The following is a 72089-nucleotide window of genomic DNA, read 5'->3' as shown; positions in this document are numbered from 1 at the left end:
CAGCCCTTACAAGGACCAAAGAACTTCAATCTACACCCGTACAAACAAGCATCCAACATGAACCCTCCAGCCTCTAAAAAGGACAGAAACATCCCGAGCCCATCCAAGAAAAACAGACCAACCAAGAGGCCACAGCAGCACGAACAACTGGCCACCCCACTCACCTCTCCAAGCAGCCTCCAGAAACTCCCACAGATATCCATCACAGAAACTACACCAAACACAACACCGCACCCCACCCCCCACAAGGCTGCGCCATAGGAACAACAGTAGCTGCTGGACGCAACAGACCTGCTAGAGCCTCCCACAACCCAGCAGCACCCCACAAGCACAACAAAAAACATATTCCACCCACCAAATAGATACGAAAAAACAAAAAACATAAAATCAGAAAGAATTTTGATTTATCTCTAATGTCACCATGTTACATAACATAAACCTCAACCAAATTTCCCATTATCATGGATGAACTAAAACAATAATCCCCAAAATCCCACTTCAGAAAAACCCTCAAAAGTTCACCAATAAACATAATCTACTCAATTAATGCAATACTATCACAATTTAATTAAAATCAACACTAACTAACCATCAAAGCATGATCCAGCAAGAGTAATAATTAAAACAAACCTAATACCAAACACAGCAGAAATTAAATCATATCAATGTAACTAGCTAGCATAGCATAAAATAACATAATCTAAACGGCAGCTAAATCATTCGGTTAAAACAAAAAAAAAGCGACGGAAACTTGAAAGAGATGAGAAGTAGATGATGAAGAATCAAGAGTTGAGTTTGACTTTACCTGAAGCAGAAAAAGAAATAAGGTAGGGTGGTCGCGAGAGAGAGATCGCCCTTCCCGGCGGTCGTCATCAAGGGTCGGAGAACGATGGGAGAGAGGAAGAAATGTTTTGGAGTGGAGGGAGAGCGATGGGAGAGAAGAAGAAATGAATTGGAGTGGAGGGAGAACGACATAGGATTGATAAGGATAGGCCAGGATCGAATATGGAGGGAGAGCGATCGGAGAGATGTTTTAACTCGAATAGGATTGGAAAATTTGAATGGAAAATAATCACCGAAAGTAATACACCATATTTATGCGCTGAATAACTTGACATAATTCTGATAATAGATTAATTATAATTTAATAGTGATTAACAGTCAGGATTATCTATGTTATTCGGTACATAAATTCGATACACTACTTTCAATAATTGTAACATTACTCAATTAGAAAACAAGTCCAAGGCTGTTTTCATTTTCAGGCAAAAAAATTGATTTTAGTAGAATTGAGTAAATAAGTAAACAAACTGCTTTCCAATTTTTAATCCAAATAAAAAAACAGAATAATGATTTAAAAGAATCTACCAAACAGGTTTAAGTTGAGAAGATTTAGCTGACCGGCCATCTCAAGTTTCGATTTAAGAAAATGGCCTTGAAACCGTTTTTCATTTTTTTTTTAAATTTAGAGAAGCTGACGTGGCACAGTTAGGATCCATTAAACATGTATGGGTTAAAATGAAAAGATTAAAACATATAAGGACAAAATCATAATTAATGATAGTTTTTAAAATTTGAAATTTCAAAAAGAGCCCCACCCATTCAAATCGCTTAATCGAAACCAATTAAGGCAAAAATTGATATCTTCAATGCCTAAACGCATTCTGTGCAATTTCTGGCAATAACAGTCCACATTCCTGCAAATTTTCACACCCAAATTCAATCATGAAACTTCTTCCTTTCTTAAAGCCATGGCTGACATTCATAATGAGGAGGAAAACCCAACGCCTCTTCGAATCATAGAGTCCGGCGGCGCAAGCAGTTCAATGGCTACTCCGGTGGATCCTCCAATCAGTGAAGGTGTTCCAGCAGCGGAGACGACGGCAGCACAACAAGAGAGAGAACAGGAGCAAAACGATTCTGAAAAGGAAGAGGAGGCCGGGCAGAATTCAGGCTAGGAAGAGGGGTCCGGCGAGAGTTCAGGCGACGAGGAGGAGGCCGCAGAGGAGGAGGCTGCCAAAGAGAAGGAGGCTGCCGAAGAAAAGGTATTTGTACTTGCCGAGACCTAAGATTGCTTAAGCGATCATTTGTATCGCTTAAGCGATTGATGGCTTTTACTCTTGGTCGCTTAAGCTATTTAGGATTGCTTAAGAGTAAAAGTGATGAATCGCTTAAGTGATATAAACGATCACTTAAGCGATCTTAGATCTGACAGATGTTGATTCTGCCTCGTACAAGATCTCTTAAGCGATCTGTAATCACTTAAGCAACCAAGAGTAAAAGTGATGAATCGTTTTTACTCTTGGTCGCTTAAACGATTTAAGATCGCTTAAGCGACCAAGAGTAAAATCGACGAATCGCTTAAGCGATCTGAAATCGCTTAAGCGATTTCAGATTGCTTAAGAGATCTTGTATGAGGCATAATCATCTGCCCATCGCTTAAGCGATTCTTCCGGAGCGTATTTTGTTTATATTTGATTTGGTTTAATTTTTTTGCTGATATTTTGTTTATATCGATTGTGCAGATTTTCCGGAGCGTAAACTATAGAGAGTACGGATTGGAGTATGTAAGCGATACGGTACCGTACTTCCCTGTGAGGGTGACAGTAAGGTCAAGTTGGGATGTTTTAACAAGAATAACGGGGATTTTAGGGACAGTGAGGAATGGTGAAGGGAGATTCAAAGAGACTTGTTTCAGTCATTTTTAGGATATGGACACAAAATGGAAAAAGACATTCTGGGGATCGGGAGTGCATTATATGTTGCTGCACTCAATAAAAAGCAACAAAAAGCACGAAATGTGGTTCGTAGTGGATGGAAAGCCACTACGTTTCGGGATGATGGAATATGCGTTGGTGACTGGCTTAAGATGTGGGGAATTGCCAGGTGAGGTTGAAGAAAAAAGAATACAGGACAATACGGGAGCCAAAAGGTTGTCTAACAAGGTTTTGGCTGGGAACACGTCTATTAAGGCATAGGAATTAGAGGACAGGTTAAAAGATGGTGAGTTTAACGGTTCAGAGACCTTCAAACTATGCTTGGTATTGTTCTTACATTTGATCCTAATAGCTGGTGACTCAATAACAGCCATTGATATTGATTGGGTGAAGTTTGTAAGCAACTTGAACTTCTTTAATGCTTATCCGTGGGGACGGATATCATTTAAGCGAATCATGGAGTCCTTGCAAGCAAAAGACCTGGTGTTAAAACACTCCCAATGGGCCGAGAAGAATAGAGCAACCACGTACAATTTGTTTGGCTTTCATGGGCAATGCAGGTAAATATTAATAGGTTTTTGTTATATTTTTTTAATATAATTATGATATGGACTGTTTTATTACAATGTAGGCTTGGATGTATGAGACTATCCCTGTCCTGGCTAAGGCAGGGCGGAGGATTAGGGCTTCGGTTGTGCAACAGACATTTCCTAGGATGTTGCGGTGGCATGACCAGAAGTGTACCCATTGGGATTATGAGCAAATAGAGATTGAAATTCAATCAGCTCGGGTAAGATTAAAGGATTAAGCTTTTGAGTATGCATTTGCTTTAAAATGCCGCTTAAATCTGATTGATTTTGTTTCTTATTGCAAAGGGTTGTCTGTCCCTTTCTCATCGCTACTAGGGGTGAAGCGCAACAACACTATGTCACATCTTTCCGAGCACTGAAGGATCAAAGGGATGAAGGGATAGACCGCCTGACGCGGGAGCTACAAGGGTTCACACATGTGAGGGTAGTTGCAGGGCCACTGCTTGAGAATGTGGTTGATGCCGAGGAGGATGAAGCTGCAATTGGTGGGAGGGAGGAGGAGGGGAGGGAGGAAGAGGTTTGTATGCCTCAGCAAACAGGTACAACAAGTACCGCTTTGTCGAGGCGTCGGGGTTGGGAGAGTGAGGTGGTTGACCTCATAAACAGTTTGTTTGATAGTTTTACAACAGCTATTTATGGCAGGTTTGATAAGATGGAAGAGCAGTTGAAAAGGGTGGAGGAGAAAGTGGATAAGGTGGTAGAGAAAGTTGTTAGGGTGGAGGAGGAAGTTGGTAGGGTGCAGGAGGAAGTTGGTAGGGTGCAGGAGGAAGTTGGTGGAGTATTGAAGGTGGTTGAAGTGCAACATGTGTTGAAAAGAGAGAGCCGAAAGAGTAGGTTTGTGAAATCGCCTTACACCGTACTAACACATGGAATTAAGAGGAAAACAAAGAAACAAATTGAGGAAGAAGCCAAAATTAAGGGCATTAAAGAGGTTGCTGGAGGAAGTGGGGCAGTTATAATGGAGGAGGTTGAGGCGAGAGGCGAAGGAAGCGGGGACGTACAAATGGAGGAAGGGGGAGGAAGCGGGCAAGCGAAAATGGAGTTCACTGTCGATTTGTATAGGCCAATAGAGGAGGAAAAGAAAAAACCCTTCTATGCCTATTACAATGAATCCGAAAGTGATGCCCTTGTAAAGTGTAAGACCAGGGATTATTCTCGGGATTGGTTTGAAAAGATTTTGACAATGGGCAGCTGGCTTCACGACTCGGTGAGTTATTTTCACTTAATTTTCCTTATTTTTGCTTATGTTTTCCATGAGGTATTGTATACTTATCATGTTGTTTTTATTTGATGCAGCACATCAATGAGGTATTGGCACTGATGAGGCTGTGACAAACTAGCAATGGTGATCTACTGTATCCCGATTGTGCCATCATTGATATGGCCTTTGGCCAAACATTGGTATCGACATATCGCAATTTATTGAAAAAGGCCATTGGTACATCTGTAGCAAAAGGAGGCATGCGAAAACGATCGGGCACAGAAGACTTGGACTACGTCCCTAATGATTTTAAGTTTGATGACAAGATGATGCAGTATGTAATGGGGGATAAGCCCAAATATGGCCACAGTTGGGCAAAGGTTAAAAGTGTCTACTGCATCATCCTGGTCAAGGAAATGCACTGGATAGCAGTCGTCGCGCTTTTAGAGGAGAGGTTGCTGAAGATCCTTGACTGCAACCCAACAATTTGTCGAGACAGGCAGTTGGAGGCCGAGTTGGAGCTGCTGTCCGTGTTGTTCCCGCCGCTGTTACGTGACAGCGGGATAGTTAAGCACCTCGGTGATGAAGCATTGACGGGAAAGTGGCCACTCAAGCGCATTCCCGTCTCAACAAATGAGTCAAGGTAAATTTTGTATTAAACTTACATAATACAATTGTTCTATAAGCTGATTCTAATGCTAATGTCATCTTCTTATTGCAGTGCTGATTGTAGGGCATATGCCCTGAAATTTATTCAGTTCGACATGACCAATAGCCCGATGGACGGATTGAATGATGAAACAATGACCATCTTTCAGGAGCGTTGGGCTGTTGAGTGCTTCCATGGGGAAATGGATCCGTTTTGAGTGACCACAACCCAATCAAAAGGTTTGGAACTTGTACTTTGAATTTTGTAGTTTATGTGATGTTGATGTTGATGTTGATACTTGGGTTGTAGTGCTGATGCTGCAGGTGTCATGCTTATACAGAGCTTTACCGAAATAGACGGACTCAGTGAACTTTTCAATCTTGCACTCTATAACTTGGGTTCGTGAAGAGAGAAAATTTTACTCCTCGGACATCCCAACTTTCCATTTAACAAATTGGCCTTGAAAAACTTTTTGTGTTTTTGTGTTTTATTTAGAAAAGCTGACATGGCTGCAGGTGTGCTAGATAATTTGGCAGGTTGCTGGCAAACAATGAGAGGGAACTTCTCAAACTGGCTTGGGCTGTCAGAGTAGGCTGCCGGGAAGGCATCTACAATCAAGGCTGGTGGCCAGGAGGAGGCATCTGCAATCAAGGCTGCTGGCAAGGCATGGTACGAAAGAATGATCTCAGACAGTGATTATACCGAATTCCAAAACTTGTCAAAGTGGCTTAGGATTTATTCTGTTTTGGCACTATTATGAATGATTTTAAGTTTAAACTTTCAATTACATTGATGTCTCTTATATTTTGATCTATGATGGATTTGATTGATATAAATGGCTTCATTTTGCTGCTTATTCTTTTCGGATTTAGGAGGAAAATGAGTGAGGTCGAAATGTATCACAATCACAGTTATTTCGAAATTAGCTCTATAAAGACAGATTATTACATAATTCAGGAGAAATGTAGGATTCTTCTCTTTTTGTCATGATCGCTTAAGCAATATATGAGCAACCACATATATCTCTTAAGCGACCAAGATTTTTCCTCAAATGATCGCTTAAGCAATCTAAAATTGCTTAAGCAACCAAGAGTAAAAGCGAAGAATCGCTTAAGCAATACCAAAGGATCGCTTAAGGGATCTGAAATCTTTTCAGTACCAAATAATTACGTATATGATCGCCAGAAATATTTTCATAGATCTGGGCAGATATACTGCCTCAGACAAGATCGCTTAAGCGATCTCAAATATGATCGCCAAATCTGTTCATTGCGAGCAGATCTGTTCGTTGCAAGCAGAGTTTGATGTGACTAGGTAAAAGTGATCTCAAATCTCAGCATCTGGCCCGGAGTTGATTATGGCCAAATCTGTTCGTTGCGACCAGATATAGTCAGACTGCGACCAGATCTATTCATTGCGAGCAGAGTTCATTGGAACCAGGTAAAAGCAGTCGTTTGTAGCTGTCGGTGGTAGCAGGAATCTGGGAAGTTGGGTGGTGGGGGTGTTTTTGTTAATTTTTAAACTTTTTTAGGGGATATTAATGAAATTAATTCACTTAATGGGTCTAAAATTAATTAAAAAAATACTAAAATTTCCTGAATAATTAAGCAAAGAAAAATTTTGGGTTTAGGATTTGTAATATTTATAGAAATGTTCAACCAGACGCACCCTTTATGTTATAAACAAAGAAGAACAACATATGCTTAGCATTGACGTAACGGTTACTACACCTGATATGTTTCATACTGACGTCAAAGAACTATATGTTTAATATTAATATAATGACGATCACGGTCCACTGAACGAATCGTAAACCCTATATGTTTAGCATTGACGTAATGGTTACTACACCTGATATGTTTCATACTGACGTCAAAGAACTATATGTTTAATATTAATATAATGACGATCACGGTCCACTGAACGAATCGTAAACCCTATATGTTTAGCATTGACGTAATGGTTACTACACCTGATATGTTTCATACTGACGTCAAAGAACTATATGTTTAATATTAATATAATGACGATCACGGTCCACTGAACGAATCGTAAACCCTATATGTTTAGCATTGACGTAATGGTTACTACACCTTATTGTTTCATACTGACGTCAAAGAACTATATGTTTAATATATATAGACGATCACGGTCCACTGAACGAATCATAAACCCAATATGTTTAGCATTGACGTATGGTTACTACACCTGATATGTTTCATACTGACGTCAAGAACTATATGTTTAATATTAATATAATGACGATCATGGTCCACTGAACGAATCGTAAACCTATATGTTTAGCATTGACGTAAATGGTTACTACACCTTATATGTTTATACGGACGTCAAAGAACTATATGTTTAATATTAATATAATGCAGATCATGGTCCACTGAACGAATCGTAAACCCATAGTGTTGCATTGATGTAATGATTACTACACCTGATATGTTTCATACTGACGTCAAAGAACTATATGTTTAGAGTTTGAGCAATAAAATTTAGTTTAAGTCAAGGAACTTGTTTTACACAAGGTCGCTTAAGCGATCGTAGATATCACTTAAGCGATACTTTTTCTTTTTACCCTGGTCGATTAAGCGATCGTAGATATCGCTTAAGCGATCATGTTATTGGCAGAATCGAATGCATGATCGCTTAAGTGATCAGTGATATCGCTTAAGCGATTCTTGCCTTTTTCACATGGTCGATTAAGCAATCGTTGATATCGCTTAACGATATTTGTGAATGGGCTTAAGCGATATTTTGAATGGCAGAATCAATGTGAAAAAGACAAGAATCGCTTAAGTGATCCTTGATATCGCTTAAGCAATTCTTTGTCTTTTTCACATGGTCGATTAGCGATCGTAGATATCGCTTAAGCGATATCTGTGAATGTAGATCCAAATCTGCCTAGGTGCATGATCGCTTAAGCGATCCGCAATATCGCTTAAATGATTCTTGGCTTTTTCACATGGTCGATAAGCGATCGTTGATATCGCTTAAGCAATATCTGTGAATGCAGATCTGAATCTGCCCAGGTGCATGATCGCTTAAGCAATCCGCGATATCGCTTAAGCGATTCTTGGCTTTTTCATATGGTTGATTAAGCGATCGTTGTATCGCTTAAGCGGTATATGTGAATGGTAGAATCAAATCTGCCCAGGTGCATGACCCCTTAAGCGATTCTGGGCTTTTTCACATTGTCAATTAAGTGATTGTTGGTATCGCTTAAGCGTATCTGTGAATGGCAAATCAAATCTGCCTAGGTGCATGATCGCTTAAGTGATCCTGTATGAATACCCTTTGTCGCTTAAGCGATACCCTTATTTGCTTAACCGATCAACACATATATACTTTTCCATCTTTTCTCTTGAATTTTGACAAACTCAAATTACCAACACGTATTAATTCCATATTTTCTCCTCAATTTGACAACCTAATACCAAACTAGAATCACCAACAAAAATTTAGGCCATGTAACAAGAATACTAAATATAAAGAATGATTTATTAAATGAAACATCAAATTATTAGGCCATGTAACAAATATTAAATATAACTCAATAATTGAAATAATTTAAAACATCAACGGTTGGCCTTGCGCACTCCCTGAATTTTATCCTTTTTCGAACCTATTTCTAGATCTGCATGTGATTGCTTTTGGCAACTGCTTCTCTTGTGGCTATGTTGCTTGCAAATTGAGCACTTATTCATCTTCCGGGGAACCTCAAAGGCTGATGGAATACGCTTAACTCTTTAAGAGATGACCTTTCCTTCAACGAACAGACTTTTGACAAATTGTCTAATAACATTAGCAGACGCTTGTCGTGCTCATTGAAATATGTCCCAAATCACATGTTGCTCCGGGTATGTGCTAAGAATAAATTTTTCCGACTCTGCCAACCTTCTACAATAAACCCGCCACTTGCACTTTTGGTCATGACATGCAACCGTCACAGCCAATGAATTTGATTTTTTGGTGATGAACTCAAAATTACCTCTCACGGCAACAAGTTTAGCTTCCTCACCACTTCCTCTTTGTTGTCAATAAATACCCTACACCAACTCCGATCCATCCGTAAAAACATGAGCTGATTCACTACTACCTCCAATTGCCCCCTCTGACCCTACATAACGACCATAGTGTTCTCTTCCTCATAATCTACGCCTTCTGCATAATCTATATTTAAATGAATCTCTACATCTGTGGGAACATGTACGGGGTCCTCCTCCTCAACTTTCATTCTACCCCCCATCACCAACCTCTTCTACAGTCTCCTCCTCACCACCCAATTCACCGTCTACTCTTGATTTTTCAACTAACAAATCAATGGCCTCGTAGTTCAAATTAAAACTAGGCAAATCTTCGCCTACTTCCTCGTTATCCCCTTCCTTTGAACCAACTCCAACGGTTTTTCTACAAAAGAAACCCTTAAAATAGGCCTCGAACCATTATCGGCCACATCAATCATATATAACTTCACCCTTTCATCCGACTTTAATATAGTAAGTAACTTATAATGTTCAGGAACTCTGTCTTAAAACATACTTCACACTTAGATCACTACGCGAGCAACTCAAATTACCTCTTCTAATTATTTCATCAATCAACTCATCAAAACTAACCTCTGTGCTCACAACAATTGGTATAACTTCTTTGCTCTTCCCAATCCACTTCCACCTACTTTCTTCCTCCACCCACTCACCAAAATATTCAACACCCAAAACAACTTTTCCCATGTGTGATAATAGCCAACTACCTGTAATGCAAGAAAAAAAATATTCTTAAATGCTATACTAAGGGTTCAAATATTTTAAAAAGAATATGCACAGTCGCTTATATGGTCTGCTATATCGCTTAAGCGATCATCGTAATTTATACTGGATCGCTTAAGCGATAACTTGATCGTCGCTTAAGCGATCGAGTATAAATAACCATGATCGCTTAAGTGATCTTATGCCATTTACTGATTGCTTAAGCGATCTACCCCTATACACTAGACTTTTACCAGATCGCTTAAGCGATCCTATGCCACATACCTGATCGCTTAAGCGATCTATCTGCTGCATTACCAGACCTACCAGATCGCTTAAGCGATCCATCGTACCCAGAACACATTTTTAGTGATCTCCACCTACAATCGATCCATCATACCCAGAACAAATTTTCAACAAATTTCACTCCTTTCAACTTGCATTACATCAAACACAACCCAACAACCTAAACAACTAAATCAAAATCATAACCCAAACCCCATCCATTATTAAATTTTTGTAAATCTAAATATAAAATGTAAAGAGGAGATACACATGCTTACACGAAATGTCAGGAGGAGGAGGAGGGGGATCTTTGGCGGAGAAATGTTAATGGTGGAGGAAGAAGAAAGTGTTAATGGCGAAGGAACAAGAAGATATAGAGGAATGAGGAAGAAGAAGATGTAGAGGAAGGAGGAAGAAGAAGATGTAGACGAATAAGAAGATGCAGACGAAGAAGAAGATGCAGACGAAGCTAAGAAGAAACAACAACCAAGGTGAAGATGCGTTAATGGCGGGAGGAAGAAGAAGGTGTTTGGGTTTGTTTGCAAGAATTTCGGGTTTTTGGGAATATATTATAATTTTTAAAAGATTACATAATACTTCTTTAATCCTAATTAAGCACTAATCAAGTTTAATTGCCCTTAATCAATAATATGACTATTTAGTTAAAACTTTAAAACTTAATAGCCTTTTAATTAAATTCAAACTTCAGATGACCTTTTAATAAACTGCCCCGGCTAAGTCTCCCATATTCAAAATTTCCTGTTGTACTTGAAGAATATACATTTACTAGCTAGATATCAAGAGTAGGAGATAATAAATCTACTACAGATTTGGTGTTTACTATTGGTAGTGGTGCGGTTTCTTAGGGATCAAAGAAACAAACTTTGCATCACACACTCAACCATGGAAGCGAAATTTACTGCTTTATCAGCGACAGGAAACAAAGCTGAGTGGCTTAAGAATCTTCTTTTAGAAATCTCATTTATTTCAACACATATATCTGCTATATCGATACATTGTGATAGTCAAACCACTTTGGCTCATGTATACAGTAAAGTGTATAATGAAAAGTCAAGACATATCAGTCTTAGACATGAATATGTGAGAGTTAATTCAAAGTGGAATTATTGTTATCTTATATGTAAGATTAAGTGAAAACTTGATTGATCCAACCAAACCTCTTTCAAGAGAATTGGTAAAGTTTACATCTACAGAGATGGGGCTAAAACTCTTGAATTAAGAGATCCACCAATGATGACAACCCAACTTAATTCTAGAAAATGACTAATAGTTTAAAAAGGTACAAACAAGTCAATGATAAGTGGAGTGTTTACAACATTAAAATTTGTAAGGCCTTATTTATGTTAGATGATTAGTGTTGGTTGTTACAATTAAGGGTTGAGTTCAAAACTCTTAATGAAGTTCAATTTATGTGTGACAAATATTTTAAATGTAACAAAAATATTGGAAGAACTTCACATATATGAATTTAGAGGTGGTGTCGCTTCTTATGAGAGTTAAGAGTTTCTCTAAAAAAAGTTCATGAAAAGGATGAGCACATGACCATAATAGTGCTAAGCGAGTTTTATGAGTAAAAGCTTCAAATAGGAACAATCTATACGAATGGCCGACATCAACTCCAACTCCACCTTCTGCTCATCTCACCATGACATCTTACTTGTGGCATCAACGCCTTCGTCATCCCTCTCTTCCCATTCAGCAAAAGCTTCTCGCAAGCCAACAAATCCCTTGTCATGACTCTTCCACCTCTAGATTTCATTGCGTCTCCTGTGCTTGTAATAAAAGTCACAAATTATCCTTTAAGATTTCTTCTATTCATTGTCGTGAACCTTCTCAGGTTATTTATTCAGATGTTTAGGGTCCATCACCAATTATTTCTATTGATAAATGCCGTTATTATGTCATCTTTATTGACTAGTTTATGAAATATACTTGGTTTTATCTCATTAAAGTCAAATATGAAGTTTTTGCTATTTTTGAGCAACTTAAAACCTTAATTGAATTTTTTTTTTCAAACTATCATTAAGACGGTTTACACTGATGGAGGTGATGAATATCAATCCTTAGCACACATACTTGCTAAATATGACATTCAACATCTCACATCAGCTCCTTACACTCCCAAACATGTTAGCTCCTCTGAATGAAAACATCATCATATTATTGAAACCGGTCTCACCCTTCTTCACCACACTTCTATCCCTCTTCGTTTTTGGTCTTTTGCTTTCCAGGCCGCTACTTATCTCATTAACCGCATGCCCTCACCCACTATCGCTTTTGACACTCCCTTTCACAAATTGTTCCATCACCATCCTAATTATGCTTCTCTTCATGTTTTTGGTTGCCTCTGTTATCCCTGGCTTCATCCCTACACTACTCACAAATTAGAGCCTAAATCTCATCCTTACATATATCTCAATTATTCCATTGCTCATCACTCTTTTTATTGTTTTGACCCACACACTAATAAAACCTTTGTGTCCTGCCATGTTAAATTTGAGGAGACTTTATTTCCTTTTCAACAACTCTCCCCTATTGTTTCTCGGGAAGCTCCTACCTCGATTAATGAATTCTTATCCACTCTCGTCCAACCCCACAACATGGCCCATCTTCTCCTACTTTCCTATCCGGCCCACCACTCACCCAACCCATTTCCCATATGCCTCTCCACCAATTCCCATCACTTGCGCAATCCCTTCCTCACCAGCCCTCTCCAACCATATTGCCCATATTAGGCATGAATGTTGAGACTCTCGCTAATATGGTTAAGGAATTGGAGAAAGATACCTCTGACATCCATGGCGATGGCATGAATGTCGATGTCGAGGTAGAGGTGGAAGGCCATAGTAATGTCCCAATGAAGGAAGATGTGGTTGCATCTACATGCCAGACAGCCATTACTACCGTAGTAGAAGGGCAACCGTAACAGCAAGAGGAAGGCAAGGGATGAGAGCCTAGACAGTTTCATGGAACAAATGGGCGTGTTCGACAAAGCTGTTGAAGGATCCCATGAAGAAATGAAGGACATTTTCTTGTTTTTCAAACGAGAGTCTTTGGAGAAGGATGGGAGGGGTATGTTGTTCAATGCTATTTTTGAATTGGATGGGTTTACATTGGATTAGTGTTGGACGCTGGCGAGGCAATCACCAAGGAACCCCATAAAATGGAGTTTTTCTTTGGGTTGCCAATGGATGTTAGGCGGGAGTATGTGAGGAAGCAACTATCTGAAAGTAATGTGTATCATCCATCGTTTGATCATTTAGATTAAATTAAAGTTAGTTTATTTTAATTTTTGCAATGATGTCTTATTTTAACGAACTAGGTTGTCTAAGTTAGTGTTATCCATTGCATGAATATGGTAGTTTTTGGCTATATTGGGGGGATGCTGTGTATTTTGCATTGTAAGAATGGTGGATGTATTTCCAATTAGCTTGCCCGTGGTAGTGCATTGTCTTTGCACTTAACCGTACCTTGCAGGGGGTATATTTTGCTATGTAACTAACTTGTTTTTGTAAACCCAGCTTATCTAAGTTAATGTATGGAAATGGTGTTCATGTGTGATTGACGTTAGTGCAGTTGCATATCTCATATTTATGTTGTTAGTACTTTATTAATGATAGCGAATAGTCCTGTGCACCAATAGTTATTCAAGAGATGCAAGGTATAATGGAAATAACTTTGGACTATTATTTCATAACACCCATCACGAAGAACTGAAATTGACTAATTGTGTTGTTTTTTGTACAATTTCAGAGAGAATTGCAGCAACATAGTTTATGCAAGCAAAGACTCCCCCCCGGGGAATGGATGGAGTTGCAAAAGTCAAACACTCGATGTGCACTGAGAGAACTTACGAAGGCAACGGTACAAGTAACTTAGATTCTTAAATTGCCCTATTAAATTGTTGCTAAAGTGTTAACACCTTGTATTTGCTTAATAGGTTTTAAACCTCCATGACGTGCGAGTCAGCGCATTGCCACCAATAGAAAGCATGGAATGTTGAATAGTAGTATGTTCGACCTACACCTGGGGTATGCTTCTCTTCTTCATCCAAAACTTGTTGATCTGATGCACTTTTTTACATGTGTTTATACATTGGGTTATGACAGGAAATTGGGGAAAGGTTGGGCAGATGTTAACATGTCAGATTTCAAGTGCCTTGATTCCATGTGGTTTTATTTGTACTCACAACGACCACATAGGCGGAAGGTGCTGAGATGAATTCAAAAGGAGGATATACTATAGAAGAAATATGTATTCATTCCCATTGTACTCTGGGTAGGTAATGTGCACTGTATTTACATGTCTCCTTGTGACTTTTGTATTTAGATGATGCTAACACATTGAGTTTCTATATGGGCAGGGGTCATTGGAGTTTGCTGATCTTATGCAACTTTCGGCAAAAAACGTGTTCAGAACCCAACATCAGTTGCATGTTATTGTTGGATTCCCCTAGATCGGTAGACCCTATGAGGTTTGAACCCTTGATAAGAAAGTAAAATCTCCTAAAACCTAAACCCCTTTCTGGTCCAAGTCCATGTCTATCAAAATTAAGCAGTTTAAGTTGTTTTGAGCAATTTACATTTCCCAACCTGCTTGACAGGTTTGTCTGCGATGTTTATGAAAATCAAAAAATGAAAAAGAAGATGGACAGGCTTGCAGAAATACCTCTCCTACTGCCAAAGGTCATTACTATGGCCTTAAACTAAACTGAAATTTCCGTTATGTATTACCATATAGCCATACGTTGACTGAGTTAATGACTCCAATTGAAAGTAGGTTCCCCCAGTAGAGAAACCAAATGGATTGTGGGTATTTTGTCCTTTACTATATACTGAAGTTTGTGGTATCATTTTTTTTCCATAATTGAAGGGTACCCTTACTTTGTAAGTGCAAAAACACTGGGAAAATACTGACATTTGTTTATTGCAATGTGCAAAGTACACATGCAGTTGGTTTTTTAATTTATTTTCTAACTCGTTTATTCTATTTTTCTTAACATAGATGAAGGAGGACTGGTTCGGTATGGATGAATTTCAATCCTTCAGTGACTCGCCGTAGAGTAAGTTTGTTCTTGACATTTGTGCTATCAACTGTTACGTAGTGATATACAGGACAATTATTGTATAGTCTTTAACATGTCTTCTACACTGCCATGTACAAAACTGTTTGCACCCAAAGAGGCTGGGATCAACAACAATCAAACTTCGGCAAAATGAGAGATATGTAATGGTGTTATATATTATGTAAAATGTTAACAAATAGACTAAATAATTTCATTAAATACAGCCCGAAACCTGTCAGTCGGTTGTTCTGAATTCAGAGTGTAAATAATATGTCGTTCCGAAAACTTATGATTTCTATTAAAATAACATTTCATTTGCATCAACCTCTTGGCAGAACTTGAATTTTTCGATGCGCAATATATGTGAAACCTCAGTGTAAAAGTTCGTAGATCCATTGATGCATCATCGTCGATTAGTAGGTTGACAACTTATGCCGGTAATGCGCTACATGATCATTGGTGCAGGACTCAGCTCTAACTTGGTGAATGTGTGATAGCCGGCGACTATATTGTAATATAGCTGCAAGTAGACAGAGCTTAATATTCTTGGTTAGTGTCTTGGATGAGCGCCTCATTGGGCCCATTTGAGCCTTGCCCCTCGCCATTTTTTAATGCAAAGTGCCCATGGGAGTCGCAACGATGAGGATGGCATGCCGTGAGACTATATTTATTCAGGCCAAGCTGTATTTATTTTGCTTTAAGCCAAGGAGTTGGTAGGTATATCAGCAGCAGAACGGCACGGGCTATCAACAGATAGACTGTAATTATATTGTGCAGCGCGTCGCCTCCAGCAATAATTTTGCCATGCTAATGTAAGGCTTTTCGATTGTGCAGACCGATTAGCCGAGTTGTTTTGGGGGAACGAAGCGCATATATGCATATTTGCAGTTTTAGTTCCATTTGTTTCTTGTTAAATGAGGATGGCGTTGTTAAGTTTTATGCGTAGCTCCGGCATGCAGAATTTGGTTGTGTGCCAAGGGCAAAGTCTGATAGGCGGTGAATGTTGATATGTGCTAGTGCATGGTGTTGGTGTGCTACGGTTCGTGGACTGCTGGGTTGTAGGGGGGTGCAAGCAGTTGCTTGCTTTTGTCTAAGGGGAGTGGGGGGTTGCTAGGCCATATGGTAGAACCACCCAAAAGTGGCAAGTGTATATTGATGGTGATTGGCCTGTCACGATGCGATGATGCAGGATTTTTTCCCTTGATAATGGTTTTCATTTTTTGAAAAAACAATTGCCAAAAAAATCAATGTATTATAGTAATTTACATTCATTTACTAACTTAGCTATAATTCGGATATAATATGTGCCTAGGTCCAAGGATGAGTTGTTTACTCGGAATTTTACACTTTTAACCAAACAATTAATAATTGGATACCACAATTCTACTACGTAAGGGTTTTAGTAAAATATATATCAATAATATATAATATTAGCAATCAAAACCTTATCATTTATACAGCTTTGACAAACAAAACACAATAATATTCTAGTATCCCCCCCCCCCCCCCCCCCCCAAGTAATTCTTATATCCAGTAATCTTTACCAGTAATCTATGTTTTGAGATAATACAACAATTCATAAACCAAACACACCTTGATAGTTACTGCAAGTCCGCATCAAATAGCACTATGAAGCTCTGTTTTAAAACCCGGACCAGACCAACCGGTTCGACTGGTTCCACCGAGAGCTGGCCTTTACTTCGGTTCGGGTTAACACAAAATCGAAAATATTAATTAACCCATTTTGGACCGGTAATGGACCGACGAAATAGTATAAAACCATCGATCCAATCGGCCTGGAGCTTAAAACGGTTCGTCTAATCCAAAAAAATTCATACTCCTAATCCCTAAACCAATTTTAGCATCGTTTCTTTATCTTCTATTTTCATCTTCAATGCTTCTTCACGACACTTACACTAAAATCTACTGGTAAAGAAGAAGAAGGAAGGGAAGGGAAGAAGAAAGAAAAGAAGAGACACGAGAAAGAGTAAGAAGAAGATTAGAAGAAAGAAAAGAGGAGATGAAGAGAGAGAAGAGGAGAGAAAAATTACAGTAGACGAAGAAGAAAGAGGAAGAAGAAAAAGAGAAGGAGAAGAAGAAAGTGACGGGGAGTGATGGGGAGAGAGAGAAAAAAAAGAGAGAATTTATGGGGAGTGATGGCGTGATGGAGAGAGAAAAAAAAGTGAAAGATGAAAGTGATAGGGAGGGAGAAAAAATAATTAATAATAAAATTGAGGGTCAATTTGCTTTATTTTAAACTTAAGAGGGGTTTATTGTAACTTTTAGGGATGTATTTGCTGGTTTTTAAACTTATAACAATTAATATATTTGTTTAAAGATGGTACTGTTATATACCGGTCAGACCGACCGGTCCAATCGGTTAGACCGGTCAACCTGCGAACCGGCCTCTTAACTGGGTCAACAAACGGTCCGGCTTTTAAAATGTGAAGCACTTACTTCCCATGAATTAGACCAGATAAATAAAACAACTTTGCTCCGTCATATATTTCTGTCCAGAGACGATGTTTGAGACGCTGCTTTTTTTTTCTCAACTTCTTCACATCCTTGAACGTATCAAGGTGAGTAAGAACTCCCATAACCCTGGGCGTTCCATGAGTTTACATTAAGTAAAGAAATTCAAAGCTTTCCTGCAATGAACAGAAAAGATAGAGAAACTCAAAATTGTTTTCAATTACAGATGGACAAAAGAAATCTTGATCAATCCATACAAGCAGAAAAGTATAAAATGATAGATAACTAATACATAAAATTAAGTTAAAAATATCAGGAAAACGAAACAAAACTGGGCAGCGCCATAAACAAAAATGATGCAAGCCAAATGAAAGTCTTAATATAAAATAATGAAACCAAACATGCCAATTGACAAATTGATCAAGGAATGATCAGTGTATAACCATTTAATACTCTGATACAAAATCATCAATAATTCAAACTAACAACATCCAATTAAATAAAAATAATAATACAAAAAGAATCCTATTGTTAAAATTAATTCATATACCCAAAAGCATCCGATCAATCAAACCAATATCAATCCTGTCAGCTCAAATAAGAAGAAAGTAAGGTTCCCCAAAGAAACATCATGCAGTAATCAACAGTGAAAACTAAACAGCAATAATCTCACCATTTCAAACCCGTAACTTCCATCTATGAGAAGCAGTGCCAAGTCAGCAACCTTTGCACAATCAATCATACCATTGATATCATTAGCCACCTTTGCTTACCTAACATATTTCATCAATTCCGCATCAGAGTTTAAGAAAATAAAGAAAACATAAACTCCAATAACTTTTTTAATTTAATAATTCATTAGGTCAGAGCTACTCACAACGATTACAAACTCTCCATCCCCTTCCATTTTTTTGTTTATTTTTTTATTCCAACTTTCTTCGTTTAGTATGTGAAAGAGCTAAGGTTTCTGCATCTTGGTTCACCTTAATATTAACATCATTTTGAGTAGATTGAGAACCAGCATTTTGGTTTCTAAATTGACCGATTCCCTATCACGAAGATGCAAAGAAGTAATAAACAAGTGCATAGAAGCAATCTAATTTTAAAAGCAATGGATTGTGAGAATGTTAAAGAGAGCAAGATAAAACTTAATTATATAACAAGCATGTAGAAATTAGGATCACATTGAACCCAAAAGTCCAGGAGATTCACTTAACAATTTTTTATAGACATAACATAATATGAGATCCAGATTAACTTGTGATTATTCCTAGTTGTGGGACTCCAGATATGACCCAAAGGTGATGAATCATAGACACAGGCTTCTTTCCTCTTTCCTGTCCATCAAATGACTCTTTTTCTCAATTTTGTATACATAAAATGAAGTCTCAGTTTTTTCTTTTTTCTTTTTCTTTTTCTAGTTGATAAAAGACATCCCAACCCTTCCTAATCAATTATCAAAGACAAGAAGGAATGTTCCACTTTCCACTTCCTAATCAATTATCAAAGACAAGAAGGAATGTTCCACTTTGCACTAACTTATTATCTAGACATTTCTATAATTTGTCTTAGGTTGTGAAAATTTACAAGGGGCTTGAACTAAGACATCTTCATAAGGAAACAGTCCTAGCAGATAAGTGCCTGAATATTATACTGTCAATCAGAAACAAGAAGCAACTCCATCGCCTTGTTAAGTTACTTACACATTACAACTTCATCGGCTATCTTTGTTTGCAAACTCGAACTTAAATAGATTGAATTGAAGACCCTGAAATGAAAAATTGAGTTGCAGAATGTTGGCAGTTACACCACAATTCTCTCAAGTTGGCCTTTATTATTAAAATTTAGGATGTATTTACAAGCTGATGAGCCCATCATTCTAAACTTATTTGAGCTATAATGTTAGAAGAAAGTCTATTTAAAATGATTATGTTACCTCATGACATGTATTAAAACTTTCTTAGTTAAGTAGAAGATTATCTATTTGATTGGCCTAACATACATCATAATTCATATAAAGCCTTCACGCACTGATATGTGCTAGTGCATGGTGTTGGTGTGCTACTGGTTCGTGGACTGCTGGGTGTAGGGGGGTGCAAGCAAGTTGCTTGCTTTTGTCTAAAGGGGAGTGGGGGTTGCTTAGGCCATATGGTAGAACCACCCAAAAGTGGCAAGTGTATATTGGATGGTGATTGGCCTGTCACGATGCGATGATTGCAGGATTTTTTCCCTTTATAATGGTTTTCATTTTTCTGAAAAAACTAATTGCCAAAACAAAATCAATGTATTATAGTAATTTACATTCTCATTTCGTAACTTAGCTATAATTCGGATAAATATTGTGCCTAGGTCCAAGGATGAGTTGTTTACTCGGAATTTTACACTTTTCAACCAAACAAATTAATAATTGATATCCAATAATCTTACATACGTAAGGTCGTTTTAGTAAAATAATATATCAATAATATATAATTATTGTCAATCAAACACCTTAATCATTTATACAGCTCTGACAAACAAAACACAATAATAATTTATATCCAGTAATCTTTACCAGTAATCTATGTTTTGAGATAATACAACAATTCATAAACCAAACACACCTTGATAGTTACTGCAAGTCCGCATCAAATAGCACTATGAAGCTCTGTTTTAAAACCCGGACCAGACCAACCGGTTCGACTGGTTCCACCGAGAGCTGGCCTTTACTTCGGTTCGGGTTAACACAAAATCGAAAATATTAATTAACCCATTTTGGACCGGTAATGGACCGACGAAATAGTATAAAACCATCGATCCAATCGGCCTGGAGCTTAAAACGGTTCGTCTAATCCAAAAAAATTCATACTCCTAATCCCTAAACCAATTTTAGCATCGTTTCTTTATCTTCTATTTTCATCTTCAATGCTTCTTCACGACACTTACACTAAAATCTACTGGTAAAGAAGAAGAAGGAAGGGAAGGGAAGAAGAAAGAAAAGAAGAGACACGAGAAAGAGTAAGAAGAAGATTAGAAGAAAGAAAAGAGGAGATGAAGAGAGAGAAGAGGAGAGAAAAATTACAGTAGACGAAGAAGAAAGAGGAAGAAGAAAAAGAGAAGGAGAAGAAGAAAGTGACGGGGAGTGATGGGGAGAGAGAGAAAAAAAAGAGAGAATTTATGGGGAGTGATGGCGTGATGGAGAGAGAAAAAAAAGTGAAAGATGAAAGTGATAGGGAGGGAGAAAAAATAATTAATAATAAAATTGAGGGTCAATTTGCTTTATTTTAAACTTAAGAGGGGTTTATTGTAACTTTTAGGGATGTATTTGCTGGTTTTTAAACTTATAACAATTAATATATTTGTTTAAAGATGGTACTGTTATATACCGGTCAGACCGACCGGTCCAATCGGTTAGACCGGTCAACCTGCGAACCGGCCTCTTAACTGGGTCAACAAACGGTCCGGCTTTTAAAATGTGAAGCACTTACTTCCCATGAATTAGACCAGATAAATAAAACAANGGCCTGTCGCCGCGGCGAAGAAACATTTGTCGCCGCGGCGAAACTGTCCAGAGAGTTTCACCCTTGGTTCAACCCATCTTCGCCGCGGCGAAGATTCTTCTTCGCCCCGGCGAAGCCTGGTACACTCAAATTCTTCTATTTCAACCAAGATTCAGGGCAACAATCAAATAACACTCAAACAAACAAATATAACAACAACCAACTCGATTAAGGGCGAAAGAGGAAACAATAACAACGTACCTCAAGCGGGGCGTTACATAATGGAAGCCTGTCCATATAATACAGACCGGCGTCCATATAAAATGGATGCCCGTCCATACGCAAATAAAATGTTTTTTTTTTTAATTTACATGATTTTTTTTTCTATTTGTAAAAATCATTAGCTTGTCTAATACGCTTCTCCAAAATAAACGCCAAAATTTTTACTAGAAACAAAAAAACAAAAAGAACTTCATTTTAAACCTATTTCCTCTGGCTTCGTCGTTCCCATCTTTTCTTCGCATCTGCGTGTTATATTTAGTGTTGTACCAGTTTCTACCTCGATAGCCACAACCGATTTCTTCCTCAATAAGCCTTAATAGCCAACAAACAACTACCGTGACAAGAAAGAAAGCCACTAATTTTTCATGAAATAATCGTTTAGGGTGGAAAAGGAGTTTGGGAGATCAAAAAAAATTCAGATTAGAAAGATTTGTTGAGGTACTTAAAGAGTTTTTTATTTAATTTATGCATTTATTTAGTTTTGTATTATATTTTGGATTGAATATATGTTACAATAGAAAATAACTAATACAAAATATTTGTTGGTGATTATTGTGAATCATATTTGTGAATGCAAACACTAGTATTGGTTTTGCACAAAATTATGGAATATGGAAGATTTCAGTTTGCCTCATTTTAATGATGTTGAGGTAAATTGTGCTCGAAACCTTTACTTTTTCATTAATATAATTTTAAATTTGTTGTATCGTATTGTTTCTTAGGATGTTTTGTATTAGTACATTCTAATTTTGTCCATTATAAAACTATTAAATGATTAGGATAATGAACATAATAAATTAGAAGATATATGATGTGCAGAGGAAGAAGTTGAGCCTCATATTGGAATAGTGTTTGATTCAATTGATAGTCTGGTGAAGTATTACAAACGGTATGGTAACAAAATGGGTTTTGAAGTAATGATACGTACGTCAAAGAAAGACGATGATAGGGAGATGAAATACGTGATAGTGGTGTGTTCTTGTTCTGGGAAGGAGAGATGTAAATCCAGAAATACCTTGAAAAAGCAACCTGTTGCCAAAACAGATTGTAAGAGTCGGATTAGTACAGGTTTGAATGGTCAATGCAAATGGGAAATTAAATCAGTTGTACTTGAACATAACTATGATCTTACAAGTCCGACTAAAAGAAGATATTTCAAGGTTAACCGAACGATACAACCTTATGTGAAAAGGAGGTTTGAAGTTAATGATATGGTTGGGATTAGACTGTGTAAAAATTATCAATCATGTTTAGTTGAGGCAGGAGGTGTAGACAATCTGACATTTCTACAAAAAGATTGTAGAAACTACATTGAAAAAGTGAGAAGGCTATGACTTGGAGTTGGAGATGCTTTGGCAGTACTCGAGTATTTTATGAAAATGCAAAAGGATAATTCAAATTTCTGGTACATGATTGATGTAGATTAAGAAAGTCGATTACAGAATGTGCTATGGGTTGATGCTAGATGTAGGGCTTCATATAAAGAATTCGGTGATTTTGTTATCTTTGACACAATGTATCTGATGAACAAGTATGATATGCCATTTGCTGCTTTTGTGGGGGTTGATCATCATGGACATTCGACATTGTTAGGTTGTGGGTTAATTTTCCATGAGGACACTGAGACATTTGTATGGCTATTTCGTTCTTGGCTTGAATGCATAGATGTTGCTCCTAATGGAATTATCACTGATCAAGATAAGGCCATGCAAAATTCAATTGAGATTGGTTTCCCTGGTACAAGATATAAGTGGTTTTTGTGGTATATAATGAAGAAACTACCTAAAAAGTTAAAAGGGTATAAGGAATATGAAACTATAAAGTTTAAGTCACAAAATATTGTACGCTTGAAGAGTTCTAAGAACGGTGGAACCAATTTGTTGATGTGTACAACCTTTATGAGAATGAATGGTTATGTGGATTGTACAAAGAAAGAGTACGGTGGGTTCCTACATTTCTTAAAGATACTTTCTGGGCAGGTATGTCTACTACCCAACGTAGTGAAAGTATGCATGTATTTTTTTATGGATATGTAAATTCCAAAACTACTTTGAAATAATTTGTGGAACAATATGATAATGTATTGCGAGATAAAGTGGAAAAAGAAAGGGCGGCTGATTTTAGGTCTTTCAAATCTTGGATACCATGCATCATTAATTACCCTATTGAGAAACAATTTCAAAGTGCATACACAACTACAAAGTTTAAAGAGTTTTAAGAAGAGATTGTAGGGAAAATTTATTATGAATTATCTTTTTTGAAAAAGTGTGATTCATACAAGGAGTATCAAGTTTTAGAAGATGTTTGGTTTGGAGATAGTAGTCGTCATGTTCCCTTTGCGGTATACTTTGAAGAAAGTTTGTGTGATATTCGTTGTACTTGCCATTTGTTTGAGTTCAAGGAGATTTTATGCAGACATGTCATTATTGTGTTGATTCATAAAAGGGTTTCACACGTTCCAGAAAAGTACATTTTATGGCGTTGGAGGAAAAATATAAATAGATGCCATACGAAAATTAAGGTGAGTTATAATAGGTGGAGCACCAACGTTGAAGGACAACGTTTTGATAAGTTGTCTAATATAATGCTAACAGTAGCCGATATGGCATCAAACAATGAAAAAGATTGTAATATGTTGATGGAATTTATGATTGACATGAGAAAAAAGTTGGAGCAAAAGGACAGTGAGGGAGGGCTTGGTAGAAAAGTAAACATCTCTTCCACAACCAGTTTGAGTAGTAAAGATGAATAATCTAATTATCATTCCACAGGCAGTTTGTAGCAAATGTCGTCCTCCATGTAGAAGAAAGCAATCGAAAGTTGAAGAAATTGTACGTAGGGTTAAAAATAAAAAATTACGAAAATAAAGAATTGGTATGAGTTATACACCTATTCTTACATGATATTTGTTTTTGAAACATTATTTACTTATTTGAAGTTTATAATAATATTGACTTGATTATTAATGTGTTATGCTACTTTTTAGGAAAATGATTATTAATAGAGCGAGAAAAGGAACAGTTTCTTTCTTTCTTCTACTTCCGTGGTCGATGCCCTCCCACATGATTACATCAACATTGTTAAAAGTATACCGGAAACTCAAGTGTTGTCAAATGATGTTGTTGCTACCCAAGTATGTGTTATGTATGTTGTATAATTGTAATTGGCTTAAGTTTTCTATAACGTGTGCTAAATTATGGTTGTTGGACATTGACAGTTGTCCATTGTTCCGGTTCAGAATCTCGCAAGAAAAAGTAATTTTGTACTGGGCAGGAGTCTAAGAGATTTGATGTTGTCGATAGGTTGAGGCTTATATAATTGTATTTGGTAGAAATTATTCACGCTTTGGTTAATTTTTGACGAATGTAGTTCAGTTGTATGTTGTTCAGTTGTTTTGTTTTTAGTATTTTGGTCGTTGGTTGTGTATGAGTAAGCTATCTGCTGTAGGGTTGTGAATTCATGATAATGACCTTAATGTAACTTATTCTGAATGTTTTCAGTATATATTATCATCACACTGTTTGTTAACCGGTTGTAGATGGAATTTTGATGTCTTTTGGTATGTCTAGTATTACATATACATATGCATTCAAAAGAGTAGTTGAGATATGTATAAACAAAAGGCAACCTTTATCAAGAACATCCGCTGAAATCAATCTTAACAATTAACATATTTATAAACAAAAGGCAAATATAATCTTCGTACATAAGGCTTAGTATTTGAACCACACATAATGACAATTAACATTCATAATGCGTTCCCCAAGGATGTTGACAAGGAGAAGGCTACTGAGAAATTCTTTATCATGGTGCAGGGGGTGAAGGTTGACTGGAGGAAGAGGAGACTATTGAAAAGTTCTTCATCATGCTGAAAATTTCTGTCATGCGTTCCCCAAGGATGTCAACCGTTTCTTCTATTCTTGATGCGACAAGTTGAAATCACTTTGCAATTGATCCTGTTGTTTCAATATGTGAAAAACGCTCATCTTGAAACTTTTCGATCTGCTCAAATCTGCTTACTATTTCGTCTAAAGTATGAAAAGACATATCTTGTACATTCTGAGATGATTCAAGTTCAATACTCGTTCTTCTTCTTCTTTTGTGCACATAGACTTGTCCTTCATTTACCCATTCTGGGACACTGACACCTTCTTGAACCATTGCATCTCCCTCCATTTTATCCATAATCACAAACCATTCTCCTGTCATATTCTTTTTAATCAAACCCATTTTACACAATGTCACATCCCCCAACAAATTATTTGCAGAAAACTTAATCTTATTTGCTTCATCATTAGGGGTGATCTGAATACCCAACTTCTCACATATTAACGTAACAAGCATCCCCCAACATATTTCTCTTTTTTCTGCTTGAACCTCTCACAACTTCTTAATCAATAACTTCGCTGAATTTACTTGCCTCCCTGTTATTGCTACTTCCATGAAAATTAAATCCTTAACTGTCACATTTCCATTTGTCTCTTTCCTACCATTAAATGTGTAAGTCATATATCTATGAAATACTTTCATAGCAGGATTCTTTAACTTTGTAGATTTACACCTATGTGGATTGTAAATCCCTATTCTAGAAACATTAATCCAAGCTTGTTTGGAATCCCACATTCTAGATACGTTATCCAAACCTTCGAAATCAAATTCTATCCAGGTTGCTAAATCTTGTGGTCTCACTACAAAGTTTTGATTCTTTAATCTAAAAACATTGTATGCGCCGGAAACTCATCAGTATCTGTCTCCACAACTTCCAAACTACCAAAAAACTCATAGATCAAATGCTTATATCCATCATATTTAATACTCACCAATTGGTCCTATTTCAAATGATGAATCCAACCATTCATTTTATCAAATAAACCCAAACTTGTTATAAGTCCTAAATCTAAACTTCTTCCAAGGCAAATATCTCTTTTCGACACCTCCTCGTATTGTTTTTTATGTCGCAAGTCTTGAAATTGGATTCCAGACGACAATGTGCCTTCATGAGGAATGGTTGTATTTTTTGCTCTTACCATTTTCTGCTTTCTTCTAAAACTTATATACATAAAAAATTTATCATCATAATCAGTCATAACTAAAGAAGTTTGAAAGATGCAAAAGTGTTAATAAGAATGGTAGGTAAAGATTCCTTCATTTCTCATAGTGTCTGAATGTTACTTTTATGCATAGTTAAATATACTTCTTTTGCTGCTGTTATTATTTTTAAAATGGTAGGTGTTGGCTGACATCTTTAGATGCAGGTTTGTGTATTATTCCTTCATGTACCCACAACAAGCCATATGGATTATGGCAGCAGTTTCAAAATCCATAGTTCCTTAAAGTGGGAGGCAGCTGCAGAAATCATACAAGCTGCTCGAAAGGGGTTTAGCCAAGGAAATAGTGGAAATAATTTGTTTGATCTGTTCGCCTGCCTGATTGATCATATGATCAAATTGTGCTTTCATTCAGGCCAGTCAAAAGCAAGGACAATTAATATCTCAACAGAATTCAGTACCTTAAAAAGGATAATGCCATTGGGAATAATTATGCCTACTCAACAATCCCTTACTATTAGTCTACCAACAGATGATGTGAATCTCAACAAATCACTTTCCTCTAATATCTTTTCTACCTCAGATCTTCCTACGATATTTGGAATAGCTGATGAGGCTGAAATTCTTTCATCTCTTCAGCGACCTAAAAAGGTACACTCTCCAGGTTATTGATCTTATAAATTCACCTGAAAGTGCTTTTTGACTTATTTTTCTGAATTCATTTCCAATAAATTTTTGGCTTTGTTTTTTAGTGTTTCAATTCACATCATACCACAACTTTGTTCCCAGGCAAAACATTTGATGTTGTTGAGAATATATTGTGTCTGAAGTAAAGTTTCCTAACTTACAAAAAATGGAGTGAATTAACCAAACCTTTATTATGGACATTTTGGCCCTAATGAATTGCATTCTGATTTTGATAAGCATTTGAAATTTTAGGTATAAGTCACGAATTGTGCCAATTTTGGTGATAATCTATATAGACCATACCACTTAAGCTTCATCGCTTTGCCATGTTCTTTATAGACTGTTCTATTAGCTACCTAGATGGTTAATAAGATAAGCCATCATCATGTACATGTTGAACTGCATACGAAAAATCAAGCTTACCTATCAACCAGAATATTTCCTATTCTAATTCACTTCATGCTAAAAAGCTGTTGCTTCTATCCTTGATAAAATTCCCACCTAAGTTTTTGTTTTACAAGTAACATAGATACATTAAACTTCACCAACTTTTCAATCTCAAAATTCAAACTACAATTCATTTCATCGTCCACTTATTAAAAGATTAATGATAAATTATGCATGGATATTGCATAGTCATAATCATAATCAAAACGTAATGGATACGTTGAATTTAAAATTAAAAAGCAAATGAAAAACAAAAGCAAAACACCAAAACATAAGTGCTTTTGTTATGCATAAAGAGGCCAGACGTAGTATTCCTTGTGTGAACAAAGTGGAGCATGCCACCCTATGTGTTAGCTGCCTCCAAATATGCTAATTAAAGTATCTTAAGTAAGTTACCAATAATGCCCTGGTTACCACTCATATGTTGTGGAGTCATAAGAGTTTATATAGCCTCTTAATCAAACATGTTAATCAACTCAAATTTCTAAATAACATTCATTAAATACATAAAAGAGTAGGAATTTATACACCAAGACCTAATGCACATCAATCAGACAAATTCCTCAGCACAAATTCATCAGTCTAATTCTTTTCTAAAGTGAGATTCCTTCACACACTTACTCCCAAAAGCATCAACAAAAAATAAGAAATTTCAGCATTACTAAGAACGAGATGGAGGATTACTCATTCAGATTTTACATTACTCTATATGGGAAAACTTTATGTTCCTGATAACAATAGGCTATTCAGATTTTAAATGCTACCATGATGCTTCGTGCCAAAACGACAGAGATTAGGGTTTAAGGGATATGTATGCAAACAGAAATGTGCTACCCAATTTCCAAGTAAGACAGACTACATATCATCAGAAAAATTCAGGTTTCAATTATTTATTCAGTGTAATTCATTCAAAATTTTGCATCAAAAAATACAAACTCAAAAATGGCAGATGGCTTCGATGAAATATTAACACATTCATCAATTACTTTCTGTTGAAAAATGGCTTTTAGCAAAATCATATGGGGTAGAAATGATAATGGAGAAAGGTTTAGGGACTTATATGTAATAGGCCAAAAAAGGTTAGTTTGTCCCACATTGATTAGGATTGAAAAGTGGGAAACTTTTGAGGCCTATATATAAGGACCCAAATCATCGTTATTAGGCATCCCAAGTTGTAATTCCATTATACTTCTTTTGTTTAGGGTTCTTTCTTTAAGGACCCTTTAGTTTGTAAGTTTTGTTGTATCTCCCCTTTGTTTTGGGTATTTGTTGTATTACTCAAAAGTTTGTAATGTTTTGGAGATAGTGGAGTTTTCTTTTGCAGCGCCCAAGGACGTAGGTTTCAATACCGAACCTCGTTAATTCCTGGTATTCTTTATTTTTGCATTTAATTTTGGCTATTTATTTATGCTTTACTACTTGTTATTATTATATTCAATAGCTAGCATTAGTTTATGTTTCCGTTGCATAACACTTTCAACTGTCATAACCAATACTTCATACCTTAGCCACTCAACCTCAATCATCAGTCAAACACAATAAAACATGATGAACACAAACCAAATTAACTAAAACACTTACTTGAAAAATGGCAGATGGCTTTGACGACTTGGAGCGGCAGATGAGGAACCAAGACAAAGAAGTGAATGTTGTAAAACAAGCTCAATCATCAATCAAAACCAATAAAACGTGATGAACATAAACCAAATAGACTAAAACACTTCTAATAATAATGACAGATAAGAAACTTGAAGAAGAATAGCGGTAGATGAAGAACTTCAACGAAGAAGAAGAGCGACAGATGAGAACATTGATGAAGAAGAAGAACGAAGATGAGGAATGAAGACGAAGAAGAAGAGTAAAGATGAGGAATGAAGACAAAGAAGAAGAGCAAAGAAGAAGAGTGGTTTGCTGTTTTTTAAAATTAATTTGGGACCCAAATTAATTTGACCTAAATTCCATTTTCAAATACTCATTAAACAATGGATGAGCATCCATCTAATAAGGACGTCCATCCATTAATCAGGGACGCCCGTCCATAAAATATGGATGGGCGTTCATGAATTTTGTCTTATAATTTTTTTTTTTAATTTAAAGTATGAACGAGCGTCCATTATTCAGGGACGCCAGTCCATAACATATGGACAGTCGTCCATAAATTATGTTTTATTATTTGTATTTTTATTTAAAGTATGGACGGGCGTCCATTATATGTGGACGCCCATCCATTATTCAGGGATGTCCGTCCATAAAATATGAACGGGCATCCCTAAATTTTGTTTATAATTTTTTTTTTAAATTTAAAGTTTGGACGGGCATCCATTAAAGGTGGATACCTGTCCATAATATAGGACGGGCATCCATTACTTTTGTTTTAAATATGTTTTTAATTTAAACTATGGACGGGCGTCCACATTGAATATGGACGGGAGTCCATGATTTTTGTTTTCAAATTTTTTAAATTTAAACTATGGATGGGAGTCCATTATAGGTGGACACCCGTCCATGGTAAATGAACTCCCGTCCATATAACATGGACGGGAGTCCATCATTCATTTTGCATGGACGGGCATCCACATATAATGGACTCCCGTCCAATAACAGCGAACAACCATCTATAGTTGATTAACGGTCGTTCACTCACAAAATAATTGTTAATGTGATATGTGGCTAGTCTGAGTCACATGACACGTAATTCGGTGTAAGAATTCGGTGCCCAATCCAGGTATCTGTAGCATTATTGTTAAACTTTTAATCATTTGTTCTAAACTGTCTTTATTTAAAATATTAGTTTAACCAATGGAAACGTTGCTTGGGGTGAGAGTGTTAGTTTTTGAAAATCTATAGGAAAGTGTTTTCATGCTAAACCAGTTAAGGGTGGCAGGGTAATAAACCTTAAAATATTATGGAGTAATTACGAACAATATTGGGAAAAAAAAAAAAACTATAATAAAGAAAAATTATTTATTTTTCTCACATCTTAAATTTATTGAAAAGGAGCATCAATGAAACGGTTTAAAATTAAATAAAAGAGTTTTGATTAAAATTTTGGATACACTTTTATTTTTACAAAATAAGGGAAAAGTTTTTAAGAAAAATTGTCTGCTGATATATTTTTAAGGATAGTTTCTACACACCTGTCTTAATTTCTATATTAAATTAAATACTTATATATAAATATTTTTTTTTTTTAATTTGTCCTAAATAAAAAAATATATATTTTAATCCATATACATAATGGGAAATGAATATGATAAATTTATATAAGAATGTCAAAATCAGTTAGATATAAAAAAATTAATAAAATATTTTTTTAAATTATGATTTCTTTTTCTTATCTCACGTGTTTAATATTATAAATGTGACATATTATATTAAATTAACTCTATTTTTTACCTTAGTTTTGACTCTAACATAGACCCTAATCACATGATTTAGAAATAAATTCATGAAAAAACTTAAAAAGGAGAGAAAATGAAATAAAGAAAAAAGCATGGCCTTCACTCAACAACATCAATCATGAACATTAATCACCAAAACAGCAACACCACCAAAGAAGAAGAAGAAGAAGAACAACAACAACAACAACAACAAAATCAAAACCAAAATCAGAATCCAAATCATCCCGAAAGAGACACCATTTCTGCCTCAACCCTGGATTCCAGCTTCAACCAAACCCTCACGAATGTTCAAGGGTATGTTAAAAAAGATTCCTTTTTTACAAATTTTATCATAAAATTATTTTTTTTGCATCAGATTTGAGTGCCCATTTGGGGATTAGCTATAGATCTTGGAAATGGTTTTTTGGTGTTTTGTTTTATTGGTTGTTGTGGGTTTTGTTTGGATTTGGGGATTGGTTTTGGTAGGTATGGTAGATCTCTTTAGTTGGGCTTGGTGATCTAGAATTTGAGTGCTATGTGAAATTTTAGGTTTTGATCTTTGAGATGGGTGATATTGTTGGAAATCTGATGTGGTTTTGGTTGGTTTTTGTGAAATTTAGTGAGAGAAGAGTTGTGTGATTCGTTCGAGTTTGATGAATTCATTGCTTCAAGAGAGAATGTAAGGAGAGGGAACGAAAGATTGAAGATTCATTTGGATCTAAAATATTTTAAAGCGTGATTTTTGTTTTTGTTGTTTAAGTGTAGTATTATTGTAAATTAGTGGAGTGTGATTTACTTGGGGAATTACATTAGGTTTTGTTATTTATGAAAATTTACTTGCATATTCGAAATTTACTAACTTATATTGGGTGCAGTATTGCAAATAATTTAGTATGGTCTAAGGTGGCACTTTCTTGTGGAAGTTGCTGCTATTAGCTACGAATGGTAGATATTTTCATTTTCTGATCTCATCTTCATCTGGTAAATCACTGTCAAATGCCCTACCGACCAGCTTGCCATTTGAATAAATACGAGGTAACATTAATTAGATGCCTCAGAACTTGACACAGTAGAATAGGATAAAGACTAGATTCACTCTTAGCCTAGCAACTCGAATATACGAACATGTTAAATAAAATAAAATATATATCTGACATGGGAAGGCAAGGCTTATTTGATATGTAGGTGAGAGAGACATACCATAGTTTTTCCATTTCTTCCTTGAAAGACTTTTTTCAGTAATTGATATTTAGATCTCAGATGTCCAACATACTCAGCCTTTTCATCATCACGATACAATCGAAAATGTTTACCAATCTGTCACACCCCCTTTCTGGGAATCCCTATCCCACCGGATTCAGGTGCTCCAAGAGACTATGGATCCCAAGAGGAGGATGAATATTTTCAAAAACGTTTCCTTAAAAATCTATTTATAAAGGATAAGTGAAGAGTAATACAAATCAAAGTACTAAAGAAACGTTCTCTAAAAGCAGAAGTACATAAAATTAAAGTTCTAAAACATAAATGTTCTGAAAATCTAATCACAAAATCATAATATCAAAGTACACTAAAATTTTACAAAATATGTTGATGATCATGCGTCAATGGCTAACCTAGAGCGTAGAGTATGCTCTGCACAAACCCGATCTACAATCCTGGGGAACATAAAACAATGAGTTGGGAGCCCAGTGAGTGGATAATACATTTTATACGAAAATAACTTTGTTTTGAAAACATATATGCATTTCAGGATGCAATATAAACTCATATAAAGCTCATACACATCATGATCATGCCAAAATCAAATCCATACCACTATCGTAACCGTACTAACACTGAATCCATACCACCTCAATATCTCGGGACCTATGTCATACCTCCCATAAAAACATGCCTAATACCAGGGCGGATCCAGCACATGACCCACCCTCAATTTAAACAAAAAATACTAATATGTACATTTTTTGGATTTTGATCCACCATAACAGAAATATTAATGAACAAAAATATTAATGTGTAATTAGTTTTTATTTTGGCCTACCCTAACAGAAATTTCTATATCCACTATTGGATACAGGTGAGTGGAATAGTATTTGCATCCAAAAATTCATGTTGAATGGGTGGATTATTATTATTATTATAATGCCTGCCCTGTGTTGATTAAAGCTAGCAAGAAGGTTAGCTTGGCTGGAAGCTGACAAACTGTTTTATGAGGATGAGGAGTTCAAGGGAACTGCTTTACTCTACGAAGCAGGAATTCAAAAACTTGAGGTAATGAGAAAATGTCATTCGTTTGACATGTCAACACTCAAACTCGAGAATTTGAATGAATTAATAGTGAAATTGGGAAAAATTGACTTGACGGATGTGGTTCAAGGATTAGCGGTTTATCCTAATGGAGCTATGGAATTGTTCGTTCCATGGAAAATCTTTAGAAAAGATTTCTGTAGAGATCTTTTGACTAAAGGATGGATCGATACATAGATTTAGTTTAACAGATTAATTCATACTTGGATATCAATCGTCTTAAATAAACCTTTTTCTTGTCTCGAGTGTACAAGTTAAAAGTAAACAAGAGATCGAGAGAATTTTTCAAAACTGAAAATATTATTAACTTTTTTCTCTGATTACAAATATACAACGCTTCTTTAAATACGGCTGCAGATGGAGGTCAAAGTATGATCACAGATGTGGTAGAAAACGTGGTGATACTGTTAAACGAGAAAAAAATCACTCTAAGGGAAGTCCTAGTAGTGGATTACTTGGAGGTAGATTTTATTCTCGGAAATAGATTTCTGCGAGGTCAAGCAGAAGTTAGGCCATTTACTCAGGATAACGACCACATTATCCTTGGAGGACATAAAATCCCTATTCTTACTAAGCCTGAAGTCTCGAAAGTTAGAAACGGTTTTAGACCGGTGAAACTAAGGCAAGAAGAAGATCACATTGTTTTCCAAGTTTTGGAAACAAAGAATTGGTGACGTGTATCCAACAAGCGGAAGCAATACGTGGACAGCCAAGATTTTGCCGACGAAATTTAACGAAGCAAATTTAAAGCAAGCCTTGGGTGTTGTGTCGTATGGTCTATGTAACATGTGTAAATTGTAATAATTAACTTTTGTTTAAAACATGGGAAACATGTGGACCCCATGTCATTTTCTTTATTTTCTTTAAGATAAATGTTAGTTTTTTATTAGGCAAAAGTCATATCACATGTCTTTTGTGATTGACATGTTATTTTGTATATTTTGTTTTTCTTACGGATTCAAGTCTTTTGAAATCCGAACTTCTCTATATAAAGAGAAGCGCTGTATATTTGTAATCAGAGAAAAAAGTTAATAATATTTTTAGTTTTGAAAAATTCTCTCGATCTCTTGTTTACTTTAACTTGTACACTCGAGACAAGAAAAATGTTTATTCAAGACGATTGATATCCAGGTATGAATTAATCTGTTAAACTGAATCTATTTATTTTTCTCTCCAATTAATTAACTCTCTTTTCAGAAGTATTTACCTTCGTAGAAGTTTCACCCTGCAATCATTGAAATTTCGGGTTTCTTCTATCCGAAGTATCAGAATCATAGTCACGATTCTTTCCTTCAACCTGCTTTACAGCAGTGACCTACTTAGACGAAGAAGCCACCTGCTTATCCGCAGTTTTCTCCTTTTTAGCAGTAACTTTTGAAGTAGAAGTAACCTTGAAAGGGCAGTAACACCCACAATATATTTGTTATATCCAGTCTAACAAATATTATTACAATTAATAACTAAACAACCTAGTTAATTAATTGGAGAGAAAAATACATAGATTCAGTTTAACAGATTAATTCATACTTGGATATCAATCGTCTTGAATAAACTTTTTTCTTGTCTCGAGTGTACAAGTTAAAAGTAAACAAGAGATCGAGAGAATTTTTCAAAACTGAAAATATTATTAACTTTTTTCTCTGATTACATTAGCAAATGATTCTATCACCACATAACCTGCAAGAAAGCCAAAAAAACTCATCAACCCAGAAGAGAATAAATGAAATTAAAGAGAAAAAGGAGGGGAAAATGTAACCTTGAGAGTTGAAGAAGTTAAGGTTGTCTGCACTCATTTTTCCGATGAGTCCCATTGTATCTGTGGTCAAACGAAAGACGTACACAACTACATATTCAGTTCAAATTCTATTTTGTCATTTGTAAAAAAAAAAAAAAAAAAAAAAAAAAAATTGTTATTATTATTTTATCATACAATTTAGGCTTTAATAGGTGGAGAATTTAACTCGGTTGAATGAGCTGTATATATCAAAGCCTATATCAAAAATTTAATTATTTATATACTTAATAATAAATTTTGATATAATTATTATAAAAGCCTGTATTTATCAGTCTCACGTGCGAATATTGGTGACTAAATTTATTACATATAATAATTATTGTTATCTAAAACTTAAAAAATTAAAGTTTAATCAAATTTTTTAACTTTAAAATATGTGATTTCATAAGGCGGAGTAATTATCTAATTAATTATATAAGATCGCACTTAATTATTTTTTAATAATATTAATTAAATGAGTTAATCTAATAATATTTAAATATGGTTAAAAAAATTATTATCAAAACGATCTGTTTAACAAAATTATAGTATATATATAAAATTTTCAAATATGATATAATCATAATTTAATGTAGATTGTCGTTATAAAAAATTATATAATTTCAAGGATTTCATAATTTTTCATATAAGAGGTGGATTTGGATTTATTATTATTATTATAAGCCAAATTCTGTAAAATTTGTATCATGACTTCAGGAGCTTAACTTTCTTTAACAATTTAAATTGTGAAATCCAAATATATTAAATTTTGATTTAATAATCATGCACTTATACATAAGATTTTGCACTGAAGTCCATGTCTCTCGTTCTACAAATTTTATTTTATTTCATTTTATTAGTAGTATATTCCTGTGTTGCAGAGACCCGATTCGTTATTTTACAACTAATTTCAATAATATAATTTGGGCAAGAGTAAACGAGATATTCCCACCCAAGGTTTGACGGAACCCAAGTTAGTACCATTGGTTCCATTTATTCAAGATTCTCACCCTTAAAGTGATGAAAAAATGTTTGATGTAACTGTAAAAGGGTAAATTGGTCATTTTATATGGGCGGCGCACGTTAGCAGACCACCGCCTCTAACAGTTCTCCGACGCACATTAGCAGCCGTCGTTCCCGATGTTTTTCGCTCTTTTTCGACGATTCTTCCACCCAAAATCACCCTTGCCACCACCATTTGAACCCCCCATCCTCCCCTCTACAAAACCATACCATTCACAACCCCTCATCACTCGCCGATCTCCGACCACGGCAACAAAAAACTGTCGATGAACACGAAGTCTCGGCCGGCGAATGACGACGAAACGGTTGCTAGGGACATAGGGGTTTTATAGATTTGGAGACAGTGGTTGCATTGGTGGTATCCAATTGGATTTGCACCGCCGGAATCGACCAAAATTCGGTGAAGAACACGGAAACCCTAAGCCTAACGGTGCCAGCGATTGGAGGGGCAAATGAGTTGGGAACCAGAGGGGTTTTGGATGACGAACTACGGGGAAGGTGATGGAGGTGACCAGGGGGTTCAACGTCGTCGGAAGCAGCCCAGATCATGCTGTTTCTGACGAGGGTGTATAGTGACTTAGGGTGTTTTTGATATAATTTGAAAATAAATTGGTAAGTTTTGTAATTCTACTAATTTAGAGGTTAAAACATAATTTATTAATTTAGGGTTAAGGGCATTATGGTAATTACACCTTCTAAACCTTAAAAATTCATAACACTGTTACTTTAAGGGTGTGAATCTGGAATAAATGGAACCAATGGTACTCACTTGGGATTTCGTCAAACCTTGTGTGGGAATATGTCGTTTACTCTTTGGGCAATTGATTATTACAATTAATAACTAAACACCTAGTTGATCAATTGGAAAGAACAACACAGATTCAGCTTTAAAGATTAATTCATACATGGGCATCAATCCTTTTGAATGAACCTTTCTCTTTGCTTCGAGTATGCAATTCAAAGGTAAAACAAGAGATTGAAAGAAAGAATTTTTTCACAAACTGAAAATATTAATGTACATAAGGTTCTCTTTATATAAAGAAATCCGGATTTCAAATGAATTGAATCCGTAAAACAAAACAAACAAAACAAAACAAAAGGTCTAATCAATCACCAATTAAAGGTGACTTGTCAAACCTACAAAGACTATTAAACTAATAAGAAAATAACATATATCTCAAAGATAATGACACTGGGGTCTACATGTCTCCCACGTGTCTTACAAAGATATAATTATTACATTACACGTTTTACATATCAAAAAATAATTATCACAAACAACAATACACAATATCCAATACCTTCTTTTAATCTAGATCGTTGAATTCTGTCGACAAAATCATGGATGTCCACGCATTATCTTCCGCTTGTTTGATACACGTCAGCCTATTACGTATTGGACATTTTCGGTTGTCCAAATCTCCATCCTCTAGATTTTTATCAATCTTTAAAGTTATCCACTTCTATGAGATCAATAAAATCTTTCAAAGTCTCATCTTCTTGGGCTTCCTAGTCGTGGGCTAAAACCATCCTCAAAAGATAGTACCTTCCATTCAAGCCTGTTTTGATAGATGGGCTAAATCAAACCCTTCTAGTAGCGTTCTTAACTGGGGTTGGTTATGTTTGAAGAGTGTATCTTGGATTGTCGCATACCTGTCTGGTAAAACTACCACTATCCCATTATGGATATGGATATGGACAGTAGCATTTGCTTTAACAAGTTCTTCCCGCTTGGATTTAACCAGTGGCAGTTTTACAATATGCAACCTGGTCCAATCTTCCTCTTCTTTCCTTTGAATTTCTTCTAGTGCATAAGATCCAATTCTTACCTCGTTATCTAACATAATTCAGTACCATGGTTCTCCTAAAAGAAATTCTCATATCTGTATAGGTTGGACATTATAGTTCTCTTGCAATGAGGAAGTAATCATGCAAGTGAGAGTGTCGACATTTCTATTCAATACACAGAGCGTTTGTTTAACCGCGTCTGGCATATTCGGGTCCACCATTGCTTCTTGTACATCAATTTCCATTGTATCGATCCATCCTCTATTCAAAAGGTTTCTGCAATAACCTTTTCTAAAGGTTTTCCATGGAACATACAATTCCATATTGCCATTAGGATAAACTGCTAATCCTTGGACCAAATCTACCAAGTCAGTTTTTCCTAATTTCACTATTAGATCATTTAAATTCTCGAGTTTGAGATCTATCATGTCAAACAAATGACATTTTTTCATAACCTTGGTTTTTTGAATTCCTGCTTCATAAAGCAGAGCAGTTCCTCTAAACTCCTCGTCTGCATAAAACAGTTTGTCAGCTTCCAGCCAAGCTATCCTTCTTGCTAACTTCTCTAAACACCTTTGCAGTTGTACTTCCCTTTGACCTGTCGCCAATGCGATTCTAATTTGGGTTTCCAAATTCTCCTAGAGTTTTTGACTAGCCGGAGTTAATCTTGAGCCTTATGGAAAGCTAAACCTCTCATAAATATCAACATCAATTAACTGTTTTTGCGGAGTGTCTGGAATCACCACGCTTGCAGCGCCTGATGATTAATCCTCAGAAGTTTTTGTATTTGGCAGTGGACAATAAGCCTGTTCGTGTCCTTCCTGTTAGTAAATAGTCCCATATACGCAGCGGAAACAAAAAATATAATTAAGGGTTCGTTTACATGAGCCAAGATCAAGGGTATAATTTTACAATTCATATTAAATAAAATCTGCAGAAAAATAAATCTGAGTTTAAAGAAAACAAATGTACGTTGGAGGCTCCTCTAAATTTGTCGACAAATGTTTTGCTACCGATCCAAGTGTAGGATCGAACCTGCGTAGTCCACACGAAGACAATCTCAAAAGAACCAAATAGGGATTTGCTAGATCCTCTTTGGCTTCAAGATTAAGAAGAAAGCAAATCAATTGAAATTGATTTTAGGCCAAGAATGTTTCTGCCGTGGGAGTGATTGAGAGGGCTGCTGTGTGTTTTAATTTTTAAAAGAAATCAATTAATACATTAATTAACACACACATTTTTCTTTTTATAGTTAATCAATTTGCCCTAATCCCATATGGAATAGGCTTGGGCTCTAACCCAAATGCCCCATGCTGCCAAACACTCCCAATTTAATATTTTATTTTTCCATCATTATCTCAATTAAAATCAATTAATATATATATTTAAATATATATTAACATTTAACAATAATGATAATATATTTAAATATGTGCGAACACACATTTAAACGTAATTTCACTTATTTAATTTTTCTAACAAATTAAATAAAGGCTACGACCTCAGCAAATTTAATTTCACTGTGAAATTACCAAAATACCCTTTCACTTTAAAAGACGAAAACGCCCTTCTTTCTTCTTGGATCTTAAATTGTCTTCTATGTGTGTGACCCATAGGCTCCTCATCATATCGGCAGTGTATAGTATCGCGATTAACATCAATTAATCGTCTCACTAATACACAGACCAAGATTGGCCCCTAGCAAGGCATCATGGCTACCCGCTAGATTTGGATTCAGCAAAGTAGCTACCTGCCAATGATATGGTTACCGTGCAATTCGATCCTTTCATCATACGTTATCTCGACGAGGCGAAGGCATAGAAATAGTGTCAACCTTCGGTTACTCTCGATATTATGTATTCAGTTTCTGGACCAATGACCTGTATTATAATTCGAACAGAGCAACAACTTAATCTCACTGTGGCCAAGTTTTAACGTCATTGCCATATACTGAATTGCGTCGTGAGATAACTTCTCCTGTACCTGGGAGTGATGAATCCTCTGTCAATCCACCATAGTCTTGATACACTTCTTGATGCAGCCAATCACCACCGTATTGACAGCTCTGAAAAGAATTGCGTTAGGCTAGTGTCAAACTGCACCAATCGGTGCACAAGGGACTCCAGTGATCTCAAGTCTAAGGATCACATGCACCACCATTCGTTAGAGGATTTCTTCCATAGACACTGGGGTTACCATCCATATGAAATCCTCTGGTGGGTCAGTCCAGTGAACTTGTTGCGGTGTAATCGCCTATAGCAAGCACCCATGTGTTGCACCAGGTTGTCACCAAACAACCTTGACAAGTGAGATCAGTTACTGCCTTTCGACAGGATCGTTCAACACTATGATAGCCTTACCGTATTATCTGTGCCCTTACTTCAGAATAATACTGGGGCTACGGATGTTTCTAGAATGGCCACTATATGTGCTCATAGGGTTCTCACTATCAAGATTTGAAACACTTGATACCCTCGTCACGGTTCTACCATCCTAAGGACATATATCAATACATATTGCAATAATAATGATTTACGCGATATAGAATAAAATGTCTTTTATTGATTAATGAACATTATTACAAATAATCAATTCTACAATAATTGATTGGCTCTAGGCATCTACTCTAACACTTCCTGTTTACAAGACCAGCAAAACATTGCTTTGTTCTGAGTTTTCTATTTTTCCTTCTTAGAAGTAACCTCCTTTTCAGAAGTAACTTCTTTCGTAGAAGTACCTTCTTCTTTCTGAAGTATCAGAGTCATAGTCTTGACTCTTTCCTTCTTTAACTTGCTTTACTGCAGTAACCTGCTTATCCACAGTTTTCTCCCTTTTAGTAATAACCCTTGTAGCCGAAGTTATCCTCAAGGGATAATTCCTTCTCAAGTGTCCTCGTTGTTTACACTTGGAACATGAGAAGTAATTTCCAGTTTCCTTTTTGTCCACCATTATCTTGTAATTCTTCAGAGAAATGTCTGGACAAAAAGTCAACAACCAAGTTAGATTTACCAGAAATATATTCAAATTTGATTCTATAATTTGCAAACCAAATTTGCCATCTGATTAGTCTAGCTTTGTCATCCTTTAAAGACACTTTCATAAAAGTTTTTAAATATTTAGAGTCTGTCCTTAAGTAAATTCCTGATTGATTACGAACAATTGAAATCGGTCAATATGTTCTTTCGTTGCTAAAACTTCCTTTTCATGAACAGGATAGTTTATCTCAGCAGGAGAGAATTTCCCTGACGCATATCGAACAATCCGTTTAATATTATCTGTACCCTTAGCCTTAAGCACACCTCCCCAGTATAAGTGGGACACATCACTCTATATAATAAGCACATCCTTATCTTCCGGGACTTTTAAAGGTTTTAATTGTTTTGTCAAGGCTTTGGTCCGTTTAACAAAGTTAGTATCTTCAAGTGTCCAAACCTAAGGCACTTTATCACTAACCTTAAGCGTCAAGCCATTGATTACATTAGCGAGATTAGGAATGTACTTGCGCATATAATTAGTTAATCCAAGAAATTGCTGTAACATGTGCTTATCTTCCAGCACATCTGGGAATTTCAGCAACTTCTTTGAGATATGCTCTTGGAGTTGAATATCTCATTCACCTATCTCAATGTCTAAGAACTTCACCTTATTCTTAAACCACTCTACCTTTCTTTCAGATAGAATCATTCCATTATCAAGGAACCTTTTGACCACCAGTTTAAGATGATTTACATGCTCTTCTTTGGTCTTACTAAAAACCAGAACATCATCAATATAGACTACACAAAAGTTATATAAGTCTCCAAAGACCTGATATTCTAGAATATTGATGGTGCCTGCTTAAGCCCAAAAGGTAGAACCATCCATTCAAACAATCCTTTCAGACAGGTGAAAGCCATCAAAGGAATGCTTGTTCCTCCATTCTGATCTCCAGAAACCTGACTTTAGATCGAATTTTGAAAAGATTTTTCCAAATCTAGCTTTATTCAAACAAGCTGATTTGTTTGGTATCTTATAGGCATCATCAGTAGTTTTATCATTTAATTGCCTATAATCGATAACCATCCATGCCTTGCCTCTTTCCCGCTCAGCTCTATTCATAACCATGAATGTCGGTGAAGAGTGCGGGCTTTCACTAGTGTGTATTAATTGCTTTTCCAACAATCTTGGTATTTGCTTGCTAAATTCCTACTCTGCATCAGGAGTATAAAGATAGGATTTGGTAATTATCATATCATCATCCTTTTTTAATTTAAGCGAAGCATATATACCGTTCATTTCCCATAGCTTTAGCGGTTGATCATCAAATCATGGAGAAAGGTCCTCTTTAAAGGATTTTACAAGTTCCTCAATCCTTAAAGAGTTCTTTTGGCTCTTGCTTTCAACCTTTAAAATTATCTCCTTATCTGTTGATTTATCTGTGCTCTCAAGGCATGCACCAGAGGGAACAACCTCCTACAATATACCTCGTGCGATCTGGTTTATATGATGACTAGGATACAATCTCTGAAAGAAAACATTACAAGCCTCATCCATTCCTTCTGCTTCAAAAGCTTTCAACCACCATTTTCGTTTTTCCAAAGTTTGGAAAGCAATGTGATCTACTTCTTGCCTTAGTTTCACCGGTCTAAAACTGTTTCTAACTTTCGAAACTTCAGGCTTAGCAAGAATAGGGATTTTATGACCTCCACGGATAATGTGGTTGTTATCCTAAGTAAAAGGTCTAACTTCTGCTTGCCCTCGCAGAAAGCTATTTCCGAGAATAAAATTTATTTCTAAGTAATCCACTATTAGGACTTTCCTTAGAGTAAATTTTTTCTCGTTTAATAGTACAACCACATCTTCAACCACATTCGTGATCATACTTTAACCTCCATCTGCAACCGTATTTAGGATTGGTCTTTCCAATGATTTCCAAAGTCCCTCTGGAAAACATTGGCTTCATTTGGTTCATATATTGGGAATAAAGTTAACACAAAATTTGTGTTTGGTTCACCTATTTTCAAAATATAATTCTAAATTATTCAATTTCTTTTAAACCCCCTAAATTTGTTAATTTAACTAAAAAACCCCAAAAAAATTTAAAAATTGACAAAAACACCCAAGCAACCCAAATTTATCAGATTCCAATCACCACCACCAAAAGCTGGCCGGAATCTGGTGTAATGGCACACTACCGGCTGAATCTGGCCAATAGTGTGCTGATCTAACCTTTTTCGACCAGATCCACGGTGGATCTGGCCGTCAACGGTCAGATCCTTGATCGTAGACAGTCATCAATGACGGCCAAGATATGGTCGGCCGTCGTTGACCATCAACGACAGCCGTATCTTTGGCCATCGTTGATGACCAAATGCGGCCATATCTGGTCAGAAAAAGCCATATCGGTGCACGACCGGCAAGATCCAGCTAGTCATGCGCCGATACGGCGACTCCGGCCACCCTCCGATGGTGGTGACCGACTGTCCTTATTTAATGAATGGGTTGGGGGTTATTATAGGGGTGTTTAGTAAATAAATAAACATAAGGAGTATTTTTGTTAATTTTCAAAATTCTACAGCGTAGTACGCACCCAATTTAACTTTTTTCAAAATATTATTCTAAAAACTATCCAATAATGAACCAAACGGAGCCTATTGCTTTCTTGCAATACATTTGGTTGCTCCTTTGTCTATAAGAACATCTAGAGTATATTCCTCATATTCTGGAAAACACAGTTTAACACGAATGCAAGTTTCAATAGTTCCTTGAACTAGCGCATAACAATGCATTTCATAACTCATCATCATTTTTGTGCTTGGAGTTTTGTCTTCATATACTGGAATTTGTACAAATTTATATCCAACTATTTTTCTGCTACTGTTGCTCCCAGCATCACTAGTAGTGTCATCTGTTTCCGGTATATTTTTCCTCGATATCATAGGTTAAATTTCCTTATTCCATTCCAAAGACACCGAGTTTCTAGGCATAGGAAGAGTAACCTCAACCTCATTATCAAGTTCCTGGATCTGAATTCCGTAATTTGGGTTTAATTCCACCACGCTAGGCCTCGTCGAATATTCTTAAACCCATCGTTTCGGCCACATAAGAGCCTTAACATTAACTACGATAGGTCAAATTGGAATTATAGAATCCTGTCACGGGCCATGAACCTCAGTTTCTGCACTGGAGTTCATTTGTATAGGATTAACATAATTTATCAACCGATAAATCAACCTATACTGGATTGCAATTCTGTCACTAGAAGCCATTAAGTCTTCTAGTCCTTAAGTATGAATTCGAAGAACCATAATCCGTTTAAGATTTGGATCTTGCAGACTAACCATATGTCCTAGTTTAACAGTCCCGTAGGCATCTCCCAAAGCTAGGTTAGCGTGAAAACCACATACTAAAGCTTTTCCAAACATAATCCATCGTCTGTTCAGCAAAGCAACCTAAACAGGCACATTCATTCCTCCATGGAATAATCCTTGTACACGTATCTGTACAGCACCAAGTTGCACATAATTATACTTGCCATTTGCTCGTTTGGCAAGATTTCTAACCTTCCATAGCCACTCATCGTTCAAGAGTACCAATTCCAAGATACATGAACAGGTTTTTTGTGTACATCTTCCAATCCTTTAGCTTTAAATAACCACTTAGAGCGTTTCTCGAAAACTTCTCTAGGTGTTAACCTCGGAATTACCCAATTATCCGAGTTACCCGAGTGATCCTCGTAATTAGATGACGAACTAATTACTAAGTTAGGATTTTCATCTTCATTTCTAATTGGGATAAGATCATCCTCATCACCAATTCCACTATTCCTAGGATATTCATTAAGATTTCTAGTCATTTGCATGAATATACCTATACGTTGAAGATTTGAAGATTGTTCCTCAAAAGTCATATCTTTTGAGTCATCCTCCTATGAATCCGAATCTTCAGAGTAATCCGAAATTAATTCATAAACCTCGTCATCTGAATCAATTTCGTATCCCCAAACTGGCTCAAATTCAGAAATTTGGCTTTCAGCGTTGACTTCCAAAAATCCTATCGCTGCCTTCTTCTTTCCCTTATGAGGGCATTTATCCACAAAATAATTTTTGTCACCACAAATCCAACAACAATTACAATCTTTTGCGTTTTCACCAGATGGCTAGGTAGCACAATACTTATGCACTCCATGTTCCTTAGCATTGAGTCTACCCCTCCCTGTTCGCCTAATAAACCTTCCATGATATGGAAGATTTTGTTTATTGGTAACAGGTTTTTTTACCATATTACGGAAACGTTTCAGCTTAAAATTCTTTTTACCAAATGATCCTTTCCGTTTCATATGATTTTTCCAACTTTGACGTTTAGTCGAATTCCTCGACTCACAGCCATATTGTCCTGGCACTCCATCAAAGTTTTGACAACAAGATTCATTGAACTCAAGTCTTTTGGCCTCTTTATCCAATTTGATGTTCAAACATCTTGTTCTCACGAGTTGTCTAACAGCTTTTATCCGTCCTCCCGAAGAATCAACAACCTGATTCTTTTCGACTAGGAGCTTAAGCGCCTCGTTTGCTGCCTTATCCCATCCTTAGGGAAGCTTAGCAGAGAAAGTATTCTTCATGACTTCTTGTGTGCCACTAGGCAACTGATAGAAATATCGTCTATATTCGCAGACAAAATTTTCAAACAGACACATGTCACAAAGCCTAAGTTTTATCAAAGCTTCTAAGGCAACTACCTCTACAAGATTCCTACTGGTTTTGGTTATCCCATTAAATTCTTGACAGAGCATATCCTTGAAGAGTGCAAAAATAGCCTCTGCATTCTTCAAGTCCTTTACAATATCTAACAGACCCGTACTAGCTTTTAAACTTATCCAGAAGCTTCCTGCAGCTCCCTGTAGAGTGGATCTTAGAAATCTATAAGTATCACTGAGTCCAAAAGCCTTATTTTGCACATGAACCCAGTTAACAGTTTCCCATGCTTCAATTGCATCAGTAACATTTGTGACGCAATCGATGTTTAGGAAACTACAACTAGACCGTATCTTCACCATTATAGGTATTCCCCTAAGTACAAACTCTAGCCTTATCTTTGTGGGATAAGTTTTTTTATGTTCGGGTTTGGAGATTTCCTTAAGGAATCCTTTGAAGGAATTTAAAAGATTACGAATTATTTTAAGCGTGTCATCTTTAAACTCAGATTCCCTGAATCTAGAGATTAGCTCTTCGAGCTCTGCCTATTTAGGTCTTGGAGTAATTTTCAAACCTCTAGTTTCTTCCTCTTTCTTTTGTTTCTTTATTTCTTCCTCATAATACCTGCTAATTCTTTCAACATCAGAGGTAGAAATTTCTAGAATATCAACCTTCTATTTGCCATCCGTTTTACAAACAAAGTCTTCTTCCTTTACTCATTTCATAAAAAGCTTTTCCGCCTTTTTCCAATCACCTTGGGTTTCTTTGGCCATGAACTGGGCATACCTTGGAGGCAATCCAGGATGTTTTTCCTATAGACTTGGCGCAAACTGATCCAGAACTTCTTGACCACCCATGGTCAATCTGAATCAATCCTTAAGCTAGCTACAAAGTCTGACTCTTTATATGGTTTAGGATCTTACTCTGGTTGGGATTCACCGTACCAATAAGGAATTACCGCCTCAGCCTTTTCCAACCACTTATTCTGAAGTTCCAACTTGGCAACTTCAATGGTTGAAATTCGACAGATAAAGCATAAAATCTTTGAGCACCCTTGACTAAAGGCCTTTTGGATAACATCCAAAGTCGCTTTACTCCCAGCCAAGTCAGATACTCTTCTCAAATATTTAGGTTTCCGTTACAGAGGTCTAAAACAACCTGTTTAACCTCTTGTTCCTTATATTCTTCAATAGGCCACACTTGTTCAATGTCACTTAGAACCAAGGACATCTCCTATTTTACTGGCTTAGTACAATAGTTAGGATGTGTTCAAGTGTCTTGACCTTTTAAAGTGCAGAATTGACCTTTTCAATCTGTTTTCTGATCTGAGTCAATTCTTCGTTTAGAGCAAATATATGATACACCATATAATTTACTCTCATGTCTCAGTTATCAAGCTTCTGGGTCAAAAACTCTAACTTATCTATGGCAGTATTTAACAAACCGATCTCACATTTTCCCTTGAGTCCATGATCCAGATGAAAACAAGTCTTGTTTACACAGACTTCATCATTTGAACCATTATTCATGCTATAGAACTTTCAACAGGTTAACAGGTCTAGATACCCCCCATCTTCCAAGGCTCTGATACCATTACACCCATATAATATTTGTTATACACTCCACAAAAGCGATTAATTGTCGCGGATATTTGTGAGAGGTTTAGCTTTCCAGAGGGCTTAAGATTAACTCCGGCTAGTCAAAAACTCTAGGAGGATTTGGAAACCCAAATTAAAATCGCATTGGCTACAAGTCAAGGGGAAGTACAACTGCAGAGGTGTTTAGAGAAGTTAGCAAGAAGGATAGCTTGGCTGAAAGCTGACAAACTGTTTTATGCAGACGAGGAGTTTAGAGGAACTGCTTTGCTTTATGAAGCAGGAATTCAAAAAATTGAGGTAATGAGAAAATGCCATTTGTTTGACATGATAATCTCAAACTCGAGAATTTAAATGATCTAATAGTGAAATTAAGAAAAAACTGACTTGGCAAATTGGGTCCAATGATTAGCAGTTTATCCTAATGGCGCTATGAAATTGTACATTCCATGGAAAACCTTTAGAAAATGTTATTGCATAAACCTTTTGAATAGAGGATGGATCGATACAATGGAAATTGATGTATAGGAAGCAATGATGGACCCGAATATGCCAGACGCAGTTAACAAACGCTCTGTGTATTAAATGTAAAGGTCGACACTTTCACTTGCGTGATTACTTCCTTATTGCAAGAGAAATATAATGTTCAACCTGTACAGATATGAGAATTTCTTGTAGGAGAACCATGGTACCTAATTATGTTAGATAACAAGGTAAGAATTGGATCTTATGCACTAGAAGAAATTCAAAGGAAAGAAGAGGAAGATTGGACCAGGTTGCATATTGCAAAACTGCTACTGGTTAAATCCAAGCGGGAAGAGCTTGTTAAAGCAAATGCTATTGTCCATATCCATACTGAGATAGTGGTAGTTTTACTAGACAAGTATGCGACAATCCAAGATATACTCTTCAAACATAACTAAGCCCAATTAAGAACGCTACTAGAGAGTTTGATTTAGCCCATCTATCAAAGCAGACTTTAATGGAATGTACTATTGATCTTCTGAGAATGGTCTTAGCCCATGACTAGGAAGCCCAAGAAGATGAGACTCTGAAGGATTTTATTGATCTTATAGAGTGGATAACTTAAAGATTGATAAAAATCTAGAGGATGAAGATTTGGACAACCGAAAATGTCCAACACGTAATACGTTGACGTGTATCAAACAAGCGGAAGATAATGCATGGACATCTAGGATTTTGCCGACATAATTCAACGATCTAGATTAAAAGAAGATATTGGATGTTGTGTATTGTCGTTTGTAATAATTATACTTTGATATGTAAAACATGTAATGCAATAATTATATCTTTGTAAGACACGTGGGAGACATGTGGGCCCTAGTGTCATTATATTTGAGATAGATGTTATTTTCTTATTAGTTTATTAGTCTTTGTAGGTTTGACAAGTCACCTTTAGTTGGTGATTGATTAGACCTTTTGTTTTGTTTTACAGATTCAATTCATTTGAAATCCGAATTTCTTTATATAAAGAGAAGCTTATGTACATTTTTATTTGAAGAAAAATCAATAATATTTTCAGTTTGTTAAAAAATTCATTCTCTCAATCTCTTGTTTTAACTTTGAATTGCATACTCGAAGAAAAGAGAAAGAGAAAGGTTCATTCAAGATGATTGATACCCAAATATAAATTAATCTTTAAAACTGAATCTATGTATTTTTCTTTCTAATTAATCAACTAGGTATTTAGTTATTAATTGTACTAATATTTGTGAGATTGGGTATAACAAATATCACGTGTTCCTTGTTAGAAAGCCCTGATAGAGGCACTTTTTAGGAAAGTACTTTTTTAGATAAAACAAACACTCTTTTTAACTTTTTTCTTTAGAAACATGATAGTCATGCTTTTAATTCTATGTGCTTTTCTTGGTCTACATACTGAAAGTACCATATACTAGTACTAGAAAGATTTTTGATACTATTTGATAATCGTATGAATGTTTAAAAATAATAATAATAATAAAGATGGTATAAAAAATGGGTCAACAATTGAAGGCAAATGATACACAAAAGAATCAAAAATCAATACCCCGATAGTGATTTCTAATAAAAAAATGTACACCAAATCTATATTTTTCTGTTTCTAAAGTTTCTACACAAGCAAATCCAGTTCCAAGAAATTTACAAACATGGCGAAACCACTGGGTTCTGAAAGAATCTGGTGTCATTTTTCACAGCTTGTTAGATACAGCAGCTGCAATAAGCCAATATGAAAAAATTGCTCGGTTAATCAACGCCCCGGGAATTTCCTCCAACAGAAAGTAAGCTTGTTGGTTTCATGCTCTTCTTCTCTGGCATCATATACAAAAAAGATGCAACTCATCTTCGACGCGATCCCGGGAAATAATCAGATCAATGTAACCTCCAATGAATCGTCAATGCTCCCAAACTGAAGGGTATATGCCCTCTTGCCGAAATGGAAAGGGGGAAAAAATGAAAGAATACAACACGAATAGGGGGTCAGCAGCAAGGATATGCTCACAAAATTACAGGTATAAAAAAATTCACCCATCAAAATTTTCTCTCAGCGAATAAACGTAGCAGTTCATGATTTTGAATCGTCCGATTTGTTTGTACGGCACATGCAATCTGGGCATGGAAAGGTATAGGTTGAGTCATTCGGTCTTTTCAGTTCATACCCCTTGGAATCACTGTGAGACCGCATACTCAGCATTTGCCGTTTGAAACTTTTCCATCTAAAACAGGAAAGAAAGAAAAATTAAGGCAATATCTAGCGCTTATATACCGTCAATTATCAATTGTTGCCAGCAGCTACTATGCCTTTATTTTCCTATAGAAACTTTCAGAGCTTCAGTTCTGGCATGGTTCAACAACCAATAAATAATATGATCAGTATTAAATAAAAAAAAGGTATTCCTGTAGGTTGCCGGACTTGAATTTCGAATGAATTTGCCTCATTCCTAATGTTTCATACCTTAAATTGCAAAAGGTAACAGTCATTTGAACTAAAGAAAAGTTATGAGAAAAGATCAAATGCATACCCAATATTTGGATTATCGAAAAGTATAGCTAACTTTCGCTTGTCTGGCCTGATTGTCTTGGAGTGTCCGCCAAACAAGAATCTTCTGTGACCCATAAGAAAATGAGGGAAGTTTCCACCCTGAGTGGTCACAAAGACCTCACTATGGAGGCAAACAGTATAGTCTATAGCAGCCATCCTGGAAGAATAGTTCTGAAAGCAATAACACAAGCCGAAGTAATGACATTAAATCGCACCTCAAAGATTTTAGAAAATGGAAATAAAACCATAAACCATTCATACCTTAAAAGGTGCAAGCTCCTCATCTGATGCCAGCATCTCTTTAGTTAGCAAATTTGGAAACATTTCCAATAACGGGGCCATTGTCCTCTCCGCATTGTATATCTTTCCAGAAGCCAAATAAATATGTGTGTTTTTATCAAATCCCATTCCCCTAAGCATCAAGCCAACCTGATGAGATAAAAAAAATGTGAAATAAACAATAAACTCAACTGAAAACACCTGCACACACAAACACAAAAATAATATACAAGTAAATGACACAAAAGCTAATCAGATCCTCTATATATTGATTGATATATTTTGGCACGTACAATAAGGCTGACTGGTGAATTCACAGTTGAGATGCATAACAAGACTTTTTAATGAACATAAGAAACATTTTAGCCCTTAACTGACAACCCCATACCCCACCTTGAAAAAAATGGAACAAACTTATCAATTGTCCTAGTTTCCAGAAAAGAACTTCTGGCATATCATCTATAGCAGTCACAGCCAATGAAGATAGCATTAACAACTGAACCAGCATTCAGTTGTTTCTATGGCTTGACAATGAGCATAGCAAACAAATTTCATGTGCCTCCACATCTGCAGCAACGTAACTTTTTCAAATTATACAGCAGATAAGACAGATATGGCTTCTATAAATTCTTTTGCATGCAAAATACAAAAAAGAAAAAAAAAAAATCATCATATCAATGGTCAAGCAGGCATTTGATGGCCAATTATATTTGCATCTTACTCTGAAAAAGTATTGTAGTAAAAAAGGTGTTATGCAAACTAAAACAATGACTTGAAAAAAATATATATATACACAATGTTTTTGCGAACATAACATGTGAAGCTTGAAAACAAAATTTGTGGCTGCAACCTTCAATATTATATAACAACAAAACAATACAAAACCAGTAGGTAATACCTCTAAAGGAGTAAGCGGACATTTCCCATTAATCCTGATAGCTCCGGGGCGTATAACTCGACCAGGTCTTGTAAATTTCCCTTTCCAACCTCTTTCTCTTGCTTCTTTCATATCTTCTTTTTCTTTCTCCCCGCCATCAAATACACAGCAAGAGAAAGCAACCATGTCCTGCTCATGTGACAACATAATATGTACTTGCAACTAAGATTTTGATGATAAGCCCATAGTTGATGCTCACAATAAACTGTAGTGATGGTACAAAACTTGTTCCATAATGAAGACTAACCTCCTCAAAGCGAAGATGCACAGAAATGTATTTGCCACCATGCTTCACACTGCGTTCTTTCATTCTAGCAACCAATATATCACCTAAATTTGATATAGGACTTGAAAACCTTAGAGCTTCATAATTTGCCAAGCATCGAAGTCGTTGGACAGCTGAAGGAGCGTCAAATGACAAACGATTTGCAAAAGGCGAGATCCTTATAACCCTGTTCCATCATAGGATACAAAGATACTTTAAATCTACAAAATGATATCATTGTCTCTGCCCAAGAATCAGAAATAATAAAAAATGGTATGCATCATGACACCAGTAGATTCATGCCAATGTCAAGCCATGACAACGACACCAGCATGCATCAAAACATGAACGTTAACAAAACATTATGGACATGCAAAACCCAAAGTAATAAATCAAGTACTAACCACAAAGCTTATCAAAATTACCAAAAATAAATACGCCAAAGCAGTTGTAACAGAAGGGTAGGGACCATGGCATCAAAGGGAGAAAAGGTTAGGGATTAAATCTCAAAAAACAGACCATAAAAATAGTGATCCCAAAGCAGTCAAATGTCAAAGAGAAATTTTATGTAACGTGCCCTCCTACCCCAAATAAGTAGGGTCAAGACTTTGTTGAATTGAGTGCCACATCAATCACATAAGTATTGCATAATTATTGTAATAATAACAAACAAATTAAAAAAAAAAAAAAAAAAAAAAAATTACCTAATCACTAATAATCCCATTGAATTCAGCATACAATTATCACAGCTAAAACCAAGTTGACCAAGCACTTGGTTATATGACAAGCACCAAAAACTGCCCAAAAAGACAATTTTGTAGAATACAAGAACAATAATGAGTTATCACCAAAAGATAAAGGACAGGTTAGAAAACATATGTTTATGAACACAACTTAGTTGATTAGAAATTTCCATCTCTCAGCATTAAGATTTACCATGACTACAATTCTTTTTGAGTAAGCAATTTGAAATTGGGAAAGAACTGCAAAAATTTATTGTTCTCACTCACTTTTCTTCAAGTAGCTTCGGGAGAACTTCATCCTTATAGTACTGAATGGGTGACCACGCTTTTATTCTGAAGTTGTAGACATTGCTCATGTTGTGGCCAAAACGTTCCATTATGTATTCAGGAATCTTATTAACCACCCGCACATCATTTTGCAAGGTACTGACAAAATACTCTTCATCATAAATATCTCTGAATTTGCTGGAAAAAGAAATTGCACCATCACATTAATTTAGTCCACTTGAAAGACGAAATACTTGGTACCAGTGAAATATAACACTCCTGAACACATACGAATTATCAAAATACAATATAATGAACTACATATTCTGCACTCTTCATGACTATACATTCTTTATTCAACTCTAACTGCTCATTTACAACAACAAAAAAAAAGTTTTACACAATTTATAGTTCATATGTAGGAAGCTCTGAATCAATATGCTAGTTCACAGGAAAAGACAACCGGAAATCTCTCAAAAATTTGACCAATGATAAACATCATATAAAGATTACCTAATGATAAAGAAGCATTAACATAATATTTTTATTTTTTTTTAACTTTAATGAGCAGCTACAAAATATAATTTCACATTTAAGTTTGTGCATTTTTTACTTTGTGTTAAGAAGTGACCACCAGTAAATTTTCAAGCAAGCAATCACAGAAGACATCCTTAATAAATAATAATAAAACGAAAAGACAGAGAATCACTTAATACCCAAAAAGAAAAGTTTGGGTAGATTTTTAATGCTAATATTTGTCAGTCAGAAAAGTAAACTTTGAATGTCATACTTGCAACAAATGTAAATATATATTTCTAAATATTTGTGTGTGTATGTGTATCGTGGTCGAGATAACTAATTACAAACACTAATGGAAACTGAAATGGTACTATACCACCCCCAATTACATAGTACTAAGACCTTTTGGTTGCAAAAATAAAGTAAAAGAGGACAAAAGAGCCTAACTTAAAATTGAACTGTCAGCTATCAGTTAATGTTGCCTAACAAGGTAATCACGTCATAGTAGCAAAATATCCTAAAATCTATTTCAGTACAAAAAGTTATATTTCCTTTCCCTTCACCCCAAAGACCAAGCCCAACAAAATGAATATTAGATAACAATTTGCCAACAAACCTAGGATCTCTCCAAATGCTATGATAATGAAAACTGGGAATCACAAGGGTTGCATTAAGATAGCCTGCCACAGCAACTGCATTGCATATCTACAAAATATCCACAATGAACAAACATGTCAAGAAGACTTCAGTCACCACAGCCAAAAAATTAGCAAGTTTTATTGAAAAAAGAAAGAAGGAATAAAACCAACCGATATCCTCTGCTGATTTAAGCCACCATTAGCCTCAACACAGATGTAACCATTTGATTCAGGTAAACCTAAAACAAGTAAAACATGAACTGCATCTTAAAATATGAACAACATACAAAAAAATAGGAATCAAAAAAAAGTTTATCCTATCACCCACAGCAATATACATGCTTCCATACAAATGAGCTTATATTAAGCATAGAAGCAAACAACAACAAATCCAGCAGACTGTAAGTTGCCGAAAGCAACATCAGCAACCAGATCAACTTAAAGCCCCATTGTAATTAAGATGAAAATACAACTCACAATAATTAATTTGACAGGAATTCAATATGAATTGGAACAGCTTCATTTTCTTTACTTGCAATAAGTTCAAGTATGAGACATACCTTCTGAAGACTTTTTTATACATGGTTTCCAGTCTCCACCTTTATGGGACGTTTTCCATATAGTTGATATCTACAATATAATCAATCTCTCAAATCAGTAATTGGTGGCAAATAAGAAAAAGAATAGATCAAAGACATAGAACTTATTGTATACAACACATACAAGCCAACATGTGCCAACTGGATACTTCCAGAAACGTGTGCATTAGAGATAACTCAACAGTCAATTGCATAAAGAAAAAACACCTTAACTACGCAACTGTTCCAACAAAAGAACATCATGTAGGCCAATAATTTTCCCTTTGTATTTTTCTTTTATACGAGACATATAAACACAGAAAAAATAAAAATAAAAATAACTCTTTGGCATCCTCATTCTTAAAACATGCTTTTGAGAAAAGAGAACACAAAACTGCCGACAAACACATCCTTAAAGCCTAGTTCCTCCATTTTTGAGCCGGTATCCAGCTATATAAACTAAAATGCAAGCACTAAGTTACTCTTCTTAATAAATTATCTAAGTAAATTCAGATACCCATATCGCATAGCTTCACTCCCATTTAGATCCATATAAGTATTGTCACAATTTTCACTGTAGCAGAAGCAACAAAGATAACATTCTCCATCCATCTTCTTCAACCAGAAGCAACAAGCAGCAATTTAAAGATTTTTTTTTTCCAAAATAAAAGACTCGAGATCAATATAAAACCAAAATCCAATTGCTAAGATTAATTAAGTGTGCTAAAACTACTCCTCAAAACAGTTAGCATTAAATAAAAGGGAAGTTCCATTGATAAAACACAACAAGAACAAATCTTTAAATTCAATGACAAGCAAATGCACTATCAACTCCCCTCAAATCTAATCACACACAACACAAAACCCACTAAACTCTTAAGATCCAAAACAAAAAGAATCAACGTTGCCCACATCTCAACCCTCAATGATCCATCAAAATTCACTTCAAATCACTAAACTAAATCACACCCACATCCCCAAATCACACAATTCACAAACTTTAAACCCAAAACTCACCGCATCAGCAGAGGAATTATCCGCATCCATCTCCGCCTTTAACTTCGCATAAAGCTGTGGACTTCGATAAAGCGAACCGGGCGCGGGCCGGTGTTTAATAACCGGAACGACATCAAACGACACCGTTCCCATGTAAAGCAGCATCCCGGAGATATAAATAAGCGGCGCGAATAAAAAGATACCCTGTCGTCGAAGAAGAACAGACAAAAGAAGCCAAGCCAACCGGTGAGGCAAGTTGCCGCGACCCGGCGGACCAACGGGAGTGAAACGCCCCCCCTTGGAACGGCCGTGACGGTAACGTGGCGACCTTAACGGCGAGGCGGGCGGTGACGGGGTGGTGTGGCCGCTGCTGGGCAGTCGATTGTAGGCGTGCATTGATTTGTTTTCACTTTTTTGATTTTTTTTTTGGGGGGCTACATAATAAAGAGAAAGAGAAGTGAAGAAGTAGAGGCTTTGAATTGTTGTATTAGAGAACTTCTTCTGCTTCTTCTTTCTCTCTCTGGTTTTTGGTCTGTAGTGTGATTCGAACAGAGAGAGACAGACAGAAGGAGAAGCAGGCGACGCACGTGGTTGGACGGAGGGATGATTGAAGAGTTGTGCAAGCAAAGTATTTTTCATTTATAATTAGTTTAAATCTTAATTTTATAATTATAATATTATTGAAATTATAAATAACAGAAAAAATATATTTACAAAATATTATTATAACTACATTTGTTTGTGGTGTTATTTAAATGGAATTAAAAAAAAATAGTAATAATAATTATAATATAATGCCAACATTAACTAAATTGCTTATTATATGATGGATATTTTAATTTTAAACCAATTTAAATACATAGTGATTTGTGCTTCATGTAAACAAATAATTATTGTACCATAGTATAAAACTAATTAAAGTTAATTAATTATAAAATTTATTGAATCTCACCAACAAAAATTGGAATCCTTCTAATTAATTATACATTAATAATTCATATGGTAGGCATGTGCCTCTAAATAGTATCAAAATATTTTATTTGAGCTTAGTTTCAAGCTTCAAGTATATTCTAATTTTAAAAACTTAGAAGCATGGTTATTTTCTTAATTTAAAATCTAAGTTTGGGATCTTCAAGTTTGGATCTTGTCAAAAGAAAAAATCTTCCTCAATATATTTAAATTTAATTAACCTTTTGATTAAATCATTTTATAACAATTTATTTTTATTAAAACACTCATAATCGAAGTATATATATAACCCAATAATTAGTCATTTGTTTAGGTTTTTGCATTTTGTTAAACAAGTGGTTTGATCGTTAGTCATTGATTCGTACGTTAAAAACTTGTGGATGTTCGTACTAGAGAATAACTAATATATAACAAATTTGTGAAAGTGAAAAACAAAATAAAACACTTTTAAAAAATAATATAATTGTTTTAAAATAAATTTTTCCAAAAGTTAAATAATCTTTTGGCATCACAAACCATATGTTATTGAAAGTGGAATTGAAAAAACTTAGTCAATTGGGTACATTAAAGTGTGGAATTTTGATTTTAAGATAAGATTAGTTTATACTAAAGTTTGATAATCTTAAAGCTTACTTGATCCTTTTCCTTTCATTGTCACTTTATAATTGAGCCTCTAAGTCTAAGTTGAGCATCAAATTACACAAATATTGAAAAAAAAAAACCACCAAAACAAAAAAAAAAAATTTAATTCTTCTTCTAAAATCATCATATTATGCACAAATTTTATTATATTTATAATTAATTAGGTAGATTAATTTTATCCATCTCTAAGAGATCTTAATCTCAAAGGTACTAAAAAAAATATTGAAAATTGTTTAAAACTACCGCTAAAAAGAGTTTTTGATAAACTTACGGGAGAATCTTTGACAACAGTTTAAAGGTTTTGATAATTTTAAAAGAATCGTTGTAACGATCGAACTTAACAATCTCAATAGTAAATAAATTTATCCATAATTGTAGTTCAAACTTGTTATCAATGTGGGAACGTTCTTAGTTGAACACTTCTTTTGTGTTGCTATTATTTTCTAACTTGCTATCAATAAATTCACTTTATTTTATCTCCACGAATTCATCATATTTGGCCATAACTTTCAGAAAATGACTTAATAATAATAATATTTAGAATAAATTAAAAATAATAATTCTACATGATTATCATATTCTTTATTCAATTTGTGGCCAAGATTTTTGTGGAAAAGGTACCCAAAATGGTTGCTTAAGTGACATTTAGCTTGTGTCATTTTTCAATCATGCTCTTAATTGTTTATAGGTTTTCATTTAAAAAAAAAAAAATGAGTAGAAAATGTTTTTGAAAAATGGGAAATTTCGTTTTCTCATTTCTACAAGAAGAGATCAATTAAATGTTTTTTTTATGTTCTACGATAACGTTTCGTTTTAGAATATTGTTTTGAGTATAATCTCGAATACTAAAAATACTAAATTTATTTTCTCGTTTTCATTTTCTAAATACATGTCATTTTTTTTTTTAAATGTTTATATATAAGAGTATAAACAATTTGTGTGATTAATATTAATTAAGATAAAGATCATTTCAAATGTTGCGTGATGATTTGGCAAAAAAAATGACTCCCCACCATAGCATAATGGGACTAATAAAATGATTGTTTTGATTATTGAATGAGATTGATTGTGAAACATTTGACTATATGCTCAAGTGCTTCAAATATGAACAAAATTGGGAATATATTTGATAAAAACCAAACCATATTGTGACAAGTTATTTATTTGCAAGCACAAATATTTTACACATTTATTTTTTATAACAAGCTTCCTCTCAACCTTTGATTTAACTTTTCGAGTTTATTTATCAAACTAATCTTGTCGTAATTTAATATTTGATGAGAGAATTACAAAAGAAAATGTATATTCATTGAATTTATTAATATTATCAAGATATTTTTTTTCGATGTATATGAGATAATAGAAAAAAAAAAAAAAAAGGGTGTGTTTGGTTCATTATTCTGATACTTTTTAGAATAATATTTTGAAAAAAGTAAAATTGGATGGGTATTACGATGTAGGATTTGAAAATTAATAAAAATACCCCATATGTTTGTTTATTTACTAAACACCCTCATAATAAAATATTAAAAATTAATAAAAACACCCCCACCCACCCATTAAATACCGACAACTAGCCACCACCACTAAAGGGTGGCCGGAGTCACCGTATCTGTGCACGACTAGCTAGATCTAGCTAGTCGTGCATCGATATGGCCTTTTCTGACCAAATCCATGGTAGATTTGGCCGTATTTGGTTGTCAACGACAGCCAAAGATATGGCCGTTGGTAATGGTCAACGACGGCCATATCTTGGCCGTTGTTGACGACTGGCTAGGGCTAGATTTTTGGTCTTAGATCTGGCCTTTTTCGGCCAGTCCATCGTGGATCTGGCCGGAAAAGACTAGATCGGCGCACTACCAGCCAGATCCAGCCAGTAGTGTGCCATTATACCAAATTTCGGCTAACTTCCAGCAATGGTAGTCGGAATCCGACAAATGTGGGTTGCTGGGGTGTTTTTGTCAATTTCTAAAAAAAAAAAATTGGGAGGGGGGGTGTTTTATTAAATTAACAAATCTAAGGGGTTTAAAAGGAATTGAATAATATAGAATAATATTTTGAGAATAAGGGAATAAATGTGTATTTTGGATAGAATAGCGAATAGAATACTGAAAAATTGTGTACCAAATTGGCCCATAGTATGTATGGGCAAAAATTTGTATTAGGCCCAAGTCAGGCCCAACTATAAATGGCCCTACGCCACGGCCAACAAATGGTTGGGTCTACATCAAAGTCCATCCCGTAAAAAATCCACTCTATGAGGCGACACATTCTATAATTTGATCTGCTATACAAGCCGACCCATTCTACAAGTTAGTCCACTCCACAAGTCAGCCCATTCTACGAGCTAGGCTACTATACTAGTCGGCCCACTCTATGATTTGGGCCAACCTACGATTTAGACGACGCTATGAGTCGGGTTGCTCTATGGGTTGGACCATCTCATTGGTCACATGACCTATCATCGACTATATAGACCAAGTCTCACATCCCTTCAAATGAGTCACAATTAAACTTCGGGTCTCTAGCCACGTAGCACGACACTCGAAAGGGGATTACAACATCTTTACCAGGTCAGTAAACTTAGAGTCGACGTTCACTCCTCAAAGGGACTCTAAGTCTCATGGAAGCTCTAACCACCCCAGCCGCCTATAAATATCAAGGTCAACCTTCTTAGAAGAGTTCGAACATACTCTTGACTTCACTTTTACATTGCTCAATTCATTCTCGAACTCTTGTTTTGTCATTGTTTCACACTGTACAACCGAATTCTGACCATTCTATGACGATTGTCGTGCCATCGCTCCACGTTCATGGTGACTTCTACCAACTCTATCTTATTCCTTGCTTACTTAACTCTCTTTCAATTATGCTAACTTAAGCGTTGAAGCTCCTACAACCAACACCACACAAATGTCAAGGACTTCACGTTCATCCTCCCTTTATATGTGTCTTTGCTTGCAGGTCTAACAGGTTTTCGGTGGCCACATCCCTACAAGAATCAACTTTAGAATTTCGACCGTCTACATAATGTTTGTCTAAAAACGTATTTGAAATGTGAAAATGAAAACTCGTTCACCATGCATGTTTATCTAAAAACACAAAAATAAAGAATGAAAAATAAAAAAATTTATCGTTTTTACAACCGATTAAACCCTTTCAAAATTCTACTTATGTTGTTCGTCTTGAAAAGCTTATGTTAAATTTATCTATCTTTTATCCTCATTTACAATTTTTTGTTAAAAGTTTTCATTTAAGATGAAAATATTGGTTATAAGAGAAAAAATAAAATATAAAGACAAATAAAGAATAAAAAATACTATTTCAAATTTCAAATTTCTTTACATTATATGGGACCAACGTTTCTTTCCTTAACATCTGTATTCCTTACATTTTTTATTTCTATTTGGGAAAAAACCACGGTTTTAAAATCGACCCAAGGAGTGACCCGTTCAGGCGACCAAGTCATGGTTTAACCAATGGTTTGACAAGATTAAAATCTAGCAAACATACCCCTAATAAATACCATCAGGCCTTATAAGTTTGAAATCTAGCAAACACAACCCCTGGCCAAATCAAATCAGTGATCGACTGGGTGAACGGCGGCGACACACCAGGGAGGGCAGATCGGGTGATGGGGAGGGCAGATCGGGTGCTGGGGAGGACGAATCGGTAGCTGCCAAGTTGAGGCATCGCCGAAAAGTGGCAGATCAGTGGTGAAAGTCAAACGATTGCAGTGGCTTTTTTTGGCAAGATGATCGTGGATCTTCGTGAATGACGACAAGGGAGCTTGGAAGAAGGTAGATCAATGGTTGAGGAGGCTTATCAATGTCAGAGAAGGCATAATCGATACTGGGAAATGGAAGAAAAATTGTTGGACAACGAGATATCGCACGGCGGCGGGAGATGAAGCGTCACGGCCCCAGAGAAAGTCAGAAGGTTGTTTCAGACAGCAAGGGAAGCTGGAAGGTCGCCAAAAAAAGGGAGGTCATCGTCGATTTGCATTTGGCTAGAGAGTGTGTTTGTTGGATTTCAAACCTTCAGGGACTGATGCGTATTAATTAAGGGTGTGTTTGATAGATTTTGAACTTGGAACAATTGAAAGGGTAACCCGACCCAGAGAAGGCCCCAGGTCCTGGTACCAGCTGGGCTGGTCCGAGTTTTAAAACCATGCAAAAAACATAAACGAGCAGAAAAATGAAAAACAAACATGACCTTATTTAAACTATAACACTCATACATTTTTTTCTCTTCTTAAACCAATCAATAATACTAGACATACAACATTCTCTTACACCACTCTCATACTACATGATGTGGTGGAAGAAGTTTTGTTATTTTGAAATACAATTAGGGTTCAAATTTGATTTAGGGGGTAAGGGAATTGAATTTTAGGGATTTTTTTGGGAGAAGAAACTGACGTGCTATGTAGGTGATGTGGCATATGAGGTGGCATTGCCACATCAACATGCCACGTCATGTAGTATGAGAGTATTGGAAGGGAATGTTGTACTCTTAATATTATTATAAACCAACACACTAAACACATATTTGACCCAATTGACACAAACAACTATATAGTACAAACACACAATTTTGGCATTTTGCTTCACAAATTTTTCACTAACAAAATCTACTTTTATTATTATTTGAAAAAATATATATTTAACTCAGTATAAAAAAGTTTGGTGAACAAAAGCTATAAAATCTTGGTGACCTTTTTCCTCCTCTATTATGCACTATGAAGTGAAGGTCTCCATAAATCAAAATGGACATTCTTCTTCCTCTATTATGCTCTATGAAGTGAAACAACAAGGTATTAAATTCTAGTGGTGGTGTCAAATGGGTCAAGTTTATTGATATATATCAAAATATATGGTTGACTATAATATAAATTATATAATATTACTTTTTAAATAACACAACATTAGCACAACATATGCACAAAATATGTACGACGTAAATTAATGTTTCTATCATCCTTGGAAAATATAGAAAACAGCTCATTTTAACATCTCTAGTTAAATAAAGTTAAATGAGTAAGTAAAAAATGCACAAATTACCTAAACAAGCTACCACTATGAGCTTCTTTACGATCATCTAGGGTGTTAAAAAAGGAAATAATTAATGATACTTAAAAGGAAAGCAAGGGATAAAAAAATAATGTCAATAGAAAAAAAAAAAATTATGAATAATAGTTGAGGTGTAAGAAAACGACAAACTTGAGATAATTATCTTCTCACTTCATTCTTCCTCCTTTTGAATGGTAGTTAAATTTTTCGTCTATTAAAACCTCATGATATGAACAATCTTTGATGAGTATTTTTCTTTACCCCTGTCCACTATATTTTAAGCCATCAACACTGTAAATCTTTCATACATAAGTGAGGTTGGTAGGCTTTGCAGGGATTTGAGCCCCGAGCTCTGCCTAATTTCCAAATTTTTAAGAGAGGTGAGGCTTCACAAACTTAAATTCTGTAGGCCACACAATAAGGATTTAAGATTTTCACAATCCCATAACTTAAATTCTGTAAGACATGAGTTATTTTGAAATGTCTTTGCTATTGACTTCATGATTGAACAGGAAAAAAGATGTAGTGTTTGTCTAAAAACGTAATTACAAAATATATAATATTTATTTTTCAACAAATTATTTTTGGTTAATGAACATAACAATTATATCTCCAATTAATGTCGTATTTCCAAAGGGAAATTAAATTATTTATTTAAATATATATTTGGTTTTAAAGATGGTAAAAAGAAAAATCTTTGATTTAGTTTTTAACATGACCTTTGAAGAACAGGGTTGTATTTTTTCAAATTTTCAGTTTTTAAATAGGATAAGAAACATAATATTGAATTCCTTAAAAAAAAAAAAAAAAATATGTATATATGTCATGAGAAAACATCTAAATTAAAACTATATTGACAAAAATTAGTTAATTTCATATATCCTTCAAGATCGGTTAATTTCAAACAGACCTATAATTTTAGAAAAATATTATATACCCTTTGAATTATTAAAAACTCCATTACAAAAACATCAAAAACACCAATTAAAAGAATTTTTAATAATTTCATCAATAAATCCCAAAATATTTATCATTTATATATTAATTCCAAACATAGAGACAAACAAATTTAGTAAAAACACAAAACGGTTGAAGATTTTGACAGGAAAAAAGAACCTTTGAACAATAAATGAAGAATAGAGAAAACATCCGTACATATAATTGACATTTAATTTTTTGTTTAGGGTCAATATCATTAGAAAGTGACATAAATAACATAATTATACGGTTAATGTCGGTCTAATCCCAATGTGAAACTTAATTTACTTACTAATCAAGCCCTATTCATCTTTTAGCCCACCCCCGCCCCATCCAATTATCATCTTAATAATAATTGCAAACTTATCTTCATTTTTTTCTCGAATTTTTTTTCTTAATTTTTAAAAAATTCATGTTATGTGTCAATGAAAAAACTAAATAGGTTTATATATCATTGTCTTAACATGTATCTTTAAGATACTTAAAAGCGCTAAAAAACAAAAAAATTTACTTATTTTTTATACATATTATATTCAAACAAATTTAAAAAAAAAAAATACAATTTTTAATATATCAAAACACTAATTTTTTTGTCTTCTATTTATATTATCACCCATCAATTTAAAAAACTCAATTGTTTAGATTTTATTTTATCAAATTTTATGCACACCATTTTATTTGTGCGTAAAATATTTTTGCTTAAATATTTTTTTATCAGAACTGCTTATGAAAAAGAATTCTTAAATTTTAGAAACCTTATTATTCCTTTTATCTGAATCATCTAAATTAAAGCACATAAAATATAGTTAAACAAGTTTATGAAATACACATTTATAGGCAATTTGAAGGTATTTATTGTTATTTCTTTTAACTCATTTTCCAATTGTTTGAACCATTGAAAGTTAAGGAGAAATAAGGATGGAAATTAAATAAGGAGAGAACCGTGACCATAAATTAAATATTTGGAATATTTGAGATTCAATACGACTTGCATACTTAAAACAAATTTAAAATGATAAAATTTAAATATAATATCAAGCATTTAAAATGTATTAATCTAGTGACTCAATGTTATGTTCTGAAACCCGGTCCGACCCAACCAATTTAACCGATTGGATTGGAAGTTGGAGCCTTCTCCAGGCCGGATTACCAATTTCTACTGTTCAAGCAAACCTTAGATTTATGGACAACAATCGGTGAGTAGATGGTGGTGAGGTTGTTGGGGGTTTTGGAGAGGAAGTGTTGGTGAGTTGAAATGTGGCAATGGAGGTGATTTCCGGTGAGTGAAACAACCGGAAAATGCAAAAATCAACAGCCACAACAGCAAGCTGTTGCCGACAATTGGTGATGTGAGCAAAGGACGAGTGAAATGAGTTTTGGTTAGAAGGATGAAGGGAGTGTTTTTGTGGTGATGGGGGGCGATTTTAGACGCCAGAAACAGGCCTATTTGGTTAGGGTTTGCAGTCACACGACTAAGGTGTTTTTTGGGGAAAATCATTCGATTTCGATCAAATGTTGAGAAGATTTTCCTAGGAATGGCTCAAAGGATGAGTGAGATTGCATTTGGTGTTACCGCTTCCAACCAGTCAACTGTCGATTTGCATTTGGCCATATCATAAGGGCATGTTTGCTAGATTTCAAACCTATAAGAACTGATACATCATTTTTAGAGGTATGTTTGCTGGATTTCAAACTTGTAGAGACTAATAATATTTTTTATGGGTGTATTTGCTAGATTTCAAACTACTAAAAACATCAATCCAACCAACTGGACTAATCAGTCTGACCGGTAACTCGTCAATTGACTCCTTGACTGGGTCAAGGAGTGAGCTAGGTTTCAGAACATTGACTCAATTTAAAAAAATAAAAAAAAAATTGTAAGATTTTTCTTTCCAACACGTATTTTATAAGATAATTTCTGGACCTCCCCAAAAGTTCCCAAAGTACAATAGACCCCTGAGTACTATAAAGTAACAGCGACCTCCCTTGACCTTTAATATGCCTCTCTCATGGCCCACATCGAGTGCTTACTCACGGTTAAATAGTAAGGAGAAGCCAGATTATTATTATTATTATTAACAAGCAACATATTTCAATTAAGTGTTACCCGTAACTATAATCATAAAATTCGACATAAACCATGTTTAAAATATCTTTACAAATCACAACTCCAAGGTTATGTTTACCTAAAAGTTACAACATTAATCACATTAGTAGACAAGAAGTCTAAAGGTATTACCATGAACTTCATCTCATCGACGTTTAATAAAAGATCAACATCGGTCATATTGTCACACCAACATTATATGCAATAGATGACACCTACCATGATGATTATCCGCGATAGCCTTGTTTGATTTTATGGTTTTTTGCAAAAGACTAAATTGATCTGCCTTGGTTACACTTGACAATTGATTTACAAATCATACCTCAGGCTCAGGGTTGTTGCTTTCAAATACCACTGGCGTCAAGCCGCCCTATCTAATGAAACATTATTTTTTTTATTTTATTGATGCTTCATCAAAAGTGTCAACGTAGAATATAATCCTAATTATAAATCCAGAGGCCCAGAATATGCCCTTCAATTATTGTTTTCAAAATCGGTACCATAGAATAGATCCTTCACAAAACACCACTCCAAAATAATAAGCAATCCTAGGTACCTCCCTAAAGTTTAAAAGAAAATACAGTCTGCTCCAAACGTTCGAAGAAAATTCAATCACCTCCCTCACATTTCGGTTCTCTCTCATATACCTCCCGTAGTCAGGAGTTTCCTAATAGTCAAACTTTAATGGAAGATGCAACAAATTATAATAGTTTCCAACTTCATACGCCATCACATTCTTCCCCATCTTTCATTCCATCCCAATACCCAACTCAGAAAATTCTTTAATAAACTACAATTCAAGCAACAGCCACCAGTGAAAACAGCCCAAGTCATCGGCAACAGCAGCAACCAAAGTTTTTGTCATCGCCACCATGGCATGGATGACCCAAAACAAATAGAAGGATAAAGAGATTTCTTATGTCTATTTTTATCCATTCACATATTCTATTAGAATAACTTCAATGGAAACAAAACATCCCAAGTCATCTGCGTCTAAGCCATGCCAATAGCAACAACAACCAAAGTTCTTGTCATCGCCACAATGGATGACCCAAATCAAATAGAATGACATAAAGATTTCTTACTACTACTTTTCTCCATTCACATATTCTATTAGAATCAAGAACTAATAGTCAGAAGACTTCAATGAAAACAGACTGTGAGAGGAACTGACTTATTTTTCTCAAAATATTTTGGCATTTTCAACATACCCACAAGGCAAAATAATGATAGTAACAATAAACACAAACTAGAAATAAGTAAAAAGATTAAAGACAAAAGTTTGCATTTGCATTAGCATTAGAGCATTAACCAAAGTAAATAACATAAATTTCAAAATCAAAATCCTCCATTTGATTAATGAGTTACATTTAAGTAAACCAAGAACACAATAAAGCCTTAGAAATCAATAAGCAATTAGCTCAACTCTTCAATCATGTAGAGTACCCAAAATATCCTCATCCCTATACAAATGATACCTGCATCAAGCAAATCCCACCAAATAAATATATATTCTTTTTTTAAGATTTCGCCCATAAACTTTGTCAAAAACTTTAAAATAAAATTTTCTAATAGATTTCTTTATTTTAAAGACATCTAAAAGCAAACTAATACTAATTTTGTCATAAATAATGCAATATGTAGTCTTTTAAGTTAAGAAAAATCATTAAAAATAATTAGAAATTAACTCAAGAGAATTTTCACTATACCCACATTAATACTTATAAGTTACTAATTTTCTCTCATAGTTCTATTAATTCAAAAACTTACCTATTGCATTATGCATTAAAATAATCATTTCTACTACAAATCATTAAAAAAATAGAAACTAATTAAACGTAAAGTTCAATTTACCTGAATTAATACTAAAAATTCTCTCAAAATCCTAAATTTAATCCTAAAACTCCCATAAAATTTCCCACATATCCAACAAAAAAAAGTTAATACCAAAGCACTTAACAATAAAAACAAAACAAAAAGCCGAAGAGAACTTACTCTTTTTCGCCAAGCTTGACCTGGGTACCGCCGTACTCAGGCAAAAGCACGGTGTCGCCCTCCTTAAAACACACCGGAATCGTCTTCCCGTCCTTGTCACGTGCGCCGGGACCCACCGCGACCACTGTCCCCGAGTTGAGCTGCTCAAAATTATTAAATCAGACAAAACCCGATCAAATCAGAACCGTCCAATCAGAAATCAACCCAACACAAACACGAAACCCACAACACAAAATACTTGCCTTGCTTGATTTCTCAGGAAGGAGAATCCCGGCGTTGGTCTTGGACGGAGGGACGATTTTCTCGATGAGAACACGGTTGAGGGTTGGGAGCAAGCGCTTCGCCATGACTTCGAAATTAGGGTTTCGCTGAAAGGAGAGCGTTCAGATTACGGGTTATAAGGACGGAGAGAGTTTAGAGTCGAGGCTCTGGAAAGTGATAGAAGGTTCTAGGTTCTAGGGTTTTAGGTTTGGTTTGATTAGCTTGTTAGGGTTTTAGAGAAGAATGGGCTTGTTAAATGCTATTTACATGGTCTAGAATGGTTATCGGGCCAACAGTATCCTGTTATCACCTTATTGGTACTGGCCCAACCCGACAAAATTCCTCCTGTTGATTAAAACATGCCTGATAAGCTCATGTATTAGTCAATAACTTATTGTTACTATAATTTTCTAAATAGGAAGTGATTTTAAGCTCCCATCTAATTGATTGGATAATGCTACAGTCATCAGGAGTAGTACACAAAATTTATGCACCGAATGACGTGACACAATCCTGATCGTCGATTAATATTCAGTTATAATTAATAGACAGTTAGGATTTCGTCACGTCATTCGGTGTATAAATTCGGTGCACTACTCCCGGTGTCTCTATTTTTAAATATTTTATTTGTTTTGACAAATTTACCTTTAATGAAAATTATTAGAAATAACATTGTAGTAACTACACTCTTATTCTATTTTACTTTTTTTTTTTTTAATCTTTAATTGTTGGAAAATACTACACCCACAACTTTTTCTCATAAACTTTTTCTCACAACCCCGACGTGATAACTCGTCATTGGTTAACTCGCAAATGAGTAGACGAGACTCATTTTGTGAGCTGACCAATAACAAGCTGTCACGTCGAAGTTGTAAGAAGAAGTTGTAGGTGTAGTATTACTCTTAATTCTTACATAAACCCTAACCCTAAATTTTCATAATCATTGAAATATTTTATTTTATTTCATCTCTATTCTTTGTCTGTTTAATGAACTATATTACTATAACTATAAAGTAAGGTAATCAAATAAATCTGAATCTGAATCTGAAGAAGAAAAAATCAAATTTGAAATATGTAAACAAAAAAAACTAATTGAGTTTGAGATTTTGGCAGAGAAGAATAACGGCAATGAAATTTAATTCAAGAGAAACTGCATATGGCAGAGATAAAAAAATAGATAATAGGGTTATAAAAAATTTAAAATAATCTTAATCATTATTGGAAACTTATAAAGAGATTCATTGGGCTTAAATAAGATCAGTCTAATTGAATTTGGGTGATGAAATGTTCAAGCTTATTGAATGCTATGTAAATGCCGTGGAACGGTTGTCGGGCTGATAGCAGCCCGTTATCACTTATTGGTACTGGGCCTACTGGCCCGACTCGATAAGCCCCCGCGTTTTGAGTTAATGACATTTTCATCCCTGAGATTTGGAAGAAAATATCACTTGGTCTAGTAAAATCTGAAAAAAGTCATTATAGTCCTGTCAAAATACTGTTAATACTTTGAAACTGAAATACCTATATACCCCTATTTGTCTTAATAAGAATAAAAAATAGGAATTTAAAGATTAATAATAAAATTACAGAAATAAAAAATAAAAAAATGAATAGATTTCATAAAAAAATAAAAATATTTTTAAAACTAAAATTAAGATTTGAACCAAAACAAATCCATACCTTCCAAAACAAAACTAATTTTTTTTTTCTCATATCAAATGTTTTATAATTTTACTGGAGTAAACTATTCTTCCCACCCAAATAATGGCTTATGACCATTGTTAAAAACCGACCCCGCCCGGCCGGTAACGAGACCAAATGGTGAGCAGATCGGGTGAGGCTCAAAACGTTATATCAGTCTACCACTACACCCGCGATTGGATCGGTGCAGTAGCACCCGTCAGTCCAACCTTATTTTAAAAAAAACTGGGTCAGCTAATTTATAAAATTAAAAATTTAAATTAAACTCTTAAACTGTAAAACCATACATTATAATTATATAAATTGATAGTAAAAACCCCCTACCCCCCCCCCCCCCCCCCTCCACATTTCACGGCATTTCTCACATTTTGGTATGAAAGTATGAAACTGAAATCTTCCACCGGAGTCTCCCATTCACCATTGAATCTCGTCGCTTCAGCCTTCACCTTCAACTGCTTACTTCGTTGTCAGCAGGGGTACTGCAACTCTCCTCCCATTTCGTGATCTTCTCTGTCCTAACACACTCTTCTTCACTGCCGATCTACGTTGTTCATCCATCGTCGTCAATCTTCTCAGAGCTACACAACCGATCTCGTCTTCTTCTTGCCCAGGAATTGTCGCTTCTTCCTCTCACATTGCTTGAATCTCAGCTCTTTATAGTTGCACTGTTCACAGCTTAGCTCCACCTCTCTGACGGTCAACTCAACTGTCAACGGCAGCTCATCTTCACTAGCACCAGGTAATTTTCATGGTGTCACCTTACTGATGTACATTCCACTATTCCAACTGCAAACCTTTAATTTTGTTTTGGTGAATGATGAATGAACACTTGATTTGAGTTGTTAATTTTGTTTTGGTGAATGATGAATGAACACTTGATTTGAGCATTGAAGAATGAAGATATTAGACTTATTAATATATGACCTGAAGATTGAACAGGGAGGTCGTAAGAGTTAAGACAAACCTGCAAACAAAGCATGAAAGCAACAAAAAAATTTGTTCTTCAGTTCAGCACACACATGAAAAATAATAAGAGTTAATTTTATTAGTAATGTATATTTACAATGCATGAGTATTTGGTTGATTGAGGTTAATTGCCACAATGCATGATTATGTAGTAATAAAATAATTAAATAATAATAACTTATTATTATGTAGTAATAAAATAATTAATAATGTATATTTACAATGCATGAGTATTTGTTTGATTGAAGTTCATTGCCACAATGCATGATTATGTAGTAATAAGGGTTACTTATTAATTATTACTAACTTATTTGTTATTTGTATCGCCAGGTTAGAGATCAACATTAAAGACAGAGAATATGTCATCATCTGGGTCTTGTCAACAATCTACTTCCATGGATGCTTCACAATCTGTTCGAGAAAGAAATGATATAGCATGGGGACATGTTAATGAGAGCGTGGATGAAAACGACATTATTTTAAAACCTGGCCCGGCCTGGCCCGGCCCAGCCAGTTGAACCGATTCATCCGGGACCCAGCTGGTGAGTCGGGCTAGGTGAGGCTTAAAATCGCTTATATCAGTCTGCCCACTTACACCCGCGGTTGGACCGATGCACTGTAGCACCCGCCGGTCCACTCATTATTTAAAAAAAAAAACGGGTCAACTAATTTATAAAATTTAAAATTTAAATGAAACTCTAAAACAGTAAACCCATACATTATAATTATATAAATTGAACAGTAAAACCCCCTTATCCCAAAGCAAATATCAACATTTCCTCCCCCCCAACCCCCTATTTTCACGACATTTCCCACACTTTTCGTCTGAAAGTATGAAACTAAAATCTTCCACCAGAGTCTCTCTTTCACCATCAAATCTCGTCGCTTCAGCCTTCACCGTCAACTGCTTACTTCGTCGTTGGCTGGGGTACCATGAATCTCCTCCCATTTCGTGATCTTCTTTGTCCTCTCACACTCTTCTTCACCGCCGATCTACGTTGTTCATCCGTTGTCGTCAATCTTCTCAGAGCTACACAACCGATCTCGTCTTCTTCTTGCCTAGGAACTATCGCCTATTCCCCTCACATTGCTTGAATCTCAGCTCTGCATAGTTGCCTTGTTCACAGTTGCACTGTTCACAACCGAGCTCCACCTTTCTGACGGTCAACTCAACTATCAACGGTAGCTCATCTTCACCAGCACCAGGAAATTGTCACGGTGTCACCTTATTGATGTACATTCCACTATTCCAGCAGCAAACCTTTAATTTTGTTGTGGTGAACGATGAATGAACACTTGATTTGAGTTGTTAATTTTGTTTTGGTGAATGATGAATGAACACTTGATTGGAGCATTGAAGAATGAAGATATTAGACTTATTAATATATGAGTATTTGGTTGATTGAGGTTAATTGCCACAATGCATGATTATGTAGTAATAAGGGTTAATTATTAATGATGTATATCTACAATGCATGAGTATTTGGTTGATTGAGGTTAATTGTCACAATGCATGATTATGTAGTAATAAGGGTTAATTATTAATAATGCATATTTACAATTCATGAATATTTGGTACAATGCATGAGTATTTGGTTGATTCAGGTTAATTGCCACAATGCATGATTATGCAGTAATAAGGGTTAATTATTAATAATGCATATTTACAATGCATGAGTATTTGGTTGATTGAGGTTAATTGCCACAATGCATGATTATGTAGTAATAAAATAATAAATTAATAATAACTTATTAGTAATAAGGGTTAATTATTAATAATGTATATTTACAATACATGAGTATTTGGTTGGTTGAGGTTAATTGCCAAAATGCATGATTATGTAGTAATAAGGGTTAATTATTAATTATTACTAACTTATTTGTTATTTGTAT

At 35.3% G+C, this 72089-nt stretch overlaps 4 protein-coding genes and 1 long non-coding RNA gene across 6 annotated transcripts in view; all 5 read right to left on the bottom strand.

Annotated features, from left to right (window-relative positions):
• The window catches only part of LOC116120767, a 2387-nt gene extending 1344 nt beyond the window's left edge, over positions 1-1043 (bottom strand). Inside the window, exons 1-2 of the mRNA XM_031406736.1 lie at positions 806-1043; positions 1-291 (exon numbers count right to left, since the gene is read on the bottom strand). The exon at positions 1-291 is cut by the window's left edge and continues 24 nt beyond it. Of these exons, the coding sequence (XP_031262596.1) occupies positions 1-291; positions 806-975 (461 nt within the window). The 5' untranslated portion in view covers positions 976-1043. The remainder of the gene's footprint in view (positions 292-805) is intronic.
• Positions 1044-17387: 16344 nt separating this feature from the next.
• LOC116120771 lies at positions 17388-19756 on the bottom strand. Of its 2 annotated transcripts, XR_004126601.1 has the most exons (4): positions 19461-19756; positions 18635-18806; positions 18431-18530; positions 17388-17933 (listed from the first exon to the last, which is right to left on the bottom strand). It is a non-coding gene; the product is annotated as an uncharacterized LOC116120771 (long non-coding RNA). The 2 variants fall into 2 exon arrangements; XR_004126600.1 differs by having other exon boundaries at positions 18635-19749.
• A 25783-nt stretch (positions 19757-45539) lies between these two features.
• Positions 45540-46007, bottom strand: LOC116120754. The gene has a single exon (XM_031406722.1). It carries the CDS (start codon positions 46005-46007, stop codon positions 45540-45542), a length of 468 nt encoding a protein of 155 aa, XP_031262582.1.
• A 3271-nt stretch (positions 46008-49278) lies between these two features.
• Positions 49279-56039, bottom strand: LOC116120763 (protein ESMERALDA 1-like). Its single transcript, XM_031406731.1, has 10 exons — positions 55527-56039; positions 54492-54561; positions 54103-54170; positions 53910-53998; positions 52775-52972; positions 51747-51951; positions 51461-51628; positions 50545-50712; positions 50264-50454; positions 49279-49957 (listed from the first exon to the last, which is right to left on the bottom strand). The coding sequence occupies exons 1-10, from the start codon at positions 55899-55901 to the stop codon at positions 49807-49809; spliced, it is 1683 nt and encodes a 560-aa protein (XP_031262591.1). The 5' UTR covers positions 55902-56039; the 3' UTR covers positions 49279-49806.
• A 10564-nt stretch (positions 56040-66603) lies between these two features.
• On the bottom strand, positions 66604-67760 carry LOC116120770 (10 kDa chaperonin, mitochondrial-like). The gene is made up of 3 exons (XM_031406738.1): positions 67511-67760; positions 67269-67408; positions 66604-66751 (listed from the first exon to the last, which is right to left on the bottom strand). The coding sequence occupies exons 1-3, from the start codon at positions 67613-67615 to the stop codon at positions 66703-66705; spliced, it is 294 nt and encodes a 97-aa protein (XP_031262598.1). The 5' UTR covers positions 67616-67760; the 3' UTR covers positions 66604-66702.
• Positions 67761-72089: the final 4329 nt, after the last annotated feature.

This window comes from Pistacia vera, unplaced genomic scaffold, assembly GCF_008641045.1.
Source record: "Pistacia vera cultivar Batoury unplaced genomic scaffold, PisVer_v2 Contig944, whole genome shotgun sequence".
Classification (NCBI taxonomy): Eukaryota; Viridiplantae; Streptophyta; class Magnoliopsida; order Sapindales; family Anacardiaceae; genus Pistacia; species Pistacia vera.
This window is presented reverse-complemented; position numbering and strand designations above follow the sequence as displayed.

What these genes read in the sequence shown, in the direction of transcription:
- LOC116120763 (XM_031406731.1), bottom strand. Translation starts at nt 55,901, where the DNA reads ATGCACGCCTACAATCGACTGCCCAGCAGCGGCCACACCACCCCGTCA. An exon ending in TAAATCAGCAGAGGATATCG is followed by an intron (nt 53,999 to 54,102) that starts GTTGGTTTTATT and finishes GATATTTTGTAG; the next exon opens with ATATGCAATGCAGTTGCTGT. An exon ending in TGCATCTTCGCTTTGAGGAG is followed by an intron (nt 51,629 to 51,746) that starts GTTAGTCTTCAT and finishes TCACATGAGCAG; the next exon opens with GACATGGTTGCTTTCTCTTG.
- LOC116120770 (XM_031406738.1), bottom strand. Translation starts at nt 67,615, where the DNA reads ATGGCGAAGCGCTTGCTCCCAACCCTCAACCGTGTTCTCATCGAGAAA. An exon ending in TTCCTGAGAAATCAAGCAAG is followed by an intron (nt 67,409 to 67,510) that starts GCAAGTATTTTG and finishes AATTTTGAGCAG; the next exon opens with CTCAACTCGGGGACAGTGGT. An exon ending in GTCAAGCTTGGCGAAAAAGA is followed by an intron (nt 66,752 to 67,268) that starts GTAAGTTCTCTT and finishes TGCTTGATGCAG; the next exon opens with GTATCATTTGTATAGGGATG.
- LOC116120754 (XM_031406722.1), bottom strand. Translation starts at nt 46,007, where the DNA reads ATGGTGAAGATACGGTCTAGTTGTAGTTTCCTAAACATCGATTGCGTC.